Source organism: Acomys minous (genome assembly GCF_964271855.1).
Source record: "Acomys minous genome assembly, chromosome: 10".
Lineage (NCBI taxonomy): Eukaryota > Metazoa > Chordata > Mammalia > Rodentia > Muridae > Acomys > Acomys minous.
Genome location: NC_140491.1, coordinates 108,806,348 through 108,878,436, shown reverse-complemented (window position 1 = coordinate 108,878,436; position 72,089 = coordinate 108,806,348). Strand labels below are relative to the sequence as shown.

The window sequence follows — 72,089 nt, the reverse complement described above, 5'->3', positions numbered from 1 at the left end:
GCCGCTGTCACTTTAAAAAGATAAACTCTGTCAAGATCTTTGTTGTCCTTTAGATTAGATGCCCAGAAAAATTGGTAAGCAATCATCTCTGGACCAAAACTACAGTGATGAGACGGTGCTCCAGGAGAAAAGCAATGCCGTAGCTTCATCTGCTAAGAGCAGCGGTTCTCAACCTGTGGGTCTTGACCCTTTTTGGGGGGCTGGAACAACCCTTTCCCAGGATCACACACCAGATACTCAGCATTTCAGCTACTTACGTTGTGACTCATAACGTTAGCAAAATTACACTTATGAAGTAGCAACAAAAATAATGTTATGGTCTTGTGGGGAGCGGGGGTCACCACAACATGAGGAACTGCATTAAAGGGTCACAGAGTGAGGAAGGTTAAGGACCCCTGTGGCAGGGTAGCAAGCAAGCCAGCTGCCTGCTGCCTGCTGCAGAAAAGCATTTGGGTTGCAGTCAAGGATGTCGGCTGTGAGAACCTCTTAGTCTTCCTAACATCTGTCAGCCTGTCTTCTTGACTTTGGAGATGGGCGTGTCTTAGACAGTAGCAGTGGTTTTGGAAGACTTGTTTTGTGTGGTGTTCCCTAGCCTCCCAATTTGACAGAACACATCAGAAACCCAAAACGTATAGCCAGAGGCCGTCAACAAGGAACATAGGGAATATAAGAGGCAGCTCCTGACCCAGCCCAGGGTAAGAAAGACGGAAGGAAGAAGGAGGGAGGGGGGACAGTGGGAGGGAGGGAAGAAGGGAGGGAGGGAGGGAGGGAGGGAAGGAGGCAGGGAGGGGCAGAGGAACAGAGGGAGGGAGGGACAGAGGGAAGGACAGAAAGAGGGAGGGCTCTTTCGGATGCTCAAGCCTACCTGACTTGTCCCCTTTTAAACTGAACCTGGTTAGCATTCTTCCTCCTTTTAGTTTTTCACGTCCGTTTGTTGAGAGTCAGTCCTGGAAGGAGAGCTTGCCCAGCTGTGGTCCAGACAAGGGAACCACAGCTGAGTCCGCTTTAGACTGGGCTTGCTGCTGCAAGAGCTGTAGATCTTATCTGACCTTCACCCGACAAGTGTCATACTGGGCCGTTCTGGGCAATGGATGCCTCGGAGCAGAGAAAGCAAGGGCAGACAGAGGAGAAAGAGAGAACAGGAGTAGGAAGGCCCTGGTGTGGAGCTGACTGAACTTCCGCCATCAGCATTAGCGCCAGGCAGGTGAGCACATGGAGACACTGATTTCATGAAAGGGGTTTTAAAAAGACTTGGATCCCTATAAGTCTAATGATCCCAGCCAAGGTAGAAACTCAAACTCATTGTCTACAATAGTGAGGTATGCGCACCAGAGAACCCTAGCTCCTCAACAGAATGCCCACACTGTCCCCAAGCAAGAGGGTCAAAATGCTTCCTCTTGCTCTGTGTTAGCATTTTACAACTATGAAAGGCTCTGTCTACAAGAAGCCCCTTTTTGCATAAAGTGCTGGGGCAGTAGGGTTGGGGGGTGGCCCTCACTCTGATCTTGCAACACTACAGTCTGCATATTATGGGATTCAGAGTACAGGATTTCAGACTAATTAGAGAGGCACCCAGTAGCACTATGCGGGTTCTGTCAGCATTTCCACTATAAAACCCCGTTTTTCTGGGGTTTATAACTTAACCAATAAAAGACAGCCCCAGGCTGGAATGCAAAAAGGTTCAACCTAGGAACAAGATTTTTTGTTTTAAACTACATTTCATTAAAAAAAAAAAACTGTTCGTGTAAGAACAGAGCAATAAAAATATGCTGGTTTCATTATTTCTGATGTTTTCAGCTCTTTGCTTTGTTTAGAAATAAAGAGAAAAACATAAATGCATTTTCCAGGCATCAGGTGTCAGCATTTTGTGGTCAGCATATGCTTTAATGAAAAATATTTGAGCTACTGATGCTTCGAAGAAACCTATTGCCTGCTACACATTAGTTTTTGTTTGGATCTAGGGTTTAGCCCTGCTTGGATCGATTCAGAAGTACAGAAGGCAGAAGGGCCTGCATCTGAGCAGTATTCATCTTGCCATGATGAGCATATGACATCTAGCATCATACTAAAAAAAACCAAAAAAACAAAAAAAACAAAACCTAAGTGCCTGGTAGGGAGTGATCTTGATAGTTTGTGATCACAGGGTTGTGTTTCTTTCATGCTTTAAATTCCATTCATTAATACTTTATTGGCGTTCAATTTATCCTTACTAATTTTAATTTTTATCTTGTTTTTTTTTAATCCCCACACATTGTTCCATGCGTAGTGCTGAAAATTGAGTGTAGAGCCTCTTGCAGCCAGACAATCGCTCTACCACTGAACTGTACTCCTAGATCCCAGTTTATCACCAAATAGACAACATCAGGAGGACTTGAATTTAACAAAAAACAAAACAAAAACAAACACAAGAAACAAAAAACAAGAGTCAAGCTAGAGAAGAGATGGGGAAGGTAGTGAGTGGGTCTGGAGCCGCAGCTGTGCCTCCTGGGCCTGCGGGGGTTTCGCGGCTTTCTATGTGGCTCCTCAATAAAAAATTCACAGCAACCCATGAAAACGAGGCTCCGGGAGGCTGCGATTCCCAGTCACAGAGTTAATTGGCAAAGCAGATACTCAGAGGCACCGTGTCAGACTCCAAAGACCGTACTTTTCCTGTTGTCATTTTTTTACTATCCAGTCAACTTTCCTTCCCCTCCTTAAGAAGCTGTTTTACTGTGAGACTATTGCCTGGTCATTTCCTCTGCTTCTCTCTACAATAACTCTCAAATTACCCTTCCTTGTTGCTGGCAGGCCTTTCTCGGTTTTTTGGCGGGAGGACAGGAAGGATCCAGACAAGAGTTTCATTCTATAATTCTGGCCCGCCTGCAGCTCTGGGTCCTCCTGCCTCTGCCTCCAGAGTGCTGGAATTACCCGCATCATGTACCACTGCATTGAGAACCTTCTAGAAAATGGTGACAATGGCGCTAGCTTTGCTGGCGCAGTTGAGCACCGGAATGGACTACATCCGTGACAGCCCTCTCTGGATAATGCCAAGGAGCTGTCAGGCCGGTTTCACTCACCTGGAATTAAACAAGGGGTCCTGATCCTCTTCAGAGGAGCCTTATTCAGTGAGCTATGTGAGCCTTTTACAAAGGAGGGAGGGGAGGAGGGACCTTGGTTTCCTGAGGAGCACTGCTCACGCACTAACAAGGCCCTGCCTGAGGTCATTTTCTGTGTCTTTACAAGGCACCGCCAAGCTGTAAGCTATCCACAGAAGAAGCTGTGTTTGTTCCTTAAAAGGCCAATATTCCTTGAGATCACCTTTGTCCGTTGGTCAGACGTATATTGGGAGACAGAAGAAGAATTTGGGAGCACCTGGCCATGTTATATGAACAGCTCTGCACCTCTGGAGCACTACCCTGGTATGGGAGGGGCCCGAGGGGGAAAAGGCAAGAGGGTGGGACCCCGTGGGACCACTCTCCTTTTCCATCTCCACACACAGCACTCTTCTAACCAGCCACACTGTACGTGGGTGGGTGGGTGTGATATGCGTGTCACCGACAAATAGACAACAGTAAGGAGTGTGTCCCTGGAGCACGGCCAGGATTTCTGTCTACACAAATTAGAGCCTGCAGGGGAAACCGACGTGCTTTTGACCTCTGTGATTGGTTAGAGAAAGCAGCACGTTCCATCCTCAAAGCTGGAGACTGGAGATCCTTCCTCCTGGTTTGCTTAAGTATTTGTTTTGTTAGGCCGCAAAGCTTAACAAAGAAATGTTAGGCAACACGGATGGTGCTGTTGGTTTCCTTCCCTGCTCCAGTAGACTCCCAGCTGACTGCCCTCAGCTTGTGGCTGCTTTGGTAGCACCCATGGGATTCGAAGCCTAGGCGTTCTTATTTGAATGTGACCCAAAGCCTTTGAGTAGTTTGGACCATCTAGAACCCTCAGCACGCGAGCCCTTCCCATCGCTGCCCAGATAGATGCGCTTTCGCGGTGGGGGGAGGGGCAGGCATGCTAGCCTCTGTTTACACCTCTTGCTTCTTCCTTTTGTGCTCAAGAACTTTTGCCAGTGCTCACTTTCATTGACTACTTGACAGGCTCGGTTCTGCTTCAAAGTTCCCAGAAGTGGCAGCCTGACTTTTCCTGCCTCTCTGGCTACCAGCGCTCACTAATTAAGGAGCTTTATGTGTGTGTTTGCACTTGTCTGCCCATCTGGACCTGCTCAGGAAACTCCGGCTTACCAAAATTCCGACTTAAAAGACAGAACATGTGTAGCTAAATGCTCCTCTTTCTAGTTAAAGGATTCCTGGCTGGCTCAGTTTTAAATCATTCATCAAATGATGCACTCACAGAAAGCTATACACCATGCCAAATGAGGCAGGTGACAAAGCCTAGATAAGAGTGTCCTGATTGTTCTTGGTTGATTCTGAGAGCTATGTGCAGAAAAATCGGAATCATCTCACATTTTAGAAGGGAAAACCATAATTATAAAATTGTAGAGCTGAGTGCCTTTAATTTTCTTGACAATTGCTTTTTGACAGAGTGTCTGGAGAACCTGCCACACATGGCTCAACGCCTATTAGGGTCATAAATTACTTGAGCAATGCTAATTACCTTTTGCTTTCAGAGCTCATGATCAATGTATTTGTGTTTGTTTGGTGTTTGTTTTTGTTTTTAACTTTATTTCTTTGCCCTGTTTTTCATGGTTTCCCTTGTGCCTGGCTTAGCAGAGAGCTCATAGCAAGTGAGGTGTGTGTGTGTGTGTGTGTGTGTGTGTGTGTGTGTGTGTGTGTGTGTGTGTCCGCATTGTGTGTGTGCACGTGTGTCTGCCTGTATGCATGTATGTGTGCATGTGCGCACAGGCATGTGTGTTAGATGAGGAATCCAGTCATTGACTGGGTCTGCCATCATTAGAGATTAATTCACTTGTATATATTCAAGAATATAGTATGATTCTTCTCTGAGAAACTAATGTGTCTCTGAAATGTCCTTTGTCATGAGGACATGACTGATTCCAGCCTGTTCCAGTTACCAGTTTAAGCCAGATATTTGCATCCTGGTGTTCAGCCCAGTGTAAAGAGCTCTCATGTTTCAGAGGCTCTGAAAAGTATGTGTACTGTACGTCATCCTCTGCTAAGCAGCCTGTCGCCCTATGTCAAGTGATAAGATTGTATCGTTAAACACTAACGTTTAAAGTTAGGTGCCCACCAAACAACAGAACTCAGGTTCATGGCAAGTCAAATGCTAAACCTCTGTGATTAGTGTTTTTGTATATGTGTATATGTGTGTGTATCCCATATATTTTTTTATATATCACATTCATTATGTATATTTCTATATCACATATATTATGCATTATGTATCACATATATGTATACACACACACACACACACACACACACACACACATATATATATATATATATATATATATATATATAGAGAGAGAGAGAGAGAGAGAGAGAGAGAGAGAGACTACCACCCTATGCAGTGACTCAGACATTTTATTAATACCCAGGTTTCTTACCTCCTTGCGTCTTTCCTCGGGAACACAGGCTAAGTTATAAGATGTAAAATGGACCAATGCTTGTCCCGGAAAAGTCAAGCTCCCAGGTAGAGGAAAGAAACACACAAATGTCACCAGATTACCAAAGCATGTGATCCTGGACACAGTGAAAGACATTTCTGCTTTCTGTGCATCCCTTCACTCTCCCACATGTCTGTGGGCCACAGCCTTTATCAGCTTCGCTCCTGTCTGACTGCCCACCTTACCTTCTCTCTCACAGAAAGGGGGGAGGGTGGGTGGGAAAAGATACCTGGGATATTATTTGAAGAAGCAATTAATATGGATATTATTAGGTAGTTTTGGAAAAGGTAGGTTTTCCCCCTTCCTTTTCCTGTTGCCACCCCCACCCCCACCTGCCTTTTCAATCTGAGAGTTACTCTGAAAAATCCCTTGGTTGTCGGCTCTGCTGTGAACTCTCTCTTGCCAGCAGCACCTGACAGTGATGATGGCAACCCACACTCAAGCCAATAAAGTCACAGTAGGCCCTTCCCACGCTTCCCCTCCACACGTGAACACAGTGGGAACACAGTATGTCCCAGCCACGAGAACATGGCTTCTGTTCTGCATACACATTTACTCAATTCATTTCTCAACCTTGGCTAGAGAGAGGCAAGGAGGTAAGGGAGGGGAAGGACGGACAGACCTATAGATGACAGATCTGTAGACGACGCTGTTAGCATGCCAGATCTTATTACTAAACCGTGGGAGGTCATGTATGCCACATCCTGACTCCAGGGGGACCACCACATTTAAAACAAGATGAGGAAAAAAATGTGATGTGGAGAAAGGAAAAAAAAAAAAGCCCTCATGGGCAGCCTTCAAAGGCAGAGACAGGTTGCGACTGGATTAACATTTATTGACTGTTTAAGCCTGCTTTTTTGCTTCAGGACAGAGATACACGAGTTTAATTGCAGAGGCTGTTCTGCCAACTGATCACTAGAGTGGCAACCAAGGCTTAACTAATCGGTCCTTCATTAGTGAAAAGTCTCTATTACAAAATAAATTAAGCATGCTCTGATCCTAACCTGCAGGTCCAACGGCGTCGCGGCGAAGTTTAAGCTGTTAGAGCAGGGAGAAACTTATTAAGGGTTAGCGCTGAAATAGCACTTTGCTATTGATTTTACAATACACAGGTATTATGATTTATGGAGTGCTGGTGTCACTCTAACAAGCTGAAGGACACACAATATCATCTCCAGCATCATTAAAATTCAGAAGCCTCTAGAACTAACTCATCAACCGCTGCCCATTGCCCCAGACCCAGAAGCTAGGTAGGTTCCCTAAGCTTTGGGACATCTGTATCTTTGCTTGTTTTGGTCATCGGAATACAGAGAGGCCCTTCGGAACGTGTTCCGTACCATCAAGAGTCTGAATCTGTTTCCACTCTGAGCTGTCACCACATTTTAGGGTTTATTTTCATCTCTTTGTGCAAATCTTATGATATGCCTGTTTAAGAAAGGGAATGTGTATGTGTATATATATATATGTATGTATATATATATACACATATATATATACACACACACACACACACATATATATACACACACACACATATATACTGGCATAGTATATAATTCAAGCAAGGCTCTAACTAGAGGGAGACTGGGAAAGTTGCTTCCTTTTGCAGCATCTGAAAAGCTGGCAGTCCTAGCTGTGCTAATCAATCAATAGATATTCAATGAGCACCAATTATGCTCCAGTCATGGCAATAAGAGGTAATCATTATGAAGCATTTATACAACTGTGTTCCAGAATTGGCTAAGTACTTTCACTTAGTTGATATATTTAATCCCACCAAATCTTCTAAGACGTAAGGTCTTTTTCATCTCCATCTACGGCCAGAGAAGTTACGTGATGTGGACACAGAGCCCCCGTGAGGACCAACCAAGGCTGAAGGAGACACAGTCTGATGCCCAGCGACGCCCTGGGTGCAGTCCTACGCCTAGCACCCATCTTAACAACACAAAGCAGCATCCTGTAAAGGACCCTCAGTGTCTGTAATTCAGCCACTTGAAGACATTTCTAGCTCAACTCCAACCAAATTCAAACCCACAAAAAAGCGGTCCCTGGCTACCTCAGACAGTGGCATCACCGTGTCTTAGATTTTTCTTCCCCCCGCCCCCTGAGTGATAGCATCATAAGGAGTATAACATTCTTCCATAGGGCCAGTCTTCTATGCTTTTAACCATTTTTTAAATAACTTCTACTTTGCCTAAAATGATAGTTCAATTAAGCACACAAGTGTTTTTCCTTTTATTCATTGTACCATTCCTCAGCTCCTAACCCCAAACTAGATACAATAATGAATGCTTAAATTAAACCATCATATTCATAGCCAATGCTGACTAGAAATGGTTGAACTGCAAACTTACAGCTCAGCTTTATTCCTGTGTTCTCTACGGCAACGTTCGGCAGAGCGGTAAGTAGTTTGTCTAGGTTGTCGCTAAAAGTAAAGAATTTGAGGATTGGTGTAGAGAAAGCCTTTCCCCAAATCTCGCCCATATTTTGTTCCTAAATTCTAAATTACACCCATTAGAACTGTTACATTCTTGATTAGTGTTCTACTTTATAATTCTAGATCATCTCCTGTCTAATATACAATAATGCTCCACTTTCTAAATTCCACTTGGCGTTTCTATCCCCACCTACATTACATACTCTGGGCCCGTCTTAAGGGCTGTCCCAATTTCACTAGCCGATTTTACAACTTGAAAGGTTATTAGATTTGGGGTTCTGTTTGCTAGTTTCTGTTACCATTTTTGGCAGTGCCTTTCTTCATCTGAGCCCATAAGAATCTCGGAGGTGTTGCAGAACAGCAGCAGGGATCTGGCCACAATCGGGCTAGACTCACCTTCCCTGTTGTTACCTGCGCACTCAGCCACTTTTCCCTGACTCTGAAAATCTGCCAATCTCAAGGAGTCTCCATGTTTCTGATTATCTTGGGATTACACTGGCCTTTTAACTCAGGGTGCTCCTTTCCCCACTCTCTCTCTACAAAGCCAAAACTCAGAGCCAGCAAGATGGTATACCAGGTAAAGTACTTGCTGCCAAGACCACTAGAGTCCCATTTCTGAAATCCACAGGGCGGGGGGGGGGGGGGAGAGAAGAGAACAGATTCCCCACACAGACCCACATTCATGCCCACACACTTAAATAAATAAATGATAAAGCAAACTGCATTTCATCATTTATAGTGGGGCCCAAGTAGTACCTCTGCCAGGAAGCCATTTTATAATCCCCCCCCCATGTTAGACGTCATCACTCCATCCCCCCATTGCTTTCCTGTGTAAAGCAATCAAATTTTAGTTTGGTAGTGGTGGCGCACACACAGGCGGATCTCTGTGAGTTCAAGACCAGCCTGGTCTACAGAGTGAGCTTTGGGACAGCCAAGGCTACACAGAGAAAAAATAAATAAATAAACTAAATAAATAAATAGCAACTACATCTTGACTGAATCAAAAGACTCTCTGAAAGGAAGTTACAAACGAAATGACAATTATGCCCAGGAACACTTGAGTTGTGTTTGTTCAGCTGGTCACTGGACTCTTAGAATCTTCCATGACAATCCCTCTGATATATCGCAATCTTGTTTTCACATCTTTCAAGTATTATTTTTCTGAGTGTTGAGCCAGGCCTTTACTTGAGCAGGTCTTTCCCATGATCCCCTTTAATCTTTCTCACACAAGCAATTAGATCACTTCCTGTGCCATTAGCAGTGTTTCCTATAATGCAAGAACTCATCCAAACTCCTTTGTCTTGTGACACATGCCTGATGGTGCCTTCACCCCCGACTCCAATCCAAAAAATCCTTAGGAGCTAGCTCATGGACAGCTCAGCTTCATGTAACACAAGTTCTCCTTGGCAAGAAACTACCCCCAGGGAACATGGGAGAGGCCAAGATGAAGTTGCTCTCGCTGTGAAAGATTCACCGAGAGATTGCAGGTGTTGTCCGTTCCTAAGTCCAAGGGGCACAAACTGGCCCCACTTACATGTGAAAGATGAAATCACCGCAGTGTACTGGTCGGTCACATGGAGTCTTGTTAAATATGGCCTTACATAGCCACATGCCTTCTTCCAGTGAGGTCATCTTGACAATCCTAATGGGTCTTGCTGGCCCGTCTGTAGAAGTTAATAGTGCATTTTGACTTGGTTTCCTTTTAGCCCCTCATGACCTTTAACCCTAAATGCAATCTGCCTTCATCACAAGCTCTATTCTCTGCACTTCGGCCCATCTAACAAAGAGCGAGCCAACACAGTTTACAGAGCACCGCCCCTACCCCCTCTTTTCTGTTTGTACCCTGCCATTCCATTTGCAGCCCCCAAAGTCTTCACCATGACCTGAGCTTCTACCCAGCACCACTGGCTGCAATCTTGAATTTAGTCCTGTGTGTGTGTCTGAACACACTCAACCCCCTGCCTCAGAATCAACGGCATACACTTCTCTTCACAGAACCTTACTTTTGCCACAGTGCCAGGTCCTTCCTACCCATCTGTTTCTCATTATGACTTTTAATCCATTTCCCAGTTTATCCTATCTAAGGTCAGCTGTTTTCTTTAGGCAGTAAACAACTTCTTAAGGCATCACTTAAATGTTTGTTGAGCAAATAGTGAAAGGGCATCGCAGACATTGGTTTCCCTTCTGTGCCTAAAACTCCAGAAGCATCTTCAGGTGTTATCTAAGGGCTTTGAAAAGTTATTTTTCCTACAATGGATTGAATAGAGGAACATCATGGGGTTTAAAAGAAAAGTATGTTAAAACACACTTCATGTATTGTAAATCTATGTTGGTCTCTGTAAACATGACCTAAACTGTTCTTTTCTGGAGTTTTTTTTTACCCCATTACCTGGAACATTGGGAGAAATGTCAATACCTAGAATTTCCCTCAAAAATAAATAACTTCATTAAAAAAAAACTATTATGAATCATTTTCAGGTATAATGTCTAGAGTGGTTTAAGCCATTCTCAAAAGATTCTAGGAAGGCCAGAAAAATTCACTCACTCTTCTTTCTAATTGCTGCCTTTAAACAAAGGCGCATGTTTAGCTATCGGCCAACACCACTGTATCTGGCTAGATTTGCTTTCTTCTGGTCAGGGCACAGAGAGGTTGTGCCACTATCCTTTAGGCGCAAGGTGTGCTCTCACACCAAACCTAGATGTGCCTTTGCTTCTCCTCATCACTTCTAACTCGTGACGTCACCCTTTCACTCCTCAAGTAAATCGAGGATCAGACCCAGCCCATATAAATCTGCTCTGCCCCTTCCATTCTGTCTCGGTGAACAGCATACTGTAAATAATCATTCTGGGTGCTCCGGCTAGTTCTGTGGTACGCTGGAGACCCCTATTGGTGACAGACGGACAGTGACTTTGTAACCCGACGCGGTGAAGGACCGCGTCAATGGAATAGCCTTCTGCTTGGTTCTTTTGGGTTCTGGTAGAGCAGGAAAAAAAATGCCACTGGCACTTTTTGCATACCGATTAATCCATTTGTGGAAGCAAACGCAGGCGGGCTTCTGCGCTTTGTGTTTGTATGAAGACATCACTGAACAAGAAAACGACAGTACAAATGACAAGATAGAAACAATGCATGACCCCTGTAACTTAAGGGCAGTCCGTTTTCAATAAACAATGTACAATAAAGATGAATGCAACATGGAGAATGTAAATGTGAATATGGATCAAAATGTACCCAGACATCAACCACGGCCCAATACTTCCGAGATCTGTAGTGAAATGTGAATTTTATTTGCCCAGCTTTAAAAATAACAATTTTTCTGATAAGAGTCTTGTAAATGATTGCCTTTTTCTGGGCCCTAAAAGGATGCCTTGCTTAATTAAAATTTCAAAATGGCATGTTTGAAAGAATCTCTGCATGTCAAAAACAAAATTGTTCTTTCAAATCATAAAGAAAAATTAATTTATAATAAAACCACAATTACCTCTTCAACACTTAGGTGAGGTCTCCGGATACAGATGTTGAAATTAGTTTGACACTTTAGAAAAGAAAGCAGCTGCTTCTATTATTTAATTACAATATAAAGAGTGATGCATGGCACCAAGTGTGTGCTAGGTCATTCATCTGGGCAGAAGGGGTTGTCTGAGGATGCTGTTGTGTAAATACTGTCCACTGCTTTTCTTCTTTGTTTTCCACATCTATCCTTAAAATGTTTCTGAAAGGGTAATAGCATACGAACGTGATAGCTTCTTATTTCGAATATTTACTACAAAAACATTAGCACTCCCATCCTGTCCACAGCACTCTGAAATGGTAAAGTTCACCGTCAGATGAAAAGTGCCTTCATGCCAACACGTGAAATGTCTGTGTCCTTTAACCAACATATTATTATTAAAAATACCAATAAGGCAAAAATACCTAGAAAAAAAATTGTCCACAGACAGTTGATTCTTGATCAGCTTTCCCATCGCTTTTATGAATGTCTTCTTTCCTACGATTGTGCTTTTCAAATTAAATAACTGATTTGCCTGCTGTCTCCCTCCACTTCTCTAATCTGTCCCCCTTCCCCTCCCTTTCCCTCCCCTCCCTTTCCCTCCCCTCCCCCGCCCTCCCCTCCCCTCCCTTCTCCTCCCCTCCCCTCCCCCGCCCTCCCCTCCCCCTCCCCCGCCCTCCCCTCCCTTCCCCTCCCCTCCCATCACCTCTCCTCTTCTCTCCCCAGTTCAGAACACAGCTGTCACATGCCTTCAGCAGAGACTCAGAGCAGAGGGCAGAGCCTGGGCACAGAGCACAGAGCTCTGACACCCGGGAGCAACGAAACAAAAGTGCACATTCCTGTTCACACACTGTGAGCCTTTGATTATCATTTATTTCCTTGGCACATGCATCAGCCTCTCCTACAAGCACATGCAATTTATTCATAATTACTTCCTACTCCTATTTGATGCGGAAGAAAGTGCTTTTGCCCCGCTCCATGCGAGTGCCATTCACTACAAGCTCAGACTTGCAGGGAGGGTGGCCCAGGTCCCATGAGGTATGAGCTCACCCTTGGAAACGCATTCATCTTCCTCTCTCTAAGGCTCCCTAATAGACCCAGCACAAATCAATGCATTCGTGGCATAAAATAGGTTGGAGAGAATTTTTCAAGGGTCAGGGAGCTACAAAGTTAGTGACATTGACACCAAAGAAGAAAGCTCCTGAGTTTTACCTAGTTTGTGCCAATGCCTCCTGCTACCATCTTTTCTGAACAGGTTTTTGTTTTGTTGTTAAGTGGTATCTTAACACCAAGACTCCATCTTCACCTGCAGGAGTTGGCAACCATCTCTAAAACAGAAAGCACACAGGACTGCATCCTGGGGCATCGCCATAGGCCCTGCAGCGGTGCCCAGCAAAGAACATATCCGGAAGGTACGGGTGGCAGCAGATACGCCTCCTACAGAAGTCAGATGTGCCACCCATTTGCCACACACATTCTTGGCTCTTTGCTTTCTTTCTTTCTTTCTTTCTTTCTTTTTTTAATGCAGCAAAATAAACGGGCAGGAGGAGGAGCCTGAGCTGCCAATGTTCCTGTGAGCGTTTATAAGGAAAGGAGATAATAGTCTAAGAAGTAAAAGACCGAAAGTTCAAAGGACAAAATAATGACAGCTCAGCCACAAGCTTGTCCTGTAACTTCCTCCCTCCTTCCTTTCTCCTTAGCTGTGGAATGGGGACTGTGACCCCTCCCTGCCTGGGTCAAATCGGAGGATCAAGGACAATGATGGGTGCAAAAGAGCTATAGGTCCCGCTCCTGGGGGTGGGGGGTGGGGCACCACCCTCACTTATGTCAGAAAGTGGCAAAGCTGTTCACTGCTATTAGCAAAATCCAATTCCTTTTGTTTGAGTTTTGCCTATAGAAAGCAATAAAGTGGGATAACCACCCATTAGTCAGTAGTCTACACACACCAGAACAGCTGAAGCACCAGATCCTTTTTTTTTTTCCCCTAAAAGCAGAATGCTAAATTCGTGTTATCTCGGGAGACTTAGGGGTAGGAGGAGTGTTGTTGAGTCAAAATGGGGAGTAGGTTGGAGAGCTGCAGCCGGAGGTCGGAGGGAACAACCTAAGAGGCTTCTTTCTCCTTCCAAGAAAGAACTAAATCTGCATCTCAAGTAAGAGTCGAAAAGAAGGGTTAGCTGGAACGGAGGTCTGCCATTGGTCAGCATTCCGGGCTAGAAAACGTAACGCGATGCATTCTCCTCTGCCACACGGTTCTGAATAATAGCAATTTGCCCACCAGCTAACCACCTCAGCACAAACACTGGCGGGCTCCTGCTGAGTCTCCGAAAGCCTCCTTGTCTGCAAGCGCACAGTGTACAGAGAACATCTCCGCAAAGCTCGGTGCCACTGTGCAATGCAAACAGTCCTCAGGTCCTGCTGTGACTTGGCACACCCCGCCGGACAGCTGGAGACCGGAGAAGAGAGACCGCTGCCAGGAACACGTGACAAGGGATTTTCGAGCAATTTTCTGGACCCCAGCAGTCTTCCCAGCTTTACTATTTCATGGGCAGACAGTGCTATGAGCTACATACAGATAGGTTATGGTGCGGTGTATTCTCTATTTATACCTGATGTGAGACACAATAAAACACTCCAGCGCCTTCCCAATCCCATTTGTGAGCTGAATCAAGAAGAAGAAGAAGAGGAAGAAAAAAACAGGGAGACAATTTGCCACAAAAGCCTTGTGTTATGCCTAATATAATTTTGGAAATCAGCTATTGCCCCAAACAACATTTTATTACGTGCATCAAAAAGATTTAGCTTGCTAAGGGTCACATAAGTGTACTCGGAATGTGCTTCAAAGCCGAGAGACACTAGAGAGAGATGGTTTATTATACAGCGCGTTCCTTCCTTCCCCCACCCTGAAGATTGCTTGCAATGAAGTGCTACCAGGGATCATTAAAAAAAGATTGCTCATTTTATGTAGCTTGAGTCTCTGAAATGGTAGTTAGCTGAATTCCAGTGGCAAGAGTGTGTGGAAGACAGTGCCAAGAGATAAAGGAAGGAGAGTTAAATCAGGAAGACAGGCTCAGTAGCAATTAGTCTAATGTAATATCATTTTTTAATGTAAAGAAGCCACATTTTCTAATTTCCCCTAAAAGCCCTAGGTGCTGAATGGGTTATAATAAATGCACACAATAAAAAACAGGTACACTCATCTTATAAAGCAGCCTATTAACCAGAATGCTAGTGCTGCAAAATCCGATACACAGTAAACAATGCTCTTCCTGTTAGAATAATGATGCATAGTTTATTCTTTTATACCATTTAGCACTTGGGGACCACATCCATTTACCAAAATAATACCAAATTAGTACTGTAAATATTGAAATCAGACCTTTCAGGCCTACCGGTGGCCTAATTTTCTCTTCAATCTGCTCTTAATCTCAATTTATCAATAACAGTACCTTATTATCGGACTTTGACAGCAAGCTAAGGCTTTTGATAAATGGTACATCTCAGGCCAGGTTTAAAATTTGAATCTCAAGTGCTAATTATCTGTACAGGCCTAGTTAATAACGAGATTTCTTGTTAAGTATCTGATCACAGCACAGACATCATTTGTCAAGATCCTCAAGTCTACCTTAGAGACCAACTCTTCGAATCCTCCCTTGCCTACCATATGTAAAACTGGGATCTTTGTTTCTATAATAACCTTTTATTAGGAAGCTGACATAATGATTAAGTTCGCTGTAGACACACACAATGAATTAGACAATTACCCTTGCTGCTTTAAACCACTCAGACTCCTAGCAAGACAAAATAATTAATATTGAATTTTAATTTGATGTGTTCCACATTTAAACCCCAATTTGCAAAGTACACCTGGAAAGCTGCTGCCGCTACCTTGTAGTTTGTGCTGATGAAATAAAGGCCCCTGCAGCTTGCATGAGAAGGCACAGAAGGCACGATGCACTGCGATCACTTCTCAGTGGAGCACAGAATTTTCGAGCATTAATGGGAAAGGTAATTACCTAGGTCTAACTTTATAGCCTTCTCTCTAATGAAACTATAATCTCCCAGGCCTACACACTTTAAGCATTTGCATGATTTTAATGATTTCGGTGCCATAACTGTTGGTATACCCCTTCACTTGGAAACAAAACCACCTTAAACACAAAGACATTAATTATATTTTCCGTTATTGGCACAAAGTAAGGCTGAGTCAAAGTAGGGGGACATTATAAAAGTAACCAAGGACAGTGTTGGCCTATAGGCATCATCCAAAAAGATGAACCCCCAGTAAATACGTAAATTTCTTCCTTTCTCCGCTGCCTTCACGCTTAACCTGTAATACATGGACACAAAGGATAAAACGTTGACATTGTTCCCATACAGAATGGGTACAATATAGGACTGTGCCATCTGGGTCCTAACAGAAGGCCACGTTTGTCTCCTCACAGGGCATTTTGGACAATGGGTATAGCTGGAAATTCTAGCTTTTTTTTTTCATGTAAACCAGGGGCAGGAAGAGGAGATGTGTTGTTCACTCTGTGTAGCACAGAGCCAAGATTGAGATGCTGCTCCAAATGGCGTTACCTGTTTTAAGACCCGTTACAGCACCTTGTGTTTTTGCGGGAATAGATGAAGATTCACAGCCCATTATTGTGAACTCCAAAGTCCCTTCATAGCATGCTTTCTGCTGTCCTGTCTTTGCGTTCATCCCGGGCTCTCTACGCCTGACCAGAGGTGAGAAGAGGGTCTAATGTTACTAAGACAGGTCCCAGCAGTAGAGGGCAGCCAGCTGAGTTCACCGTTACAGCAGCCTTCGTGGTTTCCAGAACTCTAAGACCCGAAGGGTTCTGACCTCTTCTCCCCAAGTGGCATGATGCACCCAGATCGTATCATGCTTTGATTTACCGTCAGTGTCAGGAAGGCAGTTTTCTGAGCACCTCTCTCCCACCGTTCTCTACAAGATCCAGGCAGCAATGAAGTCACAGAGAAGTGATGTCTGACCTAGAACTTGACTCTTTGATAAGAGAGATGAGGGACAATTTTAATTGCTATCTTAGAGTATAGGCTAAGTAGGTGTTTACAGGCAAGTCTCAAAAAACCCAGAGCAATTTCCTCAAAGTGGAAATGAAGCCTGAGCAAGAACAGTGAAATTATTGTGACTTCTTGAAGGAAAAAAAAAAAAGGAGGTAAATTCTCAGAGCTCTCAAGCCTACAGAGTTAGCAAGACTTCAGGTCTCTTTAAGTTTCTTCTCTTGACTTTTGCCACTAACTGTATTTTTAAGCAATATATTTCTTGTAGAAATATCTTATTATAAAACTAGGTATGGGGCCCGGAGAGATGGCTCAGCGGTGGAGAGCACTTACTGCTTTTGCAAAGGACCTGGGTTCAGTTCCCAGCGCCTACGTGGTACCTCACAGCCATCTGTAAACTCCAGTTTCCAGGCGTCACATGCCCTCTTCTGACCTCCACGGGCACAAGGCACATGTATGGTGCTCATAAATACATGCAGACAACACACACACACACACACACACACACACACACACACACACACACAATCTTCAAAAATATGTACATAGATAACTCAGGTACAAATCTAGGTTCAGCAAGCTGCAAACTGCAGCCTTGGGTGAGTCAGGCAACCTCTCTGGGTCTTAGAATCATCAAGAACAAAGTCACAATGACAAATGTCTTCTTGTTAAAGTTGCTGTGAGGACTACAGTATGCTCTTAGAGGAGTAGGACTTACCAGTGTTTAAGGAATATTTCCGTCTACTAACAGTGTTGTTGGTGGCTGGGTGTCCAAGGACATTGCGGATGGTTTTTCAGTAGCTGGTAAACAGATGGTTTCCTCTGTGGACTCTAACTATGGTGCAGTAAAGATCACAAGAACTTCACGTCTAAGAATGACAAATAGACAATCGAAAGTGCTTCTCTCTCTTAGACAGTGTTTGCAACCACAGCCACAGGTCCAAATAAATAAAACTGATAGTTATTTTTAAGAAGAGTAAAGGAAAATACCCTATAGCTTCATTACAGCAAAGAGTGGCTACCAGGGAGTTGAGGAGATGGTTCTGTGGGCAAAGTGCTTGCTGTGCAGGCATAGGGACCCAGAGATTGACTCTTGTCACTCATGTCAAGGGTTGAGCTCACGTCTGTAACTCCAGCTCAGGTAAGGTAGAGACAGGAGTCCAAACAGAAAGCTCTGGCTCACCGAGAGAGACCTTGTCGCAAAATAAAATAAAAGTCAACTCTGGAGCATCCAGCCCTAAATGGCATGTCGCATGAAAGCTCTCCCCTCAAGGCTCATGTCAGGAAGAGGAGGCAACACAGCTGAAAGAGGCAAAGGTGGTGGATGAAAGAAAGCACCCTTTAGACACACCAGGGCTGATACGCATACAAGCTCACAGAGATTGTGACAGCACATACAAGGCCAGCACAGGTTCTAACTGACAAAATCCCAGCATGGAGAAAGAGGGGGGACAGACACAGAGATCACCTGCACCTAAAGAAGCCCCTTACCAGGATCTTTGCCAGGGACATCCGCTGCGAAAGGGCACTTCATTTCCTCCTGGTTTTGGAATAACAGTGGGTGAGCAGCTACACTCCAGGGCAGGCCCCATGAGCCAGAGTACTCCATGGCTTTTGCCTTTTTATTTTCTTTGGATATTTTATATCTTATTGAGTTTTTTGTTGTTGATGGTGGTGGTGGTGTTCATTTGTTTTGACTTGTTTGCTTTTTTCTTTTATTTTTCTCTCTCCTTTTTTTTTTTTAAGAGAGAAGGGTGTGGGGAGAGAGACAGGGGAGAGAGAGACAGAGATAGACCAACAGGCAAGCAGGCAGGCAGGCAGGCAGACAGGCAGGCAGGCAGACAGACAGACAACATGTGTAGCTAAATGGGCTCTGAGTTCAATTTCCAGAACGAAGAAGAAGAAGAAGAAGAAGAAGAAGAAGAAGAAGAAGAAGAAGAAGAAGAAGAAGAAGAAGAAGAAGAAGAAGAAGAAGGAGAAGAAGGAGAAGAAGGAGAAGAAGGAGAAGAAGGAGAAGAAGGAGAAGAAGGAGAAGAAGAAGAAGAAGAAAATGATTGTTTCCAAAAAAACCACACTTAATCTTGTTAGTGTTGTTATCTTTGGCTAATGCGATGGTGGAGAACCTCAAAGCTGTGTACCTTCTGCAGGTTGTATCTAATGAGCGAGCGTTACAAATGATTGTGCACTGGTGTGACTGAAGGGAAGGAAATGAACCATTCCTTATTTCACACTTGCATCATCTTGGTTCCAGTCAGTGTTTCTGCTAATCACAGAAAAGGTAACCATATTTACTTAGTGTGTAGAGCTGCCGTGATAAAACGATTTTGAACTAAAACTGAGGTTAGCAAATCAGCTTCAGTCTAGTACCTAAACCTATTTTCAACCAGTCCCTCCTCCGCACCTCTCCTATGAACAATAATAGACAGTGAGGGTGAGGGTGGGTATTAATGGAGCAGGAAGATTTCTTATCTGATACGCTCCCTGAACAGCAGCTGAGGTGCAGCTGTGGGTCAGCAAGACAGTCAGCAGGTAAAGGCGCGGCCCCACAAGCCTGACAACCTACGTGCAATCTCCAGAGCCAAAGCTGGAAGGAGATACCAGACCCCACAAAGCTGTTCTCTGATCTCTACACATACACATACACCATGGCAAACCACATAGCCACATATACATAACATACACACATATATACACATATACACCCACACATACACACACACATACACACACATAAACCATGGCAAACCACACAGCCACATATACATATCATACACACATATATACACACACACATACACACACACACATATACACACTCACACACACACATACACACACACATACACACACATACACCATGACATACCACACAGCCACATATACATATCATACACACACACATATACACACACTCAAACACACACATACACATACTCACACACACAAACACACATACACACAGATACACATACTTTCACACACACATACATACATGCATACACATACAAAAATACACACACATACACACATATACATACACACTCACATATATACATACACACACACACACACACACACACACACACACACACACACACACGAGGGGGCAGCAACAGAGACAGCTAGTAATAAGAAATGTATTTATTTGAAATTGAGATTCACTTTTGGGTTGCTTTTCTGAGTTGCTAGGAGGCTGAGCTGTAACCACATCCCTGTTGCTGCTTTTGGTGGCATGACCGTCCATCTTCTCCATCCTCCATACACGTGCTCCATCCCCTGACTCTTAGCCACTGTCTGAACTTTCCTGGACCTTCAGGGACCAGAGTCTTCAGCCCTGAATAGTCCAGCCTTGTGATGATGAGATGCATGGAGCCCCCTAAGAGGGTCTCCCAGGATGCAAATGGCGTGTGCTATGAGCACATAGTTCTCACGACAGCACATTCTCCCTCCTGAGCACACGGCAACCTGTGAGGCTTCAGGTACAGGGGTGCACCGGTAACCTAGAGCTCTCTCTCTCTCTCTCTCTCTCTCTCTCTCTCTCTCTCTCTCTCTTTTCTTTTAAGTTGGTTTTCTGACAAGGAATGCCAGGTCCCTTTCTGTGTGCTAACTCCCCATCTGTACGCCTTCTTAAGTATTTATGGTCCCACCTCCAACATTGGTAGCTTCCTTAAGCTTGAGGCAGTATTGCATCTGGGTAGCTGAGACTGCCCTGAACTTTTGGTCCTCCTACTCCAACCTCCTGAGTCCAGGGATTACAAACCATTGCAAACAGGCCAGAGATCATGGCTCCTGAAAACTAAATAAATTCTCTAGCACCGGAGCTAGATCTTCCCATTTTAGAACCCAGTTTCTTCCTCATTTTCTTCTTCTTCTTCTTCTTCTTCTTCTTCTTCTTCTTCTTCTTCTTCTTCTTCTTCTTTGTTTGTTTTTTGAGACAAGGTTTCTCTGTGTAGCCTTGGCTGTCCTGGACTCACTGTGTAGACCAGGCTGGCCTCGAACTCACAGCAATCTGCCTGCCTCTGCCTCTCAAGTGCTGGGACTAAAGGCATGTGCCACCACCACCCGGCTTAGAACCCAGCTTCTGGAGTGGTGGAGTTCAACCTCATATGGAGTTGAGTAGTTGATGAAAAACCATACAGGTTGTCTGAATGGCCAATGCCCAGAAATAAATTCAAAGCCAAGTACATAAAGATTTGAGGGGCTTCTAGCATCATTCACCCAAGTTGCATTGTACAACTTGACTGCAGCTTTGGTTCTGAACACACAGCACACACACTTTGCACTGTACGTGCCGACGTCAGCAAACACTGCCTGAAATACCTCAAGTTGGGGATAATTGCCTGCTATGAACCGCAGCCTGCTTGCTATGCACGTGGCTTTGTTCTCTTACAGTAATATATGGTTTTATAAAAGCAAAGATTTCTAATAGTTTCTTATCACCATTCCTCAGTATGTAGCTACCAAATTGGGCTTATCTTTGGGTTATACCTTGTTAAAATATGATATTCAAGAGCTGCTAACTTGAGTTTTATAAACAAACAAAAAAAACAATTCATGGATTTTGGCTTGGGGTGGGAGAAATTTTCCCACAACTGCTGAACTGGCCCTAAACATACATCTCCCACCCTGCACTGTGTGTTTGTTCAAGGCAGCAGTCTAGGCTTTGACAATTAGAGAATCAGAATATTGATCAGTTCTGAAAAATATTGAAGACATTAGACTTCCCACAGTATCAAGTCAGCCAAGATTTTTCATGTAAAAAATGAACACATCCATTTTAGTAGTTCACAAATTTGCTTTTGCCTTTAATAAGTGGTAAGATTATGGGTATACTAAAGAATTGTCTTAGAGCAAATTCTTCACGACTTACTATATATAAATGTTTTGTGTATCAATCTTATACATCTGCAGACCCATCAAAAGGGGGTCACAGCTGGAAGCAGTCTAGATTCTCTTACCTAGAGGATGGACCCTTCCCCAGAGCATCAGGCGCTGATGGTCCATTTAGCCGAGCCTTCAGCAGCCCATTCCAAGGCTGTCAGACTGCTATCCTTGTGGTGTGCAGCATCTAATACAACTGTGAATCCCAGGGTCATAGGTCTCCTCTCTTTATTTCCTAGCGAGGGTATCGCCCAGTCTCTGATGTGACAGCAGGTGGGATCCAATTTCCGGTGGACCCAGCGGAAGCCTTCAAATAGTGCTGCTCCCTGAGCTCCTCAAGGCAAGAAAGGCAAATCCATGAATCCGTGCCTAGAATGTGTGTCTGTTCCTGGTGGACAAATGACTGGTTTCCTGTAGACAAAATAAACATCTCATAAACCATCGCTTGGCCTTCAAATGGTGCCATCCTGGCGGTTCAGCCAAAGATTCCTCAAACAGGTAGCATCGAATGTGTCCTTTCAATTATACATTTAGGAACAACAACAACAACAAAGAGATGACCACCAAAGAGTCCCCAACCCCAACTGCCCACCAAAGCAAGGATGCCACTCGTTTACTACCTGGGCAAAATGTGGTGGTCCTCAGGTATTGCTGTTAACCAGCTGTCGGTGAACAACAGTCATTGATATGTGTGGGTGCTCACTGCCCGGTAACCTGGAGCCCACGCAGACAAACAGCAGTGGAGCTCTTTGACAAAAACCAGGAAATTCATCGTGGTGTGAACCTGCAGAGTATAACAGGCTCCTCCCACCAGTGAACCAGCCCTTTTCCCTCAGACCCCAAAACTGGCTCGGATGTGGAAAATGGAAACAGGCCGTGGCTCTCTTGTAGAGAAGCTTCTTGCAGCTGCTGCCTTTTTTAAACATTTTTTTTATTTTGTACATATACATTTATATTATTAAACAATAAACTACCTACAGCAAGAAGAACCATGACACAATCAGGAATTATATAAATGTTACATTCTTAGTGTTTGGGCTATTTGTATTTGACAGCCTTGAAGAAAACATCTTTCCTATCTTGGTGCGTCTAAAATTCTGAATGTAAATCAGTCTCCACCACATCTTGTCATTATCAACTTAAAACATCTATCTAGACCTAAAAACACTTTAACTCCTAAACAAGTAAGCTTCATTGTAAAACTAAGCTACCTGGCCTTCAACTCCCTCAGAGACTTGAGAAGGAGTAAACTTGATTACCTGAGTGTGCCGGGAGTGTCATATTGAATACAGACTCCCCAACCCACCAGTCTCTGCCCATTCTGAGCTTCAGAAGGCAACATTATCTGGAAAGGGGCCCTTTGTAAATATAATCGAGCTGAGTTTATAACAAGCCAGGCCCTAGTCCAATGGCATCTTAGAGGGCACAGACAGGTACAGGAAAGAGCACGATGATGCCGGAGGCACGCAGGGAGAACACCATGTGGGAACAGAGGCGGAGATCCGAGTGATTCCAAGGGACAGGAAAGGCTGCTGGAACCCCCAGGACGCTGGGAAAGAGGCACAGAACAGGCATCAGAGGCAGCTGCTTGATTTCGGGCTTCAGGCCCTCACAAACCATAACAATACATTTCTGTTCTTTTTAAGATGGCCAGTTTGTAAGGCTGCATTACAGGAGTCCTTCAGCAAATGCGCTGTCCCTCCTGGGTTATTAAATAGTGTCGTGTTACTGTTCAACTATATTTTCCTTCCAACCACTGTATCAAGCTAACTGCCCATAACTGTAGGTTGCTCTCCCCACACACCTCTACGCTCATAAGAAACATTAGGTACACTTGGATTCTGAGGGCCAAGTGGTGCTACCAGCCCTCCACAGCTCACTGACTAGGACTTTGACATCAGTGTTCCTAATTCTGCGGCTACCTTCTGACGAGAGACATCACCAGACTCCTCGGAGATATCAGTGTCTCCGCTGCTGCCAGGTTCTGCCTGGGCTTGGCCAATAGTGCATCCGTGGAAGGCCCTGTGGGATATAGTTTTATGCTAAGTTCTCTGGATTTTCAGTTTCTCCGCTCCAGCCTGTTGGCAGCTATGAGCCTTAAACCCTTTCTTCTACACTCTTCCTTGTGATTTGGACCCCACTATCAGCACAGCTAATCAGATTTTTGCTCTTCCAGCAGTTGAGAAGTGAGTTTGCACAACCTCCTGGCTTCTCTGGGAAGATGTTACATCCTACATGACGTTGGGTCAGGAACATCAGAATCCAACCCTGTAGCTCCTTGCACATGCTGATAGATAGTGGCCCGTCTTACAACCATTTTAGAGCAAAGTCCCTTTGTTCTCCCCATCACCCCTCGTGTCCCTAGTGGTCTTACACTTGGGACCTAACTCAAATTATAAGCCCAGAACCAGAGACTAGGCAGAATATCACAGTGTTGGGGTCAGGCCGACGGAACAGGGTAATTTATTGTTCAGATACAAGGAGAGTCTTGACTCTCCAGAGGGCGCCAGAGTACTCCAGGAGCCTTGGAGTCCAGTTTAGCGGTTGGCACGGAAGTAGTTCTTAATTTAACCGCCAATGTGCGTGTCCTAGTGAGTCCTAGAATAGAAGACACTTTCAAATGAGCATGGGATGGGGAGGGGATTTGGTGACTATAAAACATTTTGGATCCCTCTCTAAATATTTTGATCCAACAAGAGTGGACCAAACCCCAGGGTTCGGGGATTAGACAAAGTCCAGTAAAGTTCCGAGAAATGCTATTACAGGAGAAGGGGAAGACCCAGAAGGGATGGGATGCTACAGAGCAGGAAGTGGCAGGTATCTAAGACAGGAAGCTATAGAGCAGGAAATGGCAGGTGTCTAGGACAGGAAGCTAGGAAGCTATAGAGCAGGAAGTGGCAGGTGTCTAAGACAGGAAGCTAGGAAGCTATAGAGCAGGAAGTGTCAAGTATCTAAGACAGGAAGCTATAGAGCAGGAAGTGGCAGGTGTCTAGGACAGGAAGCAGGTGGGAATGTGTGGGCTTCTTCTCCGAGGGCTCAGAGCACAAGTGCAGGGCAAGAAGGTCTGTGCCTGTTGGGTCCAGGCTCTGGTGCATACCCCCAAAAAGCACCCTAATTAGGAGTTACAGTGAAGGAATAACTCATGGTGTTCAACCAATTAGTGTCTGGGCTGAGTGGGAAGGAAATGGAGCCAGCAGGGGTTGGAAGCCTGGGAGGAAATTGAGCCTCTAGACAGCTAAACGTTCCCTGGAGACAGAATCTGGGGTGTGGGGAAGTGGGGTAAGGACACAGATGGGAAAAGGCTGTGGTCAACTTCTCAGTCCCAGGAAGTCCGAGCCGTGGAAGTCCACAGAGAGTCATTGTCCAGGAGTGGGTGACTGAACAGGACTAGAGACCGTGGGAGATGGACATGACACCCACCTAGGAACTGCAGTTAGTGTGGTAGGAAGACAAGCAATCCCTTAGATGCCTGGAGCCCATGGGTGGCCCACTGTGACACACACACACACACACACACACACACACACACACACACGCTGAGAATTGAGATGAAGACTTCCTCCTGGCTTGCAGGCATAGGCCCTAAATGCAATCATGGCATCGTATTAGGAGGGAGATAGGAATGGGAAACGCATGCTCAGGAAGAGAGGCCATGTGGCCACCATGGCAAAGTGTAGTGATGCAGCCTCAAGCAAGGTGGCTAAAGCATGCTAGCAGCCACCAACAGCTAAGGAAATCAAAAATTCTCCCGAGAGCCCCTGGAGGTAGGACAGTCCTGACTTTGACTTCAGCCTTACTGGGTGCTGACCTCCAACCTCAGGAGTGTGAGAGAAGCTCATGTTGACTTAAACTGCTGTGTTTGTGGTCGTCTATTAGAAGAGCCTTGGGGACTAATGACGCTATTGGGTGTATAACATGGACGCTGAAACAGTCCTGTTTAGAGCAGGCTGGTTAGGTCAGCTAACGTGCTCAAAGGGAAGGACACATGGGAAGGGCAGCTCTTGAGAGGAACTGGAACAGCGTATAGAGCAGACAGATCACTGTCTACAAGTGGCCAGAGCTGCCCTAGAGCAAAGTGTATGTCCACACTCCCGGCTTCGGGGGTGCCTGGAAAGACCCCCGTCCCCTAAGGCCACAGCCAGACTCCTGAGTTGACCTTTCTTAAGTGTTAGAGACAACATTTCCTGCCACTCTTCTACCTCAACTCTTCAATCTGCCGCTGCCTTTTTAAATTCAACCTCAGACTTAAGATGTAGACGTGTTCTATTTTGACTGGGCCTTAATTGAATCTTCCCATTCAAAATATTTTTCACCTGGATTGTATTTTGAGGAGGAGGGGTTTGAATTGTACCCCCCACCTCCCACCAGCACCTATGACTTGTGCAAGGCCCTGCAGGACAGATCACATCACAAATCTACTTTCAACTCTGCGTGCTTATTCACGTAAGTGGCTGCCCAACCCCGGTAGACAACAGTCATTGAAAATCAACTCTATGCAGAAGTGACTGTAAACCCATGCCATCCGTCCCTCTTTACCTCAATACATATATCTCCAGTTCCACTTGCCAGAATCTAAACTTGTGTGGACGTTTTAATACCACCTTACTCAAGAAGTATGATAAAAATAAAAAATAAAAAAAGGAAGGGGGAGAAAAGGGGGAAGGGAGGGGGAAAATCACATCCTTTAGCAATTAAAAAAACAAAAACAAAAGAGCTGTGTCAGCGGCTGGAGAGATGACCAGTAGAGAGCACTGGCTGCTCTACCAGGGGATCTAAGTTCAATTCTCAGCTCCTACATGGTGGCTTACAACCATCTGTGACTCCAGTCGCATGGGATTTGGTGCCCTCTTCTGGTCTCTGCCGGTACTGCATGAACATGGTGCGCAGACAGTCATGCAAGCAAACACTAATACACACAAAATGAAATCTTTAAAATGAAAATAAAAATCACAATCGTATCACAGCATCACAAAGTTTTACTTGGCTTCCCAGTAAATACACCCCTGGTTGCAGATCTCCAAACATTCTCAGAGACCACACCTGCTTGACAACAGTCATTTACAGAAACCTACATGATTTGGCCCCAAGGTCTGACTTACTTTAACAGCCACGGAAACATTTCTGCTTAGTCAAGTCCATCTCAACAAATTCCATGGGACTTTCACCTTCATTTGCTGCCCTCAAACTTGACAGTGTTGAATACACAGGTGTGAGTGGGTCCTTGAAGTGCAGCCTACAGATTGCCTGTGATTGTCAAGGTCTCGTCACTGTGATGGCACTGGTAATGTGATCTGATGGGCATTGTCCTCACGAGTTCATTTTGCATCATTATTTAAAGTTGGCTATGTCATAAAAAAAAAAAAAAGAAAGAAAGAAAGAAAGAAAATGAGTGAGCAGAAGCTTCTGCTTTGCATGGTGTTCTCTCCAGATAGTCAGAGACTGTCAACAGAGATGAAATGCGCTGTGCAGGAGTGAGGCCTGTGGCAGCCAGAGATGGCACAGACAATAGGAACAGATCATAAAGACTCCCCGCATCACCTAAGTCTGTCAATTCTGCGTCTATCAAGGGAGAGCTACACATGCCTGTGAAATGGTCCCCTAGTGCTGAATGGGCAGAGGAACCCAGAGGTGCTGCTGCCTTGTGGTGCTGTGTCTGCCATGTTGGAGGAAGTCAGAAAAGCATCCACACTGTGGGAGCTGGAGCTGCGCTTTGATGGTTTGTGTGCCCCTCCTTTGGCCTCACAGTAATTAAAATACTCTGGTTCCAAGTGGTGACGTTGTACCACGTGACCTTCCTCCCCGTAAGCTGACCAATCCCAGGACCTGATCATCTCTGTCCCCTGTTACTTATCATGTTGTGCTTTGAACTATGGACAAACCAGAGAATCAGAAAGGGGAGGGACTTCCTGTGTTAGCACCTTCCCCCACCCCCACCCCCCGACCTTGTCCTTGGCCAGAGGCCTGACCCGCTGTCGTTAGATAATGCTCCTAAGAGAGGAATTTCCGTTCCTGCTCTGAGACTGAGAAGCACATCAGTCTAGCTAGTAGTTGGTGCAGTAATTAATCTCCCAGAGACCAAAAGACATGGCATTAAATCTGTGTTCAGGTTACAGAGCACAGTCATGTGGAAAAGTTCAATGTCCTCACCTTAACACTTACTCGTGAGCTGTCCTGATGCATCAAAAGATTTAATTAGCGTTGATCTTTTGTTAGCTAAAGAGGAAAAATGAAGACAGAGCAGGACCATGGTAAAAATGAAGGCCGGATCTAAGCCCACGCCCTGTGAGCGCATCAGGAGGAAGGCCTGTCGCGTGGAAGCCCACTTTAAGTATTACTAGAAACTGTTCAAACCTGAGAAAGCAAGCCTAGCCTGGGCTTTGGAGGCTGACAGACTATTGCCCACTCTTGTTAATGGAGGTGCTCACGGATGTAGAAAGAGTGGCGATGCACTTGACATGTGATCTAGGAAAAGGACCTGCTCTCACCTGTCTCATCCTCCGGATCTGATCTTGAGCTTTCTTCCCTCTCACGAGTGAAGCCCTTTGCCCCGGAAGCAGCTTGAGAATTTAACCTTCAGCATCCAGATAGCCTACCTTTTGTTTAATAAAGGAACAAATGTCTATTTTCTACTTTTTCTCATGTTTGAGAACTTCATACAATGAGACATGCTCATACCTGTCTCTCCCGCCCCCAGATCTCCTGTGTTTCCACCATCAAATGCATTGCCAGCTGCAAGTTTGCTTTTTATTTGTCGGTCGGTTCTGATATCCCACTAAGTCGAGTTAGTGTTGCCTGTATGGGGCCATCCACAGGGGCAAGAGACGCCAACCAGTGGCCACACCTTCAACCAAGAAGGAGTCTCACCCAGCCACTACCAGCTGCTAGTAGCTCTTCAGTAAGTGCATATAACCCCGGGTGCAAGAAGTGTGTAAGCACAACAGCCAAGTCATGACCAGAAGACAGCGTCTCACCAAGTCATGGCATCTCACAGCATTCCTCCCACCTTCAGCTCTTACATCCTTTCCGCCTCCTCTTCCACAATGTTCCCTGAGCCTTGCGGAGACGGCTGAATCTAAGCAACCCATTTAGGGCTGGGTACTGTGGCTCTTATCCCCCCCACACTCTGACCAGCTCTGCCTCCCTCCATTGATAAGTGCCCATCGCAGAAAGAAACATCTCTGACCAAGGCTGAGAGCAGCCCAGTCTAACAGATGATAAGCGTACAGCATGGCCACTTAGCAAAAAGAGTAGTGGCGTGTCATATCTAGTCTAGGGTCTATGACCTCCCTAGGCAGGATTTTTACCAGACGTAAAATTCGCTCCTGTGGAGCAGGACCCGAATCCAATCATAACAGTCAAACTACCATTACGGCAGCGGGCATCTGTTGCATGGCAGGTTTGGGTTGATTGCTGGGTAAGATCATGTGTATCATTTTTTTTCTCAGCAGCCTGCACAGCACCTCCTGGTACCAAAAGCTCCCCTGCAGGGGGCAGGTGTCCTTGTTCATTGGCGACCACTTTTGCTACATCCTGCAGTGAAAGTGTGTAGCATCTTCAGCAATAGGCTCTTACCATGTTGGATGAATAACCATGGACAAGGGCAATAGCCCATGTTGTTTTGGAGATCTCGGGGGGGGGGGGGGGGGGGAGCTGGCTTCCTGGCCAACAACCTAAACGGAGGTATCCTTTCCCTTGGACTATCTTTTTTTATTTAATAAGCCATGTCTTCTTGGGGAGATATTGTCCACCCATGCAGAGTTATTCTCTTTGAATTCTTTTTTAAAGTCATATTTTGAAATTGGCTTACTTACTACTGGGTTTCCATGAGGCTTTCAGGTCCACTCTTGGTTTTGGGTAGGCCACCCACGTTTCCCTCCTCTTTCCCCCCCCCCCCCACTCCCATCTCCACTTAACCATTTAACCCACAGTATCTCCTCAGCTTCTTTCACGTGTCCTACCAGCCTCCAATTGTTTTTTTAAGTCAGGTTGTGGGACAGTAGGCTTCCGTGTGGCCTTTTATATCCACCTCCTTGGGCTAGTCCTCCCCTTTGCCCCTGGATTTCTCTCACACTGCCACACCCATCCCTGCTTAATGGAGCTGTTTCACCCTTAGGACTCTACTTCTCGACTTTTGGTTTTCCTGTAATCTGTTATCCTCCTCCCCCCCCCCCCCCCGCCCCTTAACATGTTCCACCACCCAAAGGCTCCTTTCTAGCTCTCTGGCTTCCACTGGGTGCCGAGTTAAAGACACAAAACAAAGTATTTAAACCTAAGCCGTGCGTATGAGAGAAATCATACAACATTTGTCTCAGCTACCTTACTCAGTATTATTTTTTTTACAGTTCCATCCAATTACCTGAAATTTCCATTGTGTATATGTACCACATTATCCCAAACCATGAATCTGTTGGTGAACATGCAGACTGAATTTGTTTCCTAAATACTATAAACATAGTAACAACGAACACGGATGTGCAAGAGTCTCTGTAGTAAGACTGAAAGTCCACTGAGTGCATTCCCAGTTCTACTTCTAATTTTTTGAGAGCCCCCAAGACTGAGTTCCGAAGTGGCTGCACTAGTTTACAACAGTGTGTGAGATTCCTCTTTCACATATTCATTCCAGTGTCTGTTGTCTTTTGTGTTGCTGATCATGGCCATCTGACTGGGGTGAGATGGACTCTTAAAGTATTTTTAATTTGCATTTTCCCTGATGACTAAGGATGTGGCACACTATTAAGTGTTTCCTAGCCATTTGCATTTCCTCTAAAATTTTTCTCTTCAGTTCCATAGCCCTTGAAACAATAGTCTGTTTTTTTCTTAATGTTTAGGAGTTTTAGTTCTTTATTTATTCTAGACACAAATCCTCTGTTGTATAAGCAGCTGGCAAGGTTTTGCTCCCATTCTGTGGGCTGTTTCTGTGCCAGCATCATGCTCATTTTTGTAGTATAATTTGAAATCAAGTATGGTGATACTACCCACAGTACTGTTTTTCTCCAAGATTGCTTTGTCTGTCTTTGGTCATTTAGGCTTCCATTAAAAAAAAATTATACATTGGGGTTTTTTTTTCTTCCTATGTCTGTGAAAAAGTGACATTGAAATTTAGATTGTGGCTGCACTGAATCTGTAGATTGGAGATGTAGGACGGTCATTTTCACAATAAAAACTCTTCCAAACCAGGAACATGGTTCTCCATCTCTTAGTGTCTTTCTCAATTTTTTTCTTCAGTGCTTTAAAGGGTTGTTTTGTTTTGTTTTGTTTTAATCAGATTTTATTTCATCTTGGTTGGGTTTATTCCCAGGAATTAGAACAGGGCAGCTATTGTGAAGGGGATTGTTTCCCTGGGTGTTGCTGTTGTTGTTGTTGTTTAGATCTGTTTTTTGTTTGTTTGTTTGTTTGTTTTTTGATACACAGAAAAGGCTTCTGGGTTTGTCTGTTAATTTTTAATCCTGCCATTTGCTGAAATTATCAACAGCTCTAAGAATTTTCATGGAGTCTTTAAGGTCTTTTATGTAAAAAAAAAAATGATAACACCTACACATACGAATGCTTTGTTTTCTTACCCTTGTTGTGTCCCTTTCATCTCTTTCTCTTGTCATACTGCTGTTGCTAAGATTTCAAACAGTATCTTTAATAGAATTGTAGTGGACACTCTTGCCTTGTTCTTGATCTTAGTGAGAAACTATGGAGTTTTTCCTCTGCTTAGCATGATGTTGGCTATAGGTTAGCTGTATATGCCCTTTATAATGCTGAGGTATGCTTCCGCCATGTCTAGTCTTTCTAAGACTCTTATCATGAAAAGATGTTAGTTTTGCCAAAGGCTTTTTCTGCATACTTCATGTTTTATAAATATGTTCCTCTATTCATATGAGCCCTTTTTCATAAGCAGGGAAAATAAGTCAATTTATAGACCTAAAATGATCCATCTGCATTAAAATTGACTAAAGAAGAGATTTGGCGACGGGGAGATCTCTAAGATCTGCCCGGCTCAGGAGAGCAGACGACGTGGGCTCATCCAACCGTTCCCCCCAAGTCTCTGAATAAAGTTGTTTTAACAGTAAAAAAAAAAAAAAGAAGAGATTTATGGGATTAGTACCCAAAGATTTTGATGTGATGTTTATAAGATGGGTAATTAGAGATATGTAAAGTAAGTTTTGGTTTCTTTGTAAACTCAGTTATGTTATGTAAATATGTTTTTGTTTTAATCCCAAGCATGGGATTTTAGTTTGGGCCTCTTGCAGGGTGTGGTCTTTGCCAGGTGATAACAGTCTGCCTCAGGGAGAGGGGCGTGGTCTAGAACTCTGAGGGAGATAAATAGGAGACCCCAGAGCTAGAAGGTATGGTGTGTGGCAGTTTGGAGAGACCAGAGAAACATTTCAGTGCAACAGGTCAGAGGAAACTGCTTGCTGTGTTTGCTATTGATGGAGATTGGCACTGCCCCAAAAGAACCACTGACCCTAAACAGCCAGGAGAAGTAAAAGGGTTGCACCCCACTAACCTTTCTCATACCCAAGGTTAAAGAGTGGAAGGGAAGTAGAGGCTTTACTACCCCAAACAAAATAGAGGTTAAAAACTATCAACAACAAAGATACATGTTTTTAAAGCAGCCTTATGACCCTGATGCATAACCACCAGGCTAGCATCATTGTTATCAAAGATTATGATGCAGTAACCCTTGAGGGCAGGATAGCACAGTGGGAGAGGACTTAGGATTTGAAGTCACCTTTGATTTTTGAACTAGTAACATGCTTTATGACTTTGGCAAACTTACTTCTCCACTGCTAAAAAGGACCTAATAATGCCACAGTAACAAAACAGATGAAATCATGACTCTGAAGTCCCTTACCAAGAAGATCTAAATAAACAATAGGTCTATAGGTGTGTGTATGTGTGAGTGAGTGAGAGAGTGAGTGAGTGAGAGAGACAGACAGACAGACAGACAGACAGACAGACAGACAGACAGAGATAGAGAGAGATTGTGTGATATTTATAAAATGATGGCAGCTCCAAAAACTTTAATATCCAGAAAAACAGCATCAGAGAGAGTATTGCTTAGGATCTGTCTCCAACCTTGAACTCTCTTGTCATGGGTTAATCTATTTGTGGTGCTGGGTTTGCTGCTGCTGCTGGAACTATTACAGCAGAGGACAGTATATGAGTCATCATCTATTTGTAATCTAACCAGGCTCTGGGCTTTCCTCCTCCGTGCCGGGAAGTCTGATCTGTGACCGTGCCACCCACACCCTCTGGGTAGAAAGCGCAGTTGCCCTCCTGCTCTCGTTCACCCACGTTCTGGGTTCCCTGGCTTTCCAGCTTCTTCTTCAGGTGACCCAAGACCCCAGACAGTTCTCTAACTATCCTCTGAAGATGCACTATTTCCCACAGCAGCAAATACTCAGCCAAAATTTAACTCTTTTGTGAAAACAAGCAAATCTCGCTTTCATCTTTAACAAACGGTAAGTCTAAGTATAGCAAAGAATTGTTCTAAATTATCTATGATTTACTGTCAGTAAATGTATGATTTGTACACCTAGTTTATATACCTATACACCTGGGGTCAAGTAAAATTCTCTCCTGGGAGAAGAGTGGTTAAGAGTGGAAAATATTTAAGAAGTCCCTGCTGTAGAACAGGCCTCAGCCAGGCACCTGCTCCTATAAATAAAGATTTACTGAAACACAGCAGCACCCAGTTACGTAAGGGCTGTGCTACAGCCACTTTTGCTCTGGGGCAGCCGAGCTGAACAGTTGGAGTAGACACTGCCTGTGGTCCGCAAACCAGAAGGTTTATTGTTTGGCCTCACAAGGAAACGTTTTCCAGTCCTTACTTGGAACCAAATTGCCTGGCGACTTGGCTTCTGCCAGTTAGCAGCTAGAACAAACCGTTTCATTCCTGTGGACTGTAAGTTGGAGTGGCCACAGGATCTCTGTTGTGGGTTTGCTGGCGAGAACTGTGTCCTCCCTCAGGCCAGCGGCACCCATGTTACCTGGGTAACTGGTTTAAAGGCGAGTTTTACTTCTCCCCACAGCTACTGAGTCAGAACTTCTGGGCCAGGACTCCAGGCTGCTCACTCACACGCTCCCAGGTGCTTCCGATAAGGGAAAACTGAGAACTATTTAGATAAGTGCCAAAACATACAAACAAACAACAACAAAACCCAACTGTTATTTTTACTTGGAAACTGGAATGTGATCTCTATGTGTTTGGAGGACTCGTGTTGAAAATTATGCATATGCTCTTGAGTTCTTCAGTAAGAAAAGTGCATTTGATGTTCGTGTGCCTACCCAGTAGCAAGCACACTTGAGAAAGGGTACGGAGAGAGAGCACAGGAGGAGGCAGAACTCCGTGGGGCTTTCTCTGCGCTGCTTTTCTTTTCTGTCTTTCTCTGCTTCTGCTCCAGCTGGGGTTGTCTCGTCTCCCCCTCCCTCCTCCCTAATTCTTTGCCCCTAGAAAAACCGCTTCTCTTCTTCCAGCTGCCGAAGAAAGTAGAGTGGACCAAACTCTGCATCCCGTCATAGAGATGGCTGTTTAATATGAGATGAGTGTTACATTACTCATTGCTTTGAGCCCCTTTGATCCACCGCCATTTGCTTCTTTTATCCTCACGGAGTGCATACATTAGTGCTCCCAATGCCTCCCTGCCTTGTTGTCTTTTAGATGCTGTCAGAGATTATTTACTTGGGAAAGCAGATGGATATCTTGTTTAACGTCGAAATAATTACTATTTGGTTGGCCCTGATAGTTTATTTACACTTTCAATATTTTTTAGGTTTACATCAAAAGAACATGGCTAAAATTATATTTTTGGTCTGTTGAATTAAACAGGATATGACAACCTTTTTTTTTTTTTTTTTTTTAACCTAATTTTTCTATTTGACGACTTGGTTTAGTAAAAAGGGTTAGAAGACAGCTCGGCCAAGTGGGAAGGGCCACTGGGATGGGAGTCGCCACATGTTTGCTTTTATTTGTATAAAGCTGGAAAGAGACTGTAAACAATGCTGGGGGTGGGTGCACCATGCGGAGCTAAACACATGGTTTTAGCACAGTTTCAAGTCCCAGATTTGCTCTTAGTCTAATTTTCCTCTGGGTCTCAGTTTCCTCGTCCGCAAAGCAAAGTAAATGCCCTGAGTCTTTATGGGGTTCATTTGCAATCATGTGCTGGCATATGCAAATGTGCTCGGCATTGGCTATTACTTAAATAAAACTAAGTTTTTAAAAGAGTTCTATAGTTAGAAATGGGGAGAGGAAAAATTACGGTTTTGTGAGTAAACTAAAGACCTAGAATGAGGCTTCACGGGCCACTGTCCCACAGTTTCTATGGCCCAGCGGCCACCTTGTCTCCGCTCGGATTCTAGAAGCCTTCTTCTGAAGCTGCATGGATATTCCGGTCTCATCTGAGCCTCCCTAGAAAAGGTATTTAAAAGTATGTTCTGGGCTCTGGGGGTAGCTAACTCAGTTAAATGCTTGTGTCCCAAGCATGAGGAACTGGGTTTAATTCTCAGAACCCAGAAAAAAAGAAGAGGAGGGGGAGAAGAAGGAGGAAGAAGAAGAAGAAGAGAAAGAAGAAGAAGAAGAAGAAGAAGAAGAAGAAGAAGAAGAAGAAGAAGAGGAAGAAGAAGAAGAAGAAGAAGAAATGAAGAAGAGAAAGAAAGAAAGAAAAGAAAAGAAAGCCAGACATGTTAGCTTGCTGTAATCTGGTGCTGGAGACAAGAAGGCAAGAGGATGCCTGGGGCTTGCTGCCCAAAGATCGTTTCTCAAAGAAAGAGGACAACCTCTGGCCTTCACATGCATGCCCAGACTTGGAGTCTCTCTCTCTCTCTCTCTCTCTCTCTCTCTCTCTCTCTCTCTCTCTCTCTCTCTCTCTCTCTAAAGCAAAGTTTACATGACATACTATGCCCACTGTTTGTTTTTTCAGGGAGTTACTATAATATGGTACTCAGGAGTTTCTCTAGCCACTAAGGGAAGCAAGAGAGGAAAAGCTCTCTTGGCGGTTACCACCCACTGAGCAGATGGGAAGAGCCATAGGGGATGGGATTGGGGCTCTCCACTGACAGCTTCCTCCTTACACTGACTTAGGTCTTGTGTTACTGTTGTTGTGTCACTCTCCTTGAAGCTGTGGTTTTCTATCAAAAAAAAAAGCTAGAGACTAAATTGTTTCAAGTTGCTTTGTAGCAACTTCACTAACTACTTAGTGAAATAAACCAATTGCTCCAAGCTTCAAGGTCCGCTTCCTCAAGGTCAAGTATAGGCTCAATTTTCTTAACAAGTATATTTAATTATGAACTTATTAACTGAGAGTACCTCACTTATAACCTGACTAACCTAAACAATAGGAAAAGAAGATTAAAGAATACAATAATGAAACCGTAAGGATATCAGTTCCAAGGAAGGATTCTCCTGGCGTAATCAGCAGGATTTCTTCTGCTGGAACCTGGAACAACCAGAACCCGGAACTTCAGCAGGAGCCCAGAGCCCTAAAGCCATCCCTCAAGAGGTTCTCTTTAGGAGCGTCTAGAAGTGGAGTGATGAACAGCCAAAACTATCCCAAGTCTCCAGAGGCTTGTTTTTGACTCATTTTTATACCTCCTCTCAGAATTTGTTCAAGGATGTGTTTCAGCTGGTTAATAACCAATCTCCCCCACATGGTGGTTCGACTTCTAAGGGAATAACCAGTACCTGCTCTCTCACACATCTTTTTCTCATCCCCCACTTGTGATGTAAACAAAAAAACACGTTTATCTCTTCTTCAGTCAAGTCCTTTTTCAAGCTAACTGTAGCTTGTGAGCCTTCATCTCTCTGCAATGGTGCTGTTCCATAGAATATTTCTCTCTGTCCTGAGTGGACTGAATACAGAAATGTCTACATTTGTGTGTTAGCTTCTTGGGATTTATTTTGAATCTGTGGGACCATTGAATTTCCCTCTTTGCCATGGAGAGATAATTAGGTCATAGAAAACCAAGCTTGGCCAAGGCAACTATAGGCCACATTATGCTACCCAGACATAACCTCTACTCCCAGGACCCTAAGCAGAAGTCCGGCAACTCCACAAAAGACACATTCTGCCCTGTATAAATTATATAGTATATTCCATTTTTTCCTTCACATGGCAGGAATTACACACTCCTGCTGTGCTGTGTGGTAAGTTCCTGAGAATGATCTATGGCATCATCAGATATTCCAATAATATTAACATCCATAAGCTGAGTTGAGACAGTACCAGGCTACCATTTAAGTCAAGCGTTGTTGATAAAACAATTACACTGGGGTGGAATCCAGGTGCCAAAGTGGATCTCATGTTGCATGCTGGGAATAGGACCTCAAGAGGTCATTTAGACCTCTGCTGATACTAAAAATTTTAGAGACTAATATATCACCTTAGAAAAATGTAAAGTTCCAGAGACATGGTAAAAAGGGAAATAGAATGTGCATAGGATTCTAAAGCAGTTCAAACACTTGGGAAAGCAGTTTGGTAATGTCTAGACAGATCCAGTGTGTGTATGCCTCCTGACTTACACCTTTCCCCTCAAGCAGATATACCTTAGGACAGAACCCAACACAGATGCTCAGGGTGAAAACCATAGAGGTTCCCTCAGACCGATTTCCACAGCCAAACATTGGGAGAGAACTTGACTGTTCATCAACAGGAGGACTGACTAATCAACTGCAGAATGTTCCTATCGCGTAATGGTGAAGCAGTTACAACCATATGAGCTGCATGAACCAACAGAGAGAAATACTGGAAACGATACTGAGGGGGGAAAAAGCAAGTGGCTGGGGGCTATGCATGCCCCGGGTGATGTCACATTTGTGGAAGTTACAACTATACACAAATGAACACATCCTCAGCACAAGAATTAAAATACAAAAGAAAAGGATAAATGCAAACTTCATAAAAACAGTGTTTGTGATGAGGGAAGCAAAATCTATAGTAACTTACAATACAAGAGAAATAGAGCCAAAGAAAATGCAATAAATATTACTGTGGCAAGTGAGTTTTTTTTTTTTTAATCCACTGCATTTCTTATCCATATGCACTTTCCCACAGAGCCAACAGTGGAGCCAGCAGGCTAGATTTTTCCCTTGAACAACTTTTCTTTTGAGTCAGGCTCTCACTGTGTAGACCTGGCTGGCCTAGATCTCACTATACGGGCCAGGCTGGCCTTGAACTTACAGAGATCCAGCAGTCTCTGACTCCTGAGTTCTGTGCTTAAAATCATGCACCACTATGCCGAGCTCAAGTAACTTTTCTATATAAACTCCTTTGTTACCACTAACATCTGTAATTCTATAACCCTGGGAAAACTTGGGCTTCTAGAAAAGCACTTTATTTTCTAATATGTTCACTTAGGCACAGAATTGAAAGTCATTCCCTAATTACACAAACTCATCTCTGCCTGGACAGAATTTCCCTCCGGCCAGTAGATCTTCTTCCTTTTCAGTATTTCCTCTGTCTACAGAGATACCATACTCTGCTCCGTCTCATCTCAAGAGCCAACACATGTAGCAGTTGTTTCTCCTTCACCCAGCTTGTTGTTTCCACAGGATTCTCTTGGCTCTCACCTCAGCTTAGCCAGGGTCTCTCTCGGGTGGACACTGAAGTTACCAGAATTGTCTTTTTTTTTTTCCACCTATTCATATGTTTCTCGAGGTTAAAATATGTAGAAACTCTGAAGGCTGCATTGCATAATGAAAGCCTGATCTGTGGCCCCACTTTACTGTGCACTTACATCTGTGTAGCGAGCCCAGACTCCAAGAAGCGAACCTCTAACTCAAGCCATAGGTCAATATTAGAGGTAGAAAAAAATAGCCATGTTTTCTTTTATGTGAAAAATAAAGACCTTCGAGGGCAGTGGAAGGAAGAGGTAAGCTGCTAAAGACATGTGGGAAAACGAAATGCTTGCACATCTCCGTCCCCTTCTATTTCCCAATCCCTCAGAGAAGAATCCGTGAAAATGTTGCAAAACGCAGAAGGAAATCTGAAGCAAGCATGGGGTCAAAGGGGACAAGAGCATGAAGTCTGCGTTGCAGAGGACTTGGTTTTCGTTGTCTGCATCTCTAGCTCCGCGCGCATGCTCGGTCATGATAAATTATTATTATTGTGCAGCAGATGGATGAATCTCAATCATGATACCATAATGGAAGATTAAACATTTTCTTAACTTCTATTCATCAAATTAAGTCTTTCTACTCACAACAAAGGACGAGGCATCAATGTTATCATTAGCGATTTTAAAATATAACTTTAGCGTGAAGCATAGGACATGATTAATGTAGCGACAGAAGTAAATACTAAACACTAGTGTGTGTTGCAATCACTTTTTCTGTTCTCTCGTTTTGTGGCTTCTTGGTCCAAGATGAACGGTCTCAATGAGACATAATTATCAAAATCATTATCAAAATCATTTGATATTTTTATTTTATCATTATTTTTTTGGCTAGTTCTTCCCATTTTAACTATGTTTTTACTTCTTAAAGGTGCAGGGGGTTTTTCTCCCGAAGGGAAGGCAATATCTGTTCAGCCTCCAACAAGAAGACAGGCTTTTCACTCGGTTGAGGTTCATGTCACCCTGAACAGATTTGGACAGGGTAAAGGGAGACCCTGTGATTCTCAATTCTCGTGTCTACCTCTCCCTACCACTCACGATTGTCCAGAACCACTCCAGTCCCCAAACACGCCTTATATTCATAGTATCTGAAGTGACTTCACAGTCACTCTCCAAAATGCATTACAACACTTAACATCATTACTGCCTTAATCTACTGACAGCGAGAGGAGGGAAATTATGCTGCAGAAGAAAGAGTCTCCCCCTTGGAGCCAGGGGGTGCACTTGACCTTGAGATCCTAGGTCAAGCCCCTGATCTTCTGTTTTATGGACCAGAGCACATCCTGTTTAGTCTATCTCTAAATTCTTTTACTTATAACATTTATTACCCTCTCTGACCAAGCACATGGTAAACCTTTTGCATATAACATCTCAGTTCACTTACTAGGAAACTCTTCCCTGCCACATAAGTCTCATATCCACTGTTGTTATCCTTGACAATTTATGAAAATGGGAATACAGCAAACTGCGATGACTTCGAGGAAAAAATGCAGTATTTAGCAATCCTCATGAACTGTAAAACCCTGGAACATACCATTTCTATTAAACAACACTGTCCAATCACTAGAAAACAAATCCCCCCACCCATCTGTTTTTGTAAGTGTTAAGAAAAAATATCACCAATCTAAGCAATGCTTTGAGTTTCAACAAATTTCTGTCCCATTTCAAGAAAATTCTACTGGGCACAGTGGCGCAAATGTTATGGGGGTAACTAATCACATTTTGATTGGATTTAAGACTACACCCAACGAGATGCACACTACACTTGTCAGTGCTAACAGGGCCAAGAACCTAAGGCTAGATAGTTCACAGACCTGTGGGGAAATCTACTACCATTATTCTGCTAAAGGAACATAATGACACATCACTACACCCTCATCAGCTAAGTTTCTTCCTGCAGTAGATGAGAATTAATGCGATGACCCGCAACCGGACAATATGCAGAAATAAGGAGACTCTGGAGCACCCAGTCCTATCGTGGATGCCTTCCTCAAACCTCAAGGCTTAGGGGTCTTTGTGGAAAAGGAGGTGAAAAAAGTGTAAGAACTAGACTTCAAAGAAGATGTGCCTTCCAGACACAACAGGACTGGTGCACATATGAACTCACAGAGCCTGCGACAGCACACACACACACATACACACACACACACACACACACACACACACACACACACACACACACACAAGACCCACAAAGGGTCAAGCCAGCCAGGGTCCCAGCACTTACAGGGGGAAGTAGACATGGGGTCCTACTTCTAACCAAGAAGCCATTTGCAACAGATACCCACTAGCAAAGGGAAACAGAGTGCCACTGAGCATAGGAAGCACGCTTGAGGGCAGGCCCCATGTCTCTACTTGCTGTTTTCCATTTGCGTCCAACCCAAATCCGCTGCCTTCCTTTTCCCCATCTTGTGACTGCGGAAAGTGACTTCTGAACTTTGGTTCTCTTGCTAGCTGCCTTCTGACTGGGTCTGGCCCATCTAAGACTCCCACAAAGATTCCCCTTGCATTTATTCCCATCTTCCTAACTCCAGAGATACTTCTGTTGTCAGTGGCAGTCCCTTCAGTGTCACAGCTCCTGACCAGTGATCTCTCCTTCATGACACTGAATTTCAATAGACCCTTATAGTACTGTGTGTTCTCCTGTGGCAGCAAGATGATACAGCTCCCTGTTGTTGATGGGGCATGAAAAGCTCCAAGCCTGTCCCCATTTCTATGAGGAGTATTTTCATTTAAAAAAAAAAAAAGAATCATCTAAAGGAATTCCATTTCCCACTGAGACCCTCCAGCACCACTTCTGGACCCTCTTCTCCTCTCTGGTGTAACTTACCACACCCAGAAACTTGGACAACCCAGAAAGCCCCTAAATCCTCCTGCCTTTCCTACTGCCATATTGCTCATGCTGTTCACTTTCCACCTAGGCATATCGCTTCATAAAGAAAGCTACATGGCATAATAAGGCAAGCTTTTGATACTACAAAAGGCATTCCAACTTAAAAAAAGAAAAATAAAGCATGTAGCTTGGATAGAAAAGCTTGTAGAGTATAGGGCCAATAAAGAGGAATGTCAGATAGCCTGGAGGTCTGGTCTTGAATAAGTGATGAAATTTGATTCTGTGTTAGAAAAACAGAGAGCAAGCTCCTCCGAGACAGACATTTTGCCTTGTTCTCGGTTGTATCCCCAGCACCCAACATGTACTAGGAATTCTATAAATGTTTAAGCAATGAATTATCATGGCTGCAGAGCCATTGGTCGTTTGTTTCTCTGCCTTCCCACCACACCACACATGTGACTTTGTGACATGTAGTGTTTTTATTGTCGGTCAACACAAATCCCCCACATTTGGCTCTTGGGTTGTGGTTGTGACCTAGGTAAGCATTTTCCAGCTCTGCAGATCCCACTGGGCCTCAGCACCCTCGGTGACAGACGGCCAGAGTCAGAGACTGTCAACATCTATGGCTAAAACAGCACTCGGAGGGCTTTCACTCCATTATTTATGTAGTGGGTGTTCTTGCTTCGTTTGGTTTTATGTAGTTGACTGTTATGATAAACTATGTGTTTGGTTTTGGCATGGATGCAGCATTTTGAGACAGCATATGTTCCTTAGATATTTCTAACTTTTGTTGACATTAAACGCTTTATAGGAGCTGCCTGAGGCATCCTGCCCAAGTACAAGTTTATCTTCAGAAACATTTACTACAACTGGCATAAGATACATGGGAAAGTACCTGCATTTAGAGCAGAGTTTTAGAAAGTGGACATAAAGATGCCTCACCAACAGAGTAAAATCATAGACGAGGAATAACAACTATGAAAAGCCAAGAGGCAAAGTTTGTTACACAACCATTGACACGCCGCTGACACAAGGCAAAAACATCTCTAAACTATTCCGAGGCGGAATGCAATCTCTGAAAGGACATATCAAACTTGAGAAATCATTGAGACCTAGAAGAGAATAGCTATTGTGTTACTGACCTCATCAAAACTAAGAAAAACCCTCACACATTATTTCTTCTTCTTTTTTTTAACCTTGAAGCCAATAGTCCATGGTTTAACTGTGGAAATATTGACATGCAATTCAGCGCTCTTACATAGGGAGCTAAGCAAAGTCTTACCTCAGAAGACACATTGTGGAGCTAAAAGGCAAAAGGTCATATCCCCATAATTACTTTTTGAGCCAGAAATAATTTGCAATGACAGGCTAGCCTAATGTCCAGCACATGGGTAGCTGTGGCTTCATCTTAACTTTTCAAGTAACACCCATTAATAACCTCAGCTAAGGAGAGGTCTTATCATCCTAACTTAAGGATTTACCTCAGAAGCTATTGCAAATTGTGGCCAGGTTATTGAGCATAGGAATGTTGGCTGAACGAGGAAATACTACAGGACTGACACTTGTTTTAGGAGAGGGAGCTATCTTGGTCGGGAAATGTTCTACCTTGGGAAAGATGCAGAAGCAGCAAAAGTCACTAAGTAGTCTATGGTTTCTCTGTGTCTCCCAGATCATTAAAGTAAATGAAGCCACATCGGGCATCTTCTGGCCATTCAACTATGATAAATGATTTCACACGTCAGTTTGGGATAGGTGCATAAGGAACTCCTTGATGTGTTGAAATGGTACAGCCTCTGTCAACCTACATCCTTGAGTCACTTGGTAACTCACACCAGACATTTACCAAGAGTAAGAAATTAACAGCAGTCTCTAGAACTACGCAACTGATTTGTTATGGATGCATCATCTTAGCTACTCTGACACACACACAAATTAGATTACTACATTCTGAAAAGCCCGAGTATTCACAGAATTGATACGAATGAAGAATTGGCCTGTCCTGAGAAAGGAAAATCAGAAGTCATAGACGGAATCTCTACAGGTCTTGCACAGTTTGGCCTGAGCCTGCTCAAAAATTCATAAAATGTGTGTTATCAATAGGCCAGCAGTGAGGAAGCTGGACTTCGCACCAGCGTAATGAAGCAATGGGTTAGACGCTGTGCGCTGGGTTTCCAGAAGCCGGTCTGCACGGGGAAGGGTCACAACTCTTGAGCAAGTTTATGAAATCATCAACCCATGAGCTGGGTGGGCAGTGGGGTGGGGGCAGGGGCGGTCTGAGGGCTGTTCTGTGGTCATACCAGGGTCAACGCAACCTAAACTTCCCTGCTTTGTCCAGGTCATTAGAACACTTTTTGAGCCATGGAAAAATCTTTTTCTACTTCAAAATATTTGTTTTCCCTTGATTCAGTCTAAGTAAAATCCCCCAATCCAATGACAGCATTCTAGAGTCTTGGGTTCTCAGAGTTAGAAGGAGCATAGTGTGGTGCAGGGTGCAGCCTCCTCACTGACGACCTATTATTGATAACAGGCATTTTGTAAGTTCTTGAGCAGCCTTAGGCCACACTATGCCAGACCTGTAGGGATGCTCTCTGTGACTTCTGTTTTCTACCTACATTACTCCTTATCTTTCCTTCCTTTTCTCAGACAAGGACCAAATTCTTCACGCACATCAATTCTGTGACTGCTCCATTACCCTCCCTTCCCCTTTCTAATGATTCCAAAAAATCGTTTCCGGTCCCTGCTAGGTCATGTGTAGTGGCAACGGCGTGTTTGCTTCTCTACCCGGCTTTAGCAGCCTAGCGCTCTCGCTGCCGTTGAGCCGAAGGCTTTCGCCCAGTCACTCTGAGCCCCCATCCCTCTCCTGATACCTGAAAGCAGGCGCTGTCGTGTCCTCCTCCTCCTCCTCCTCCTCCTTCTCCTCCTCCTCCTGCTTCTCTTCCTCCTCCGGTAGGTTATTTTTGGACTGGCTTCACCCACATCCTCCTCACCAAGCCTGGGTAAGGTCTGTCCCCCTTTTCCTCTACTAATTACTCTGCCCTTCATGAATAGATTAGACGGCAGAGAGGAGGAATAAAAGGGAATGCAGATCATGTTAATATCATGTTAATATCAACTGAAGACCTAATTAAGCAAGATTTCTTGTCTGCTCATTACCTCCTCATGAATCTCACCTCCGGGGACCCATTAAGTGGGTAAGAGCCAGGGCTGCCTTTTCAATAGATCACATAAGGGCCGCCCTCGTGTTCTAACAGATGACTACCCAGACAGGGCCTTCTGCCTTCAAGCCTCAACCCAAGACAGAGCGGTATCCATTACTTTCTCCTTGTATAGGGGCGGGCGGGGAGGGGTGAGGCGGGCGGGGGGGCGGGGCTTCCCTACCGCATCATCTCAGTAATGATTATAAAACAGCATTCTCCAGCTGCAGCATATGCGCCAAGAGAAGACCATCCATTCCTGTTCGCTAACAGCACCCGGAAGAGCTCGAAACCGTTGCTGAGGAACTTTCTTTTTCCTCACTCCTTTCTACCTTGGTTTATAACGCAAACTCCCAACGTTTTATTCTCTCACGTCTTACAGAGATTTCACACATTCTTTCCATTTTGATCCCAAACCCTGATTGGAATGGAAGAAATCCAAGAAGCAGGTGTCTTGCTGAGTCTTCCCCTACGACCTCTAAGCATGTCTCTGGACCAGACATAGGATTTTTCCCTCGTGCAAATAAACTCTTAAAGTTTAGTCCATCTGCCCTCCTGAGTCGATCTTCCAAATCTGAACTGTGTGATGTATGTGTCTAAGGCTCAAGCTGAAAGCCAGAATTCATACTTCTGGTCGTTTTGTTGGTTTGTTCGTTTATTTGGTTTTTTTTTTTTTTTAACAATTTTTGATTAGATTCTTTGAAACAGGTTGGAGGGGCGGCTCGGTGACTAAGAAGACACACTGTTCCTGCAGTGGACCCGGGTTTGGTTCCCAGCAGAGTAGCTCACAACCATCTCAAACTCCAGTTCCGGATGATTTGCTGCCCTCTTCTGGCCTCTTTTGGACCCAGGCCTGCATATAGTACACGAACGCGCACACACACGTAAGTAAGAAGAAGAATTTTTTAACTTGGGGTGGGGGTGGATGTCATATAATGAGTTTTGAACATACACTCGCCTCCAATATTTCTGATTCTTAAAGGTGTGTGGAGCCTGTGACAGTGGCATATGCCTGCAGTACCAGCACTGGGGATGTGGAAGCAAAGGAATCACAGGTTCAAGATCAGCCTTAACTTACCCAGTAAGCAGAAGCCCGCTTGAGTACAAGAAACCCTGCCTCAAAGATGATTGATTAGTTAGTTAGTTAGCTGGAGATGTAGCTTAGTGGTTAAGAGTGCTGGGTGCTCTTCCAGAGGACCTGGATTTGACCTCCAGCATGGGCAGGGCAGCTCACAACCGTCAGTAACTACAGTCCCAAGAGGAATCCTACACCCTCTCCCCGCCTTTTCAGACACTTATTCACAGGTACACAGCACACAGATATACAGGCAGGCCAACACCCAAACACATAAAATAAAAATATAGATAAAAGAAAATTTTCAACAACAGCATAATAATAATAATAATAATAATAATAATAATAATAATAATAATAATACAATGAATGCCTAACTTTTTACAGCTAGGCAAGCCTCGTATTAGTGAAATAAACTTCATTCCATAAAATAATTTTAAAAGAGAGACCTTTAATTTGAAGAAGACTAAATGAACAAAATATTTGAGCAAAGAAAAAGCTCACAATAGATGTATTTTGGTGGCAAAGCAGCCATTCTGCATAGCACAGAGGAAAATATCGGTATTTTAAATGGAACAATGGCACTAGCCTAGTGTGAACCGCAGGCTCGCACTCTGACTTTCTCAGCTGAGTGGCGTTATGCCACTTATTTGAACTCTGCAGGTCTTTACTTCCTAATCCCTGGAACAGAGACATCCAATCCTGTCCCCATATCTCCCGACGCCCTCTCTTTCTTGGTGAGGATCACATGGTATTTGGCTCTTTTCCTTCCTCCACCATTTCAGCTCCCTTTCCTCTCCTAAGGCAAGAGAGATAGAAGCACGTGGCCTGGTTGATGGAAGCAGACGGATTGACCCACCTGAGGATACTAGAAAATCTCCTGCGGACATGGGAGAAGCTGGGCCTAAGCATGAGAGAGTTCTTGGGGTGTGGCTGTACCAACAACCTGGTGTCCACATTCACAAGCAGGGAAGGGAAAGCGATCCATGATTTTTTCTTTCGCCCAAATAGTTAGATAAGAGCAAATCAAACAAATACACAGGAACTGGGAAGGTCAACCGATTGCCTTTTTTCCCCCAACGAAATGCAGTAGCCCTTACGAAGTAAAAGCAAAATTATAAAAACATACAGCGATGGTGAAAGACGCAGCAGCCAGCCTCGGTGCGGCCCAAGACAATGCAGGCTGCAACGGGAAGCGCGTGCGCATAAGGAGGCTATGCACGCAGAAGCCAGCCCGTGGACAAGAGGGGGTGACGCACCCCAACGCTAGCTTCACTTCCCATTTCCCCAGCCCTCTTCCCAAAAGGGAAAATACTATTAAGTACATAAGGCCGGAATCCCCTGCCTCTTGCATACAGCAAGGCCTTAACTCAGGGGGCAGGCTGCCATCTGCTGGGCCACTAACATCCCTGGATGCTTTTGTGAGCCTTTGGAGGGCTGGCCTTAAAAATCCTGCTGTGGTTTGAAGCTGCTTTGTTTAGCGACAGGAGCCGAGCTCCCACAGTCCTGAAACTTAAAGGCCGCAGCATGAATTAATGATGCGATGCCCAGCAAAACATCCACGCTTTCAGCTTCAGAAGCCTCACGAATTCAAAGGGGAAAGGAAACCATTCTCTAGGACTTTGCTCTGTTGTTTTCTAAGGACAGAGTGTTTTAATAGTCAGTAAGTGCCACTAATTGCTCCCCGGACGGCCCTAATCTAGCCATTTCCTCCCTGCCTTTTACTCCATAAATCCTTAGACTGATATATTGGCCAGCGCTCCTCAAGAGTACCCCTTGGATTCGATTGGTTTACATTCGATTGGCTACAGATAGTTGCCGTGCACCCCACTCTGAAAGGCTTATTTTTACTGAAGCTATTGTGAGTGCACAGAACCATTCTACATTTAGACTTATGTAGGCAACACCAACATCATTTTCTTTTCCTTCTTCTTTTTTTTTTCCTTCAGTACTTTCAACAAACCACCTGTCCTCAGTACCAATCTGCCATCTCTGACTCCAACCGTTCCACACCTTTGAAAAAATCGCTACACATCTTGTCTCAGGTTTTCACCCTTATAAAACAGAGCAAAGGATCCCTGTCCCCCAGCAAAGCTGTGAAAGACCTGACTCTCTAAGTGCACAGCTCACAGTTCTCCAGTGCTAATGTCCTATCGCCAACTTCAAGTCCTCCAGCAACCCAGCAGCGAGGTGGACACCTTCACCCCCGAAGAAGAGAGTAGACATGGTTGTATGGTTGACCGTGGAGTCAACTTTGGGAGGCAAAACTCAGGCTCAAAGGTCCCCGTGTGGTGCGACGTTGTCTCGGCTACCTCCAATTGCTAGTCTTAAGCAGAAGGACCAATAACAGGGATGCTCTCGGTTAGAACAAAGCTCTCCGCAAACTCTATAAAGAATGAGCACTCCCCCTTCCCCCACCCCCCCACCCCACCCCCGTTGAAATGTTAGCTTGGAAAAACTGCCCTCCTACAAAAACAAAATTTTGATATACGCCTATACAATATTTGCCTGTGTTACTGTAGGCAGGTAAACGAGATAGGTAGATGATGGATGAATGAATAAATGATGATAGACAGACAGACAGACGATAGATAGATAGATAGATAGATAGATAGATAGATAGATAGATAGAAAGATAGATAGATAAATAGATACATAGATGGATGATAGATGATAGATAGATACATACATACATACATACATACATACATACATACATACATAGATACATAGATGGATGACAGATAGATAAATAGATGATAGATAGATAGACTGATAGATGATAGATAGATACATAGATAGATAGACAGACACAGACAGATGGATAGATAGACCGATAAGCATACAGATCTGTTCTCTGTTTAAGAACACTGTCAGATGGTCACAAGATGGATCGTGTTGTTCTCTCCATTTTAGCTTCCTCCTGCATGTTTGCAGATTGCTTAATTACTTCATTGGGCTTTGGAACTCATACATTACAGATACATGATCATCCAAGTCATTACCTGCACATTTCCCCATTAAGAATAATTATGGCTTTTACTACCACTGCCCACATACTTATGTCCTGCAGGCCTGGGCACACTGAAGTGATCATCTATTGAAAACGATCTTGATGGGCAAGCATCGTGTGCGCAATCAGCAGTTTGCAAGGCAGGAGGGGAGATTTCCATTTCCCCCATTATTGATTGGCTCAAAATTCACATTCCCGTTATTTTATCACAGGGCCATGCAGGACACAGCAGAAGCTTATCCTCCTGAAAAATGAGTTAACACTAAGTGCGGAGACAAGACCCATGGGACGCCTCTCAGGGAATCACCTTTCCAAGCACGTACCCATCACCCATTTCCTGGCTCAATTTCATTGTCTACAAAACGGGATTTATAAGCTGCTTTAAAAACCTCCAATCATCAAATCAGAGATGAGACAGTCTTCTAGATGACAGCAGAGCTTTTTTATACTGGGTGACTGGCCAAGTTCTGGCACCTCTGCTCCTCTACTTTATCAACTGTAACCTTTACACTGTACTATCACCTCTTGGAGCCTCAGTTTCCCCCATTGGTAAAGAGCAGTTGTCAACAGCCCGTGGCCCTTAGCCCCTCAAGGAGATGAACTTACAACATCGTGCCAGTGTCTGTCTTGGGGGAAGCAGCCAGCCAGCGTTGGCCATTGTTATTATCATGAAGGCTGCCATGCAAGAGTCCAGAAACAGTCCAACAGGGCCCAGAACACTAGGTTAAACCACTCATTGTTGGCCAGACGATGTTCAAAAGATGCTCTGAAGGGCTTCGTGCTATTTTAATCAACAGACCATGAGCAGTTCAATTTCAAAGCAAGCTAGCAGATACTGTTGGGTTTTCGTTTTTTGTTTTTCAAGTTGGACATTTCCAAGAAAAGGCTACTTTAAAAAACCACTTTATGAGTAACCTGCATCTGGCTGTTTCAAAAGTTACTCTGGTACTCAATGGTGGGGCAGGGGCCGATTTCTTGTTTTATTTTCAATACAGATAAGATGTATTCATTGTTAAGTTGTTTACATTTTAGATAAGCAGCAAAAAGCTTCCAAAGTTTTCCCACTTCTACCTAGAAATAAGTATGAGCATTTGTTGGAAATCTCCCTGCTCCTCCTCGCGCAGGGTCTTTCTTATTACACTCTCCATGTAAAATACCCAAGGGGTTTTTTTTTCCTACCTGTATTTTTCTATATTCAGTTCTTTCATTTACCTGTACATAATAAATATTTTTCTATATGATTTAAAATTCTCTATCTCCTTAATACCCATATGAAACTACATAGAACGAATGTAATATGTTTAGCCAGATCCCTATCTTTGTTTCTTTAGGTTAGTTCTGAAATGGCTGCCATAAATGTCCACACAGCTGAACCTCTGAGTAACCTTCTAGAAGTGCGTTTGCTAAGTCAATGAGATCCATGCTCCTCACCTCACCCTACACACAGCTGACTTTCAGATCCCTTTCTCCTCCCTACTGGTTTCTGCAGGTAGATATGTCCTCTTCCTCCCAGGGATGTGGATTCCTGCATGTGTCAATGGGGGCAGGCTGTCTTCAAAGCAGATCCTGCAGGTCCTATCCAGTGATGCTGCAAACAACCATGGGCTCTGATCACAATGTCCACCTGGGCCCTGGCCGACTAAACATGTCACATTTATAACCTTCTTGGCTGTGCTTCCTCTGGCCGAGGACAGCATGAGCTTCAGGTATCCTAGCCAATACACCTAGCTGGCTTTTCAAGACATATTTTGTGGCTCTGGTTTCCATAGACTTATGTTCAAAACTATCTAGAAAAGTCCATAAAACATTTCTTGCTAGCTATGTGGTCTTTGACCATTCCAAACCTCTCTGTAGGCCAGTTTTCTCATCCTTGAGATGGAGCTGGAAAGAGTTCTTGCTTCGCAGTTAACTGAAGGAAATGAGTGGATACATTAACCTCTTTGAACCATAACCATTGTATATATTACTGTAGCTTTGCTGTTGTTGCTAGCCTTCACTCGGTTTGTACAATACTATGGTTATGGTGGCAAGGAGCCTCCCTGTGATTTGTATCTTTGGATACAAAGTTAGAGGAGCATGTGGACAAGGAGTGTCCCATTGATTTTATGATGTCATTGCTGCTATGCAAATAGTTAGTGGGGCCAGGAGATCGGAAGTTGTCCCCTCAGTTAGAAGCAACTCCAAATTTGAGGACAGACAGATACAAGTCTTTACAAGAGAGTGACCCCCTCACACCGTGATGCATCAATGTGGTTTGTGAATGCCTTTTCTCAAGGCATTCTATGCAAAGAGCTTAGTTCTACACTCATTTTTCAGTTTGTTTCTCTGTTTTGTATGAGTGAGAGAGAGAAGGACGGAGAGAGAGGAGGGGGTTCCTGATTCTTTTCTTTCTTCCTTTTGTGAGGTTAAACAATTGGTAAAATAAAGGTTGTGGTACCTACTTCATTTGTCTGCCTCTTAAACAATCCTCTTTAAGAAGCATGCATCCGAAAACCTGTATCTTCCCTAGGAAACCATTCATAAGCTAGACGGGCATTAGAGATTCCTGAGAACATCCTAATCATACGCATTATGAATAATGTGCTCAGCCATTGGACAGGTACACTGGCAGAGCAGATGATGTAGTGCCAGAGACAAGCAGACTCTGCTGTCACAGGAGCCTAGAAGCATTCTCTGAGCCCAACGCTTTACTGAGCTTGATAAACAGGGATGTTAGCCTGTTGTATGGTGACCCCTGGCCCTTGTTTCACTGTGACTCTTCCCAAGCTGCCAGCATCACCAGAATGGGACGTCCCCTATAGGATTATAGGTCTAAGACATTCCAAAGTCAGGTCGATATGCTTCCTAAGTGAAAGGGCAGAAGACTTTGAACAGCCATGAGAGTACTCCTCACGGGGTCGCAACAGATCAGCTCTGTGTCTTTCACACAGTAAGTGTTCCACTGGAGACTGTTGATAAGTCCTCAAATCCATCAGTGACTATTGCACGGCACTGTCCCCCACCATACCCCTCAAATACAGGACAATCCCAAATGCAGCATCTTCAGGCATAACACAGCTAGCTGTACTGTTAGTCCTGACCCCTTCCCCCCCAAACACACATTTCCTTGACTTGTATAGGTGATTTAAACAGAGCAAAGAAAAGGTAAACTCATGTTCAAACAATAAAGTCTACTTAGACATTTTTGCTGTGTAGGAATAGCTTATATTAAGCATTGCCTATGGTAAATAACAGCTTTAAAGTAAATAAAATCAGATCAGTGCTCAGAAAGAAGAAACAAAGTAATTATTGTCACAGACGGGTAAAACAAGTGCTTACAGACAAAATTGTCGATGTGTTTGGAAGGAGGGTAGAGTGAAATAGGCAGAATTACCAAAGATGTGTGTAAATTGTTTTGCAATCACTGTACAAATAAACTATTCTACTTATTCAAAAAACAAAAAAAAAAACAAAATCAGTTTGTCTCATTTTACTAAGTTATTCCAAATCTAAGACCCTGGAAAAAATAGGGCTTGGGGTAATAATTTAATAGAAAAGCTGAAACGAAAGACTTATCTATCCTGCCCTCCTTTTGTCAGAGGAGAAACATCCATTTGCCTGGTCATTACAGAGTAAAAGCAATTACCAGGGAGCACTCTGGGTAGTCAGGAATCAGTATAACTCTTGAAGAGCATCTTTCTTTTAACGGTATCCTAACGCCACAACACGTTTGTTCATTCAATCTAGGGATTGAACCCAAGACACACAAATGTCAGACATTCCACCACTGAACTACAAGCCCAGCCATTTTTGTTATATTCTAAGATGAGCTTGTTAAGTTTTCCCAGGATGGGAAAACATCAGACTTGAAAACCTCTTGCCTTAAGCTCCCTACCACCACCCCTAACGGCAAAACATAATTCTGGCAGAAATGAATAGATTATTTTATCCTATCGAGTTAGAAACTGATTTGCACTATACTTAAGCCACCTAAACTATAAATTATAAAGTTCCCTTGAACAAAGGGATGCTCAACCCAAGCCTTCCCAGAGCAACAGAGTAAAACTAGGACACCAGTGGGTGCAGATGAAGTAGTGGGATGACACGGGTTTCTTGCCAGTGGTCCCAGCTGTGTGGCAATACTACTGTGAAATCTCCCACACAAGGAGCGACTAGGTTTCTAGGCTGCAATCTGTCTTGATAGTGTTAAAGCTGATGGTCCTGCCCTTCAGGGCTTGTAGATGAGGTAAGTATACTACGCGTACTTTATACTTTTAGCTGAGGTTCTATGCCATCGTTACTAGGCTAAGGAAAGAAATCTGATGCTCTCCACTGTTAGGAGATAAGTCATCGCTACTTTCTTGGTTTATTCTTTTATGTTTAGAATGCCCACCTTTTTCTGAAAAGCTGCTGGAGACATATGCTGTTACCATCTTGCAGTAACTTAGCACTTACCCCCGAAACACATAACACATCCAACTCACCCACTCACCTATGTCCTATTCTAACTGCCATTGCTTACTCAAAATCTGTTACTTTTACACACAGCATTCCTGTGAATGTCTCTTGAACTAAATCTCTAATATGTATTTCTTTAGCTAATATTTACTCATGACCTATCAAACCAATGTTTTGTTCCTCAATGGTATTTCTTAGTCTCCAAAATCTATCTGAACCTTCCAATAGGAAATTCTATCTTTATAAAATTCTCAAGAGAGCTTTGATAAAAGCTTCAATGTCAGAGTATAAAAACATGCTGTCGTGGGTTTTCATGAAAGCTGTGTCAACAATGTAGAGTCTGAGAGGGAAGAAATCTTTGTGTCCCTGTGTGGCTGGTTCCCTCACCTGCAGAAGCGTAGTGAGTCGCTTCCTTGACCTGATTCAACTGCGAGGAGACGCAGCTAAGAAGGAGTGTTATAAAGTACCATGAATATTGAAAAGTGCATGATCATCATGATTAATAATAATACATAAAGTTCAAATATTGAAATGACTCCCTGGCATCCTTCCAAATCAAGAAATATAATCTCTGGCCTTGCATAGTAATGAAGAGAAACAGTGTGAGGTCCTCTTATTGTACCAGTTTAAATGAAAGTAGTGATGAATATCTTTAATTATGGATGGCACTCTGTAACAGTGTGTGTGTGTGTGTGTGTGTGTGTGTGTGTGTGTGTGTGTGTGTGTGTATGTATAACTAAATGTATTGAGAGCTCAGCAATATATTACAGGTTCAAAGAGAACCCTAACCCAAACCTCACCGGCATTTATATGTTGGAATCTAACCTTGGTATGAATGTTCATTTCGATAGAGGATGCAAGCAGCCAGCAGCCCTCACTTAAGAGCCTGGCTCTGATTTCATAGATCTCAAAATCTGTCATCCTCCTGTTAGCCGACTGTCTGGCACCTAATGAGAAAAACAAATTGCTTTTACTTCCTACGTAAGACATTTGCATTTAGAATTTTTTTTTTTTTTGCTCGTAAAAGGTTTATAACGCATCCACTCAAACCATTTTACCTGCATTTTTCACCTAAAAGGGTCTTTATGAAATCTTACAGTAAATTTAATAACCCTCTTCAATAAACATGAGCTTTTATGAGCATGACATATTGAAATTGACTCAATGGTCTGGGAATAAAATCTGCATCAGTGATATTTTCAGAACTGTAATATGCCACATTTTTTTAAAAAGGAAGGAAGGAAGGAAGAAAAGAGCATGAGAAGAGCAGGTCCTTGCCTAAGGAAAAGAACTCTCTGCCCAACATTTAGAAAGCCAGCGGTCAGTGAATGCCTGAGTGGCGAGGTGAGCTGCTCAGCATCCAGCTTTATAACACTCAAATGTTAGCCCCCGTCACTTCCTTCCCTGTTCATCAATTGTGTGTTATAGAAACAAGACAAGAAATGGCCTCAGGTAGTCATTCACACTGGTTTCTCCAGGAGAGGAACTTCCTTCCCGAGGAGCAGTCCTCTGCTTCAATCCTCTCCTGGGGGGGGGGGGGGGGGGTGTGTGACTTCCGCTTGGATGGTGAAAGCTGAAGGGCACCCTAGTGCTCAAAGTGCCTCCTAGCTGCTTTCACCAGGTAAGCGACCAAATTAGGCATGACATGGAGACCCTCGTTTCTGCTGCTGCTGCTGGTGTGCATCCTTAAGGAGGACCGGAAAATGCTAGTGACTTTTTTATAGCTGCTATATAACATGAGAATGAACTGCCAAGGCCCGAGAAACCTCATCTTTCTCAGTCCGGTCACAGCTCATCTAGGGCTGAGAATTCTGGGACTTGCCTCTCACCTTCAACTTTGTCTTGTGAGCAAGGGGTGATGGGAATTTTGACTATGCAGGACAGCCCGTCCAATCAAGGCATCTGAGCATGCAACCAGTGACTGAGGCACATATGAACATGCTGAGGGCTTGGGAAAGCATTCAGGGATGCCAGCCCTCCCTCTGCCAACCTACCTCCCCTGCCTTAATTCAATATACTCCTGAGCAGTTGTGTGGAAACTGTTCCCTTGAGAATTAATTCTTTGTTGTTGTTGTGGTGGTGGTGGTGGTGGTGGTGGTGGTTTTGTTTGTTTTTTGTTTTTTTCTAGACAGGTTGTATAACAGACCTAACTATCTTGGGATTTGCTCTGTCGATCAGGCTGGCCTCAAATGCAGAGATCTACTTGCCTCTGCCTCCCAAGTGCTGGTATTAAAGGCGTGTTCCACCACCTGCCTATTTTGTGGTATTTTTAATGATGACAATGACAGTGTGTTTAGAAAATATAATGACCTGTTTGATGTAAGCTTTTTGAATTCTTTAAAGTACATCATCTCTTAAGGCAAGATTTATATAAAGAGATAACAAAGCCACAGATTTAGGCTGAGGACATGGCTCAGTTGGTAAAGCACTTGCCTCACAAGTATAAGGACCTGAGTTCAGGTCCCGAGAATGCATATAAAAAGCTAGGCATGCCTGTAACCACAATAGTGGAAGGTGGAGGCAAGCACATGCCTGTAACTTCACTGGTCAGCTAGCCTGGCTTCCAGGGGTAACTTCCCAGTTTGCTCTCTCAAACAGGGTATAAGGGACTCAAGCTGTCTTCTGACCTACACACAGGTGCACATGCATGCATGCATACACACACACACACACAAATAGATAAATGGTAAAATTTTAAATAAGTAAATGCACACAAATTCTCATTAAGTCCTTTTTTTAAAAATCTCCCCTTACTCCCTTATCCTTTTCTTTCTTTCCTTTTTTAATTTTATTTTGTTTGTTTGTCTGTTTGAGATAAGGTCTCTCTGTAGACCTCGCTGTCCTGGAACTCACTCTGTAGACCGGCCTGGCCTTGAACTCGCACTGATCCACCTGTCTCTGCCTCCAGAGTGCTGGAATGAAAGGCGCGCTCCACCGCTGCCAGGCTCCTCCTGCTTTTCTTAAGGCAGAATTTCCAGTGGAGCCAAAGGGAGGGGTATTGCCTGATGGTCAGAACTGTTTCCTCTGCCTGAAAGTTCAGACTTTGCTCAGTTATAAGATAGGTAGTTAAAGGGGGAAAAAAAAAACCTGAGAAGAGCGCAGACACGGAACAAGGAACCACCTCCCCAGGGCTTTGTCCCCACTCTGCCCCAGGCAGTGTCATTCCACCATCTTCAGGCCCCACAGCTTGGGCAGAAGAGCACACAGAAACTGCCAAAGCAGCTTCTTCCATGTCAAGTCTGCATGCGTGTGCGCACACACACACACACACACACACACACACACACACACACACACACACACACACACTCGTTCGATGCTTTCCCTGTTAGGCTTTTCGCAACCACCCCCAGCGTCTTCTTCGCTGTTCTTCCTGACACCTTGGGCACCTGAGGGGCTCTAAGGCAGAGGAGGCTCTCTATTTTTGTATTGCCTTTAGGAAGGGATGGAAGTGCAGACAATGTAGAGTTAGGCATTCCCAGAACCCCTGGGGCTTCCCCCGGGCTCTCTGACCTGCCCTTGGACAGCACTGCAACATACTAGCAATTGACTCAAAGACTGATAAAATATAATAGATGGGCAACCAATTCCAATCAATAGAGAAAGTCATGGATACTAAGTAGCCAAGGATTGGCAAGCCAGTACTTAAACCTGGTTTTTATAAACTTGTTCACAGGGCCTTTTGACATGGTTGCCTGCTTGCTGCCCACAGAGAAGTGGGAGGGTGTCTGTTGGGATCCTGGCCAACCTGACAAGGAGCCACATCTTGGTCCCAAGGAACCTCCTCTGGTCGTAGAGTGTTCCTAAGGCCTGCACTGCTGTGCCCACTGAACGTTCTATTCTCAGGAATCAATGAAGCCTATTGCTCCAAATTAGCGCATTTTAAAACAACCAAATAAAATGAATGAGGTGATGATACAAAGAAAAGAAAACATTTAAGGATAATGAGCACGGAGCACAGAGTTTCGTGCTGTACAGGGAGGGAGAAAGGTCAGTAAATTTAGCACACACATAATAGTCCTCTCAAATCTTGTAATTCATCTTTATCTAGCCGGAATGTACTGCCTTAACCTTTTCATTCTGTACTTCTCACAATATTTATGAACGAAAGCCTCTCAACAGGAAAGGGAAGGGTACCCATTTCAGAAAGTCAGGACTAAGTGCATCCTGGATGTGCTCCTGCAGGGAACGCGGAGTGGGGTGTGCTCTTCCTGTGCTGGGAACAACGTGGAAAGTGACTACACTCAGAAACCGTAACCCAATCATTTCGAGGCATTGTCTGCTTCCGGTGCCAGCTTACCTGTAATTGGTAGCTGTAGGGTGTGGGGTTGATTTTGGGCTTGAAGTAACAATGATTGATCTCTTTTAAAACAATGGAGCTGACCTCAATAAAAGTCAAGCCTCAACCTGGATCCTCCCTGGGTGAGTGTAATTGGTAATTTACTAGGAAGCTTTGTCCAAAGGCAATTTAATCTATAAGTGGACCATAGCTGCAGTTATTGAGAATAAAAACCGTTAAAGAGGAAGTTGGTGGGGTAGGGACGCCAAAGGAGCAGTTCTAAATACATAGCTTCTCAGGATGGGGACCCTGACAATCAACTCACAGTTCTGAAACCTTTTATTTGAAAATAACAAAGGAAGATAAAGCACAGGCATCACCTATTAGATACAGTCATTTTAAATGCTAATTTTATTGTAATAAATATATGGAGCAAATATTCATATTAATGGCATGCCATGAGGTTTTTCAATACACATATACATTAGCTAGATATGTTTACATGTATTCAATGCATGTATAAAATGAGTAGCTATATTTACACAAACATTTATCTCTCCCTCTATAGTGAAAACATTCAAATATCCTTTCCTCTGGCCTTTTGAAATGTGCCATGTAGTTCCGGTGGCCCACAGTCACCCTGAAGTGGAAGGGCATCCCAGATCACCTGTCTGACTATAACACAGTAGCCATTGCCTCACCGTGAATATGACCCCCTTCAGCATTTCACTGAACCCCTGTGACTCTGAATCCCTATGAGTCCCACTAAGCACAAAACATACGGAAAACAAAAGAGTGGCCTGAGATTTTTGTATCCTGTCCAAGTCCACTTCAGAGAGCACACATAGGTCCTTCCAGCTAACGTAAGTCACTTTAAGCCCATCCATGAATAGCAGAACTGTGGGAAATCAAAGCTGGCACGGGGTTGGGTGGGTTAGACAGCAACCAGATCACAGTCTTCCTGCTGTCTCCTTGGGTAAACAGATAATATCTATTAGGCGTTTTCTATGTCCAGGCACAGTTTTAAGTAGCTTATACTTATTAAATGATTTCCAACCTCTCCCCATGGCAAAAACTTATTGTAATTATTTTAGCCGTGCCCATCTTAGAAGTAGAGAAACAGAGGCATGGTGATTATATGGTTTGCCTAAGGTGGCACAGACAGGAATTAATAGAGTCCACTAGACTGAGACTTCTTCAAGGCCAGAGTTGATATTTCATCCCTCTCTGTATTCCAAGGACACTTGGCACAGTGGTTTTGTTTATCTGTATAGCTCTTATGAATAGAGGTTTGCTATAAGAAGACCATCATGACGGGTGGATCAGAGCCCGGGGCGTCTGCCCAAACTTCTGCACTAATCAAGGGCAATACAAGTAGTAAGCATTAAACCCCTACTCTTCTCTGCCCAATGGACAGGACATTCTCCACAGTTATGTGGAGAGCGGGGACTGACTTTAACATGAACTCTGGTGCCCCATATTTGACCACCTCCCCTTGGTGGGGAGGCCTGGTGGCATTCAAAGAAAGAATAAGCAGGCTACCAAGATGAGACTTGATAGCCTACGACCATATAGTGGGGGAGGAAGTCCCCCCTCGGTCTTAAACCTACGGGATAGGAATAGGGTGAAAACGGGAGGGAGGGAGGAACGGGAGGATACAAGTGATGGGATAACAATTTGAGTTGTGATCTGAATAAATTAATAAAATTAAATTAAATTAAAATTTTTAAACAGAATAGAGGTTTGTTGAATTGAGTGGTTTGAGGCACACATTAGGTGGCAGAGGGAAGGGGCAGGGCATTTGCAAAGAACACCCTGCGTAAGAAGCACCTTTCCTAATCCTGGCCAGTACTCAGGGTTTGTGTGTTCATCAGAAACCTTCATTCTAGATGTATGGCACTCAACATGGCACAGGAGCCACCACTCGCCCCCACCCCCACCCTGACTTGATGCTGCCATTTCTTAAATGATGAGCACTAATTACAACTATTAGGCAATGCTAATATCACCGTGGATTTATTTAGTTTTAACAGGCAAGGTGTTATTGTGGATGCCCACTCAGAGTTTAAAACATAAAAGAAGGGATTCCGAGGTGGCCCAGCAGGTTAGGGCACGTGCCACCAAGCCTGCTAAAGGGTTTGCCTAGGGACCCCACATAGTGGAACGAGAGAATGGACGGGCTCAAGTTACCCTCGGTCCTCACACGTGTACACGCATATGCACACCCACCTACCTACACTCACACCCATATGATTAGTAAATCGATGTAAAAAAATTTCAAAGACATGTAATTGAAGAATGATCCAGCAGCCCCTCCTCATCCCAAGGGTGGGCCTGAACTTGTTCTAACCACGCCTCCCACGGGAAGAACAACCAGATTCTGGTTTGCAGAGGTTTCAGCTTCCTGCAGTCAGAGCCAAGAAAAAAGGCACAAGTAGGTTATGCATCTGTGCTTAACACTGTCAGTGTTTTTTGAGATACACATAATGAACTCACGGAGCCTGTGGCAAGCAGTACACACAAGACCTGCACAAGTCCCAGGAAGACAGATCCCCGCGCTGAGATAGGGTAGTGGGCAGGCTCCACTCCTAGCCAAGAAGCTATCTGCAGTTAATCCTTGTTGGGAACTGGAAAATCAGTTTTCTCCACTGGAGTCTCACTGGGCTTATCAACCACTCTCCAGGACAGGCCCCACACTTAGGAGTAATTGGCCAACGTAAAACAGAGTTGTGTGTGTGTGTGTGTGTGTGTGTGTGTGTGTGTGTGTGTATGTGTGTGATGTATGTAGTTTTTGTTTTGATATGTTCTGGGGTTTTTTGTTTGTTTGTATTTACCTTTGTTGTTGTTGTTGTTGTTGTTCAATTGCTTGATTTGAGAGAGAAAGAGAGCGTGAAATTGGCTGAGTAAGGAAGTGGGGAGGGTCTGGGAGGAGTTGGAAGAGGAGAAATATGATCAAAATCTATTTTATTAAAACATTTTTAAAATAAGCACATGTAGACACACACAAAACCTTAGGACAAATCAGGAGCAACTCTCCTGGCCACATGCAGGGCACATGAGATTCTGTGGGACCTACAGGCTCCAGGCAGTTGACGTGGAACCAGAGATGCTGGGAATCCCTGGAGTTGTGCAATGTGGAAATGTTAGTTTGTCTTGAGAGCAAAGGGCCTGAGGTGTAGGTCCCAGTCTCTAATATTGCTACACAGGAACAACAGCTGTTCCTGCATTCTGTGGAGAACCCCGGACTTCTGCTGAGAAAGGGAACCCAGCCTGTGGAGATAGAAGAGATACCAGCTGTGGCTTTCTCTAAGTATGTGAGGCGATGACACAAAGTCAGGACAGGACACCCAAACAGGGCCTCAAGGCCTAAAACATTCTGCCGAGCACCTTGGAATAGTGAACTACCAATGACACATGGATGTCACAAATACACATTGGATTCCCACTTGTTGATGCCTACTCCTTTTGGGTAGCATAACTGTAGCCATTTTTATTTCAGGCCTACCACCCACATCTTCTCAGCTTGCTGCTGATACAGAGAAAAGCTCTCTATGAAAGGTCAAGTTGGCCAAAAACTAAGTTTATGGTCAGCATACTCTGTGGCTTTGCTACTCCTAGAAATGCCCCCAACAGAACGTGCTGGCACTAACCATAAGCTCCACTTGGGGCCAATCAAATTAAAGGTCAGCTAGAACTGCTTTGTCTAGTTGGCAAAAGTAACTTGAGTCAAAGATGACCACCCTGTTCCACTGCCCCCTCCCATCCCGAGAGCTAATTACAGTTTTTTGCCTTTATAAGCTGTCTCTAAAGAATGTTGGTTATCACAGTTTGGCTCCGAAGTCCACTCTGTGTCCCTAACCATGGTCAATATTGAGGTATCATGTTCAATAAACCATCCATATCTGACTGAGTGGTTTGTGTGCCTTCCTCTGGACCCTAAACCTACTGTACTGAGAAATAAACATTTGGCCCTTGTCCTCAATTCCCGGCACATGACGTCCAAAAATCCTTTGGGGTCTCCAAAATGATAAGACAGGTTTTTGTATGCTAATCAGAGTTCATGAGACACCCAAACAGGATCTGGCAGATCCCCAGAAGAGCCAAAACATAAAGAAAGGATTCAAACTTGCAGCCCACCAGGCAGTGGTAGCACACACCTTTAATCCCAACAATTGGGAGGCAGAGGCAGGCAGATCTCTGTGAGTTCAAGGCCATCCTGATCTTCAGAGTGAGTTCCAGGACAGCCAGAGCTGTTACACAGAGAAACCCTGTCTTGAAAAACCAAAAAATAAAATAAAATAAAATAAAATAAAATAATAAAACAAAAAAAGCAAACAAACTTGCAGCCTACTAGGCTTTTAGGAAATTAAGAGTGTTTGAAGACCAAGTTAGTAGCCAATGACAAAGGGTTTAATCAATAATGCTGATGTAATGAAACTTTTTTTAAAATTCCCAAAACAATAGGATTAGCAAAACACCCAGGCTAGTGAATGCACTGTGGTGCTGGTGGGGGCGGAACGCCATGTACCACCTCTTGTAATGTGTTCTACGTATCACTTTCAGTTGACTGTTCTCTGTGTAGCCCTGGCTGTCCTAGAACTTACTCTGCAGACCAGGTTGACCTCGAACTCACAGAGATCCACCTGCCTCTGTCTCCTGAACGCTGGGATTAAAGGCGTGTGCCACCACCACCCAGCTAGAGGACTGTTCATGAGTAATAAGCTGCAGTGGTAACAAGCCATCCTAAGCTCAGCGCCCCATTCTAACAAATCATTAACCCCAAGCAGAAAGTCATCAAAACCCTCGATTCTTTAGCTAACTGCTAGGAAGGAGAAAGAGCCTGGACTTGTGGTCTGAATGAGTGAGTATTATACCCGTGGGTTCTGTGCTAACGCTAGGTAGCAAGTGCTCATTGTAAATTAGAAGACACTTGGTTGGTATCCACTCAAAACTGGGGAGTTGATTATATAGAAAATCTCCACATATTTTGTGTCAGAGTGCTATAGGTAAAAACAGCTTGCATTTGATTTGTTTACACGGGCTGTGGAAATTCTGCATAGTAAATTAGCAAAGGAAGAAGCATTTTCTCAGGAGAGAATGCAGGAGGTGTGAACACGTTATTCCTATTACCGCTCCCGGGACAGCAGAGGCTATATCCCAAACTCCTTGACAAGTTGCCTAGACAAAAGCTGCTGGGTTTCATATGCCTGCCCCTGCCCCTGCCCCTGCCTCAGCCCCAGCCCCCGCCCCTCCCCCTGCCCCTCCCCCTCCCCATGCTCCTCCCCCTGCCCCTGCCCCTGCCCCTGCCTCTGCCTCAGCCCCCGCTCCCCCCCCCGCCCCTCCCCCTGCCCCTACCCCTACCCCTACCCCTCCCCTGCCCCTCCCCATGCTCCTGCCCCTCCCCCTGCCCCTCCCCATGCCCCTACCCCTCCCCATGCTCCTCCCCCTGCCCCTCCCCATGCCCCTCCCCCTGCCCCTGCCCCTCCCCATGCCCCTCCCCATGCCCCTGCCCCTCCCCCCCGCCCCTGCCTCTGCCTCAGCCCTAGCCCCTGACCTCACCCCAAGTCTGTTCTAGAGACTAGAAGTATGCACTGTAGAAGAGTGGGAGAAGAAAAAAGATGAAAGACAGAGAGAAATACAGTCAAGGAAGTATCATGGTGACTAATGACCTGAAGTGACAAAAGGCTTTCTGCAAGTGGATTGACTATCAACAGTTTGGATGTCCTGTCTAGAGTGCTGTAACCTTGGAACTGAAGAAGCTAATGATGCTGGGGAGACATGGTTCTTGAAATGCACAAAGATCCAAAGAAGGTCAAGAAAAGGTGGCTAAGTCGAGGCCATGGGAGGCTCTGCGGAGTGGAAGCCCACGTTCAGGCATCCAGGCTTTTGCTGCCTTCCTGTTTCTCAGGGCTGCGACACTGACCTCATTAGCTTCCATACTTGCCACTTCCCCAACCTCACACTCCATCATCTTATTGTTCCGTGCCCTGCTGAGCCAACACCAGCTCCAGAACCCTTTCCCAAACAGCCCTCCCTTCTTCTTCTAGGGCCGTACCCTCTTTATCCATAGGGCCATCCAAACTGCCTGCTCTCACTGTATCCAAAAGGTATGTGAATAAACCTAGGGTTATTATTGTTATTTTTGTAATAATAATATTATTATTAAGTATTGCCAAATAATAAGATCACACACCTCCCAAATAACCTGATCTGCAATTTAGCAAGCCCACACATGAGGGTGTTTTGGTATTACAACTAGTATACATACTGAGCAGAGTCATTTAAAATAAAGAAATGAGTGACTGCATATTATAATTTGTCATTGTTAAAGAATGAACGTGGCTGGATAAGCAGACGGGACAAACGCATGCGAGGCAATATCGACAGCATGCTGGCTAATCAAACACCCAATCATCTTACCTGCCACGAGCGAGAATTTGGCTAAACATTTTGATGACGTACAGAATAGCGTGCAGGGGTATTTGTTCCCAGGTAATTGGCAGGGGCTGGAGCTCATTAGATTAGCTCTCATCTGACATGCCAAATGATGCTCACAGCTGATTCGTTAGATCATCAGCAAGCGATTGTTTATCTCTTCCGTGAGCTGGGATGACAAATAAGCAATTTTAGCCAAAAGGGTTAAGGCCAATGCCAATCATTATTCACACTGCAATTTAACTGATTCTCCAGCAATCAATACCCATGCGTTCAAAATGCAATACAGCACTTTTTCCACACTGTAGGACCTTGATGTGAACACGCTGCCAGGATACAAACAAACAAACTCCTAAATAAAGCCAGGTCTCAACAGTAGTATTTATCATCTGATTTTAAGGGAGTGAAGAAGTCTGTAAAACCCACAGCATTCACATAGGGCACAACAGAACAGGTGCATTAGCAATCTCCTACCCAGATTATTGCACTAAAGCATAAGAAATAATGAAAGGTGGCAGCAGAGAAACGGCGGTGATGGTTTTAATGCCTCCACCGAGCTTCTCAGATTCATCAGGAAATCGGAGATAACGATGGACAAAGTAGCTCTAAATGGCTGCATTTTGCAGCTCATGCCCCATGAGCTTAGGAGTCACGGTCTTCATTCCTTCGTTTGGCGTTAAGATCTTGGGCGATCAATCAGGGAAAGGATTTGTCAGCACCGCAGTGCCTGCCTCAATTTGCCCTTGAGGCGGTTGGCTTTTTGTCCGGTAATAAACCCTACTTCCTTTTCTGACTTTCTCTCTTCTCACCCAAAACTTCTGACGATTTGGCAAGAGTCTAAGCTGTTGGGAAAGCACGTCCCTAAGTTGTATAAGAGACCAAGATACCAATAGTAGTAGGGAAAACTGCTAGAGAAAATGAGTAGTTTAAATCTCAGAACCTTGACTCAAAAACTCACCTTCGCCATGTCGCTTGCTAGCAGGAAGAATGCTCAGTCACAAGCCTTGCTTTCTCGCCCTCTGAGTACAGACTCCAACCCAGTGCATGCATCATTGGTTTTCATGCATACTTGTCCTTCCTTCTCTATGGGAACTGTGGTCTTTCCGCTGTTTCGTGGCTCATTTTGGTACATGGAATTCAGAGAGCAGAAACAGCCTCCTCACAGCTTACCTACGCTGATAAAATAGTCAAAGGAAAGAATCTGAGTCGCTGCCTAACACACAACTCTGGAGAGACTTCGTTACTCCGGTCCTTATGTTTTCACTGGCCTCTAAACCAAGATGATCAAAATTTGATTTAAAAAAAATGTTTAGTGAAGAACTATTCCTGTAATCATGGTGCTAATCAAAACCCCATGAGAAAATAGCTAATCTAGGTCCTTACAGCAACATGGGTAATTAATATAGTCATAATGTTGATTAAAGAGTAAACACCATGCCCAAGACTGGGGAGATGGCTCCGTGAGTGAAGTGCTTGCTGTGGGCAAGCATAAAGACCTCAGTTCAGGTCCCCAACACTCACATAATAAGCTGGGCCAGGGCTGCAGGCACCTGTAATTGCAACTCTGGGAGGCAGAAAGAGAAGCAGCTCCGGGCTTCATTGTACAACCAGCCTAGCAAATTACTGAGCTCTATTTTCTTTTCTTTTCTTTTTCTTTTTTTTTAATAGTTTTCAGATCTTTTTTCTTTTTCTTCTTTTTTTCCTTCTTTTCATATTTTATTAATTTATTCATATTACATCTCAATTGTTATCCCTAAATGTGTAGCCCAGGCTGGCCTCGAACTCGTGACCCTCCTGCCTCCACCTCCTTCAGCAAATCCTGCCGGCGTGTGCCACCACTACCGGCCTGAGCTCCATTTTCAATGAGAAATTCTGTCTCAAAAAATAAGGTGGAAAGATATTGAGGAAGGCACTTGAGTTATTGTCTAATAAAATCTCAATCATTTAATTTTACCAATAAAACCTCAGGAGCCAGGAGCAGGGGTAAAGGACTGCTAGCTAAGAGAGGCAGAGAAAGCACCCAGCTGACCTTCCTCCTCCTGCAATGTCCCAAGAACAAGCCCTCTCTCCCACGCCATCTCAAACAACCTCTCAAATTCAATATCACCCCCCTTCTACTCCTGTGCATCACTCTATCTGTCCTCCTCTCTTCCTCTTCCTCTCTATGGTTTCTTTCCTACTAACCCTATATTCACTTCCTGTCCTTTGGTTACTTGCTCTGCCTCTTGACCTACGGTTGACTTTATTTAATCCTGTTTACAACATTCAGGCAGAAAGCTTTGGAATTAAGAGCGTGTGCTAAGGCTGAGACACACCACAACTGGAAAACAAGTTTTCTCATTAAATAACACACTCTCAGGGTTCATAATGTGATCGAATATCCTGCAACACACACGCTGCCAACCTTTGGCTTATACACACAGGCACACACACACAGACATAAATATACATTGGTGCATGTACATATATACATGGCCACACCAGGAAAAAGAGGAGGAGGAGGAGGAGAAAGGGGGAGAAAGAGAGAAGAGGAGAGGAGAGGAAAGAAAAGCAAGACTCACCCTCAATTTCTCTCTCTCCGGAATCTTGTCAGTCCTGAATGACCAAGACTTAAAATGAATTGCTAACACCATGGGTGTATTAAAATTGTTGTGACGATCAGTCTCTGTGTGGAGAGGAGTTAAAGAGGGCGATGGGGGGATGAATCAAGAGCCATTCAAAGTTTCTAACTTAAGTGACTGTAGGTAGAGTTTGGAGACAGTCGGGGAAGGGGGAAAGGGGAGACAGGTTTGTATAAAGGCACTGAAATCAAGATGCCCATGTAGTATCAGTAGAAAGATCTAGAAAATAGTTAGGAATTCTGAGCTTAGAGTTCTGGAGGAGAGACAGGGACTGGAAAATAGCCCTGGAAATGGATGGTGCATCGTTAGCATTGGAGCCAGCAGGAGTGAACGAGGCCTTTCCAGACTGGAACAAAGAGAGATCACTTCAAACAGTAGAACCCAAAAGTAGCGCATTCAAAAGCCCTGCCACTGTTTTATTTTATTTCGTTGTCATTTCAAAATTACTTTAGGTATAACTTCATTTCTTTTAAATTTCATTATCTTTCTGTATACTCAAGATCATTTTATTTTAGTGCATATTCAGTGAAATTAAAAGAATGGATATTTTTTTCTGCTTTAAATAAATAAATAAATAAATAAATAAATGGTGGCACATGCACTTAATCCCAACTCTCAGGAGGAGAGCCAGGTGGATCTCTGAGTTCAAAGCCAGTGTGATCTCCATAGTAAGTTATGGGCTTACATGGGCTTAAATCTACATGGTGAGACCCTACCTCAAAAATAAATAAATAAATAAAATAAAGGGCTTGAGCAATGACTCAGCAGTTAAGAGTAATGGTTGATCTTCCAGAGGACCCAAGTTCAATTCCCAACACCCACACTGATGCTCACAACTGTCTGTAAGTCTAGGGGATCCAATGCCCTCTTCTGGCCTTCATGTACACGTCACACACATGGTACACAGACACATATGCAGACAAAGCACCTATACAGATGAAATACTAACATAATAATCAATATTGAATGAAATAAAATATTATCACACAGCCACTAGGATCATATTTAGATCTCCATAACCCATAAATAAAATAAAATAATCTTAAACCAACCAGGAAATGTGAAGTCATCCAGGGAGGCTGAAATGAGACAAGACAGGGCAGGTTGCAGAAGCCTCCTGGGTCATCCGGAGTGTGTGCATGTGTATAACTATCCGTGATGGTTAAATATGTATTTATACACAATATAATCTGACCCAAACTACCCCACGCTAACAAACATTCCCTTCCACTCCCCCCTGCAGCTTGTCCTTGCTACTTTGTGGGTTCTTCTTTCTTTCTTCCACCCTTCTCCACCCCTTTTCTTCTTCCCTTTCAACCTCCTAACACTAGATAAGAGAAAAAAGAATAGAGAGGAAAGAGATCCCTGTATAAGGTCAGGGACTGGGGAGGGGGCGGTATGATTGTTACACTACTTCCTGCTGACTAGTGAGCTTGAGTTCCAAGTCTGATTTTCGCCATCAGGATTTTCTCATTTCCTCTTCTTTTTGTTTTTTCTTTGTGCACAACTACATAACAAACATGGACCAACACCAACCAACAACCCACCATCTTCTCTCAGGGTCCTAATATTTATAGACTCTGAAAAGTCCCCAGAATTCCAAACTTCACGCAATTGCAGAAACTATCTGCACCTGGCAAAATCACGCCTCTGCTAGAGCACAAGGCAAATCACAGTCAGCTGCTTCGAAGCAGCCTCACTTCCCTACACCTGGGATTAAAATGAAAACAGATTCTTATAATATCTCTGTGCTTTTAAAGAAACCAAAATTCCAAAATTTTCACTACCCTCCTCTATAGAAAGCAGTTTTCCAAAACTGGGTTATCACAGTTTCATGTTTCCCCACGTCCAATAAGAAAACAAAGTAAAAACAATTAAGTTCAGAGAAAAGGAAGTTATTGAGAGCTTCAAAGATTTAATTTCCAAGAAATGAAGAAACCCTCTGTGACAGAACTCTACTAAAGCTGGCCCATGGGAGAAGGAAAACAGAGGGAGGGGCTTGCTTTGTTTTTATTTTTCCCAAACATATTATTTTTATTAATTATTTGGGAAATTCAGATAATGTACCCTATCATACTCATTTCCCAGTCTTCCCAGGTCCACCCTTCCACCCTTATACTCTCTTCCCCAACACACACACACACACACACACACACACACACACACACACACACACACACACGTCCAATTTGTGTTGCCCATATACTCACTGGAACATGGTAAAACTACCAGTGGCCAGCCCCTTAAGGAAAACTGAGTCCTTCCGCACCCCCACCCCCACCCCCACCCCCACCAGAAACCATCAACTGTGAAGAGCTACACTTTAGCATCTTTATCACTCTCTTCAATAGCTTCATTGCTGGGCTGGTTTTGGGGTTTGATTGTTGTTGTTGTTGTTGTTTGGAGGGGGTGGCACAAGAAGCCTTCAATGTTTCTCGTTCTCATTTATAAGTTTGCAGTCATCGACACCACCGCAAAAGAAGCTTTCCTGCCCACAGCAGCCAGCAGCAGCACACAGAGATGATGGACCTCCGTATGGTTTCCAGTGGAAGCCCAAATCACGGACATCAACATCGTTTCCAGCAGCAGTACAGATCGCGGAAGTCTCTCGAAGAAACTTAACCCGGAAAATGAACCATTCTTCAACTCAGATATCTTGTTGCTCAGAGTCTGGGCGACAGTGTGGTTTGGCCATCTGTGGGGGAGCAGGACCTGCAAGAGGTCCAGGCTGCCGTACCCCACCTTGCCCTCAGCGGGCACAGCTACCGTCTAAGAACCCCAGACACAACCCTCATGTTTGTAGTGGGCAACAGATGGGGTGAGGTAGGCCCTGGAGGGGCTCAGGCCTGCCAGCAGCGGCAGCCGGAGGACTGGCGCTGCTCAGAAACAACATGCTGGTTTTTTTTTTTTTCAGTGTGGCTGAACTCCGTGCCTGACGCTGCTGTTCTGTGTCTGGCTCCACTTCGATCTGCATGTGCAGCTCTATTCCACCATCTTTTTCATGGAATTCTGTTTTCATGAGTGTACTTACCGTCTGTTGGGGGGAAAACCAGAGGGTTTCTTTGAAATATATATGATTAGGAGCCTGGAGACATGGGTCAGCAGTTAAGAGCATGAGCTATTCTTCCAGAGGACCCAGGTTCTATCCCCAGAACTCACTTGACAGTTCACAACCATGTGGAATCTGATGCTTCTTATGCCCTCCCTGGGCATTTCATACAAGTAGTGCACAGACATGCATGCAGGCAAAATACCCGTACATATAAAATTATATATATATATTAGGTAGGGCTTGATAGTACATACCTTTTCTCCCAGCACTCAGGAGGCAAAAGAGTGTTCCGTATGACAAGTTATAGGCTAGCCAGACCTACAAAGTGAGATCCTATCTCAAAATAAATAAATAATTGGGGCTAGGAATCTAGCTGAGTTGGCAGAACCCTTGCTTAGCATGCACAAGGCACTGAGCTCCTTCCGTAGAACCACATAAGATGGCTTTCATGATGAACATATGTGATCTCAGCATTCCAGAGGCTCCATGAGACCCATGTCATTTAAAAAAACTGATTTGATTGAGTAATTTAAATATTTATTTATTTTTAAGTGTATGAGTGCTCTATCTGCATGTACACCTGCACTCTGGAAGAGGCCATCCGATCACATTATAGATGGTTGTGGGCCACCATGTGGTTGCTGGGAATTGAACTCAGGACCTCTGGAAGAGCAGACAGGGTTCTTAGCCACTGAGCCATCTCTCCAGCCCCTGATTGAGTAATCTAAAGAAGTGTAAGGGACCAAAAGCAAGAGATGTGAAAGGGTGAGAGCTAGCTGCTCATCAGAGGACAGTGAGCATGTTACAGAAATAAAGATGTGTAGGAGCATGGACCTGTACTGTACACACTCAGAAAGCAAAATAAGAATGTGTGGGTATCTTAGTTGGAGTTCCTATTGCTGTGTTTAAAAAAACAAAAAAACAAAAAAAAAAAACACCACCATGACCAAAAGCAACCTGGGGAGGAATGAGTTTACTTCAGCCTGCAACTTACAGTCCATCCCATCGGGAAGTCAAGGCAGGAACTGAAGCACCGGCCCTGAAGGAGGGCTTCTCAATGACATGGTCCTCGGCTCGCTCATTCGGCTTTCTTATACACCTCTGGGATTACCTACACCAGGGTGGCACCGACCACAATGCCCTGGGCCCTCCCATGCCAATCCCTCATTAAGAAAATGTGTCACAGGCTTGCCCACAGGCTAATCCAGTGAGGGCTTTCTCCTCCATGGAGGCTCCCTCTTCCTAAATGACTTCTGCTTGTGTCAAGTTAACGTCAAATTAGCCAGCACTGTAGGTTTGTCATACAAACAGAAGCAGTGTGTCTGTGGGGCCTTTACAAAAATGCCTAATGGGTTGTCAGCCTTGTGTTAAAGATGGGATTGGTAAGGGAACCTACCTCTGATTATCTCCTCCTAGGCTTTGCTGTAACCCAGTCTTTGCTTAATTGCCCATTCACCAGGAGCCTTTTGAGTACAAAGTGAATTTCTCAAGTGTCTTAGTAAGATGGAGAGAGTACACAGAGAGTGGACACAGAAATTAGTTTCTTGAGTGGCCGCCTTCATTGTAAATTGTTAAGCTGGAATTCTGATTTATACATACAATGTAAGTAGAGTCATCATAATCATTTATTAAAGCCAACATATGGCTAATATTTGATTACTCCCCTCTTCTCTCCACAGCTGGACAGGGCGCAGTGGTTGGAACTGTATGTTCCAGAGCTCACACAGAACAAATGGCAATCCTTTAGCAGTGGTTCTCAACCTTCCTCACGCTGTGATCCTGTAGTAGATTTCCTCCCCCAACCATAAGATTAGGTTGCTGCTACTTCAGAGCTGTAATTTTGCTACTGTTATGAGTTATAATGTGAATATCTGATATGCATCACATATCTGATATGAGATCCCCAAAGGGATCACAAGGCACAGGTTGAGAACTGCTGCTTTAAGGGGATATTTTAGGAGCATAGAGAATGAAATAGCCAAGGAAAACATCCAGTGACTTGTCAGTCTGTGGGTTTTAGACAAAGAAAGGGACCCGGATACGAAGTCAAAGAAGAAGAATATAGAGTGAGTAGACAGGATAGATGATAAGAGAAAAACCTAGAACGCAGTCCAGAGCCGATGCGGAGTGCGCTCCCGGGCCCTTCCTGTAAGTTACCTGGAGCTTGGGCCACAAGGAAGAAAAGCTCAGGAAGGACCGCATCAGCGCAAGTGCCAGGCGCCCTGCTGAAGTCTGTCATCTCTCACTGGTTACAAGGACCCCAAAATGTAAACCCTCTTACTCCTCACCAAGGAGGTGAGAAGAGTAGGGTCCAGGGTAGCTAAGGCAGAGCCAAGGTTCACAATGAAGTCACCTGCCCTGCTTCAGTCAGGAAGCTGCCCCTCCACACAAAGAACTTCCGGTTCACTGACAGAGACAAAGCAACAAACCAGAGGAGCTGAGAACGAGTGCTGGGATGGGACAGACCCAGACAAGTCCTCCCCAGGGAGACACACGGATGCTGCGGGTTAATAAACATTTCAGTGCGTGCGAGACTTGGAAGGGAAGGAAACCCATTAAGAGCATGTGATTGCTCCCTACAGTTCTGGGCAGCCCACCCCCAAAATGGAGACCGGATCTTAGGATTAGGCTTCAGCATCCCCTTTGGGCAGGAACTCTAGCTTGCTTAAAGCATGTTAGACAAAGCTCAAAACAGGAGTCCCCAGGAAGCAGCTACAAACTCATAAACAAGGCTTTTGAGCTCAGGATAGAAACAAACACAAGCAAAAGTAAACATCTTCCATTCGAACGGAGTTTGCAAACAAAATGTTCAAAGCCCCTAAAGAAAACATTCTGGGGGCTGGAGAGATGGCTCAGTAGTTAAGAGCGCTTGTTGCTCTTGGCGAGGACCCCAGTTCAGTTCCCAGCATCCACAAGATGGCTCACAACCATCTGTAACCCCAATTCCAGGGAATCCAACGCCCTCTCCTGGCCTCCAAAGGCCCCGCATGCAGGTGGTGCAGACGTACATGCAACCCAAACACACATAATAAAATAAATCTTTAAAGAAAGAAAGAAAGATAACACTCTCTGAAACACAGTCAATGAATTGAAAGCACAGAGGAATTTATTCTTATTCTAGAAACTGAAAGAACAGAGTACTCTAAAAGTCCAC

The 72,089-nt window shown here is 44.2% G+C and overlaps 1 long non-coding RNA gene across 1 annotated transcript; it reads right to left on the bottom strand.

The window, feature by feature from the left end:
- Positions 1 to 21,583: 21,583 nt before the first annotated feature.
- On the bottom strand, positions 21,584 to 70,000 carry LOC311607781. The gene is made up of 3 exons (XR_014782743.1): positions 69,930 to 70,000; positions 69,190 to 69,253; positions 21,584 to 21,808 (listed from the first exon to the last, which is right to left on the bottom strand). It is a non-coding gene; the product is annotated as an uncharacterized lncRNA (long non-coding RNA).
- Positions 70,001 to 72,089: the final 2,089 nt, after the last annotated feature.